The sequence below is a fragment of the Haemaphysalis longicornis genome, unplaced genomic scaffold (genome assembly GCF_048455015.1).
Source record: "Haemaphysalis longicornis isolate Haplotype H1 unplaced genomic scaffold, Haemaphysalis longicornis Haplotype H1 scaffold_8, whole genome shotgun sequence".
In the NCBI taxonomy this organism is placed as follows: Eukaryota; Metazoa; Arthropoda; class Arachnida; order Ixodida; family Ixodidae; genus Haemaphysalis; species Haemaphysalis longicornis.
Genome location: NW_027526445.1, coordinates 169,090,510 through 169,162,598, shown reverse-complemented (window position 1 = coordinate 169,162,598; position 72,089 = coordinate 169,090,510). Strand labels below are relative to the sequence as shown.

Here is a 72,089-nt window from a genome sequence, read left to right as displayed (position 1 = left end):
AAAACGAAACTGCCTGCAATCTATAGCAACTTCCACAAGCCATCGAGGGCCAATCCGAATCCAGAACTACCCATCACGCCCATTGAGGCGTAGTAGAGAGTTTTAGAATAACGTACACAACCGTACGCAAACAGTTAGCGAACGCTCTTTCCGTCGTTCTCACTGCGCATGCGCCGTACGTTAAGCCGCTTCTGCGTTTAGCCGACGGAAGCCGAGCGGACGCTATTTCAGCGAAATAGCGTGGGGCAAGTAGCTCCGATGGCAACGGTCTAATTAGTGTCGCATGATGGCGGCGATGGGACCAGTCCTGGTGGTTTTTACCCAACCGGCCGAACCGCTTCCGCTCACTGACTAGCCAGAGTCACTGTAATTATTAATAATGACTCTCGCTAGTCCGTGAGCGAAATCGGTTTGGCCGGTTGGGTAAACAAAAACCTCCGTCGCATGCCCCCGCGCGAGGGACACGAGTAAATGCAGAGCATTGGGGGTGGTCACGTGGTGTAGGTTGTCGTAGTGTTGGCGGTGGTAGTTGTAGTTGTTGTTGTCGTAGGGGTTGGGTAGTTGGGTTGCGAGACAAAGAGAGAGAGAGAGAGAGAGAGAGAGACGAGAAACGTGAGAGAGAGACGAGAAACGTAAGTAGATAACGTGTTATTTATTGCAATCGTTTGCACCCCACCCTCTCTGCGGGGCAATCGGTTGGATCTTTATTATTTTTCTTTTCTTTCTTTTCTTTTATTTCTTATTATCCCTCTCGGGAGGGCAGTGCGCTATCGTCGAAGTTCATAAGCGATGGAAGCAACACCTTCAACCAGTACCGCGACGCGATCCAACGTCAGCGTTGCAGTACCAGTTCAAGACATCGTGCCATCCTCTTCATCGACGGCGGCAGAAGACAAGGCGGCGAGACGGCGCGCTGCCGACGCCGAACGCAAGCGTCTGAAGCGCGCTGCCGACGCCGAACTTCGTGACTCTGGCTAGTCAGTGAGCGGAAGCGGTTTGCCCAAGTACCCCGGCAAGCATTCACGATTCCCCTTTGACAGTAATTTGCTCCCAATGAACCAAGTTATTTGCCCCTGTGTTTTAGATGGAGAGCATCTGATGCACTCGCCTTGTCACTCCTGCGTCGTCGTCGTTGTCGTCGGCGTTGTCCACCCCTCCCCATTCTCCTCGCCGCGCCAGCTGCGCTCTCCACCGCTCACCCCCTCTCCTCTCCGATAGCGAACACTCTCTCGCGAGGGGCATTGGATTGGATTCGATTTGATTGGATTGGTTTGGCTTGGCTGGGCTTGGATTGGATTGGATTTGGATTGGATTGGATTAAAGGGGATTGTGTTGGATTGTGTTGCGTCATAGCCGCGGCACGTTGCGTCATAGCCGCGGCAGACGCGCTGGGGCCGGCGCATGTGCAGTACTCTCTCTTCCGCGGGTTCCTCTCCTTTGGGCGCGCTGCGCATATAACCGCTGTGCCGTTCTCCGGAGAAGCAACATCCACGCTTGGCTCAAACACCTAGAGTCCACGCCGCTTTACAAGTACGCCAACGTCGTCATCGACTGGGACCGGCTTACGCAGTCCCCTCAACGTTATGCGCGCTATAAAACGCGGTCCCTTCGCTGCTCCGCCTATGCGTCGCATCTACACAGGGGTTCCGGCGAGGGGAGGTGGGGGTTTTTTAAATACGTCGAGTTCTTAGCACAGTGCCCCTCGCGCAGCTCCGTATCGCCGTGACATCACCGACTGCCCGAACGAAGCTTTGTAGCCAGGCCAGCGGCCGAAGCGGTGTCTGTGTGTGTGTGTGTGTGTGTGTGTGTGTGTGTGTGTGTGTGTGTGTGTGTGTGTGTGTGTGTGTGTGTGTGTGTGTGTGTGTGTGTGTGTGTGTGTGTGTGTGTGTGTGTGTGTGTGTGTGTGTGTGTGTGTGTGTGTGTGTGTGTGTGTCTGTGTGTGTGTGTGTATGTGTGTGTGTGCGCGCATGTGTGTGTGTGGGGGGGTGTGTGTGTGTGTGTGTGTGTGTGTGTGTGTGTGTGTGTTGTGGGCGCTTTCGCGATGAAATGCGACGTTGTGTTTCTGCGGGTGCTTCCCATGCTCTGGATTATCTTTCTCGAGCGACGTACGACTCAACCTCGCATCGGGTACGTACAGTGTGCGTGGCTAAAAGCCCTCTCGGCTTGATCGCCAGTGTTAAGAGACTTGCTGTTCCACCCCGCAAACTGCGCGCCAGGTGAGCGCCGAATTTACGAGGGGCAGGAGGAGGCAACCGATCGCCGGTCGATCGCGGTTCAGACATGCGACGCATGCCGTCACGTTGTGTTCTTTCGAAACGCCTCTCTGGATTGTTATGAAGTTCAATAAAATGTATCCGTCAAACCCGGGCATTCGGTTCAGGGCGTTCTGTGGGATTCCACGAAAGAAGTTCCGCGGGACTTCAACTGTGTCTTTATGGAACGTACTCAGGTAAGAGAATATTCATGCCGTGCTGTGGCCGTGCTGTATTCAATACTAACGGAAAAGCGTTTGCTTACAATTGTTTGGACAGTCGTAAAATCTCCAAGCACTCCGGCACTCCGCTCGCAGATCAGCCGGCGAGTCATTTCGCAAAATATTAGACAGATGGCGCCGTATGCATTAGCGTGCCGCTACGCAAAGCTGATGAGACCCTCTAAAAAAACTCCGCTCGCGGTGTTTACGTAGCGGGACGCAAAAATTTAGCGTTTAGCGTGCGCAAAGGCAACAAACGCTGTACTAAAAGTCTGTACTATAGCAGCGCCACATTGCTCTCTAGTTGTTATTGTATGAAACTCTATGGTGACTGTATACTTCAAAATTTACTATGCAAACAGGCCTCAGCCCTTCTGCCACTGCTGTTTCCCGCCTTACTGTCTTGTTGTCATGGGGTATTTTTCCCCCAACCCCGCCCCTCCCTGTTTTACGAACTGGCGTGGAAGCCGTCTTGGATGCTTGTGGCTTGCGGCAACACGAATGCCTATATTTTAACATTAAACCAAGAAAGTGTCAGGGGATCCTTTAAAAAAATCAATAATTAATGCAAGGTCTGGTTTACAAACACTAATTTTCTCTTTGTCTCCACGACTCCTAAAATTCCCTGAATCAAATAAAGATTCCTCTTTTTCCTTTAGACAAAATTAGACGTGAAAATTCCCCGTAAAAGGGAAAATTCCTCGCACGGAACGTCACTGCGTGCACGCACGGTACCTCGGAAGCAAATAATTTGTGAATATTTTCTGTGTGTTAGGCTGTGAAAATTCGCTTTCCTGCGATATTACTTTCTTAGCGTCATGTTTACTTGCACGTTCTCTACGGCAATTTGCGAAAGCGTAGCGATGAGCAGAAAACTTGGGGGCTGCACAACTAATTGATATGCAGCGATAGATAACCATACTGGCCGATTAAGAAACGAAGTGGAGGCCGAAGTGCAATCACGATGAGATCACTGGGGCTACAAACGAACCCCTGGGTGTCTAAGCAGGCAAGACGTAACTTCAGCAAGAGTAGTGCTTCACACAGCGGCCAACAGGGGCCCGCCTTGTTCGTGGTAAAGAAACCGGAAGTAGAGGAATAATGAAGGAGAGCTGTAACCACTTCGCGATTTATTTAAATGTAAACCGCTGCCCTCCTGTCGCAACAAGAAATGAGCAAGATGGAGGAAAAATGACAAGAGCGAGACAATAGGCTGACAAAAAATAGTGCTCGAAGCGATCCTCATGCAAAGCGAGGAAACGGCGTGCATTAGCCACAGGCCAGTGCCTCTTGATACCGTTACTTGCCTCAACTTCAATTCCAAATAACTTCTAGCGCGTACGTTCAGAGGTTTGACATAAAATAACCGCGGTATTCCAAGTTGTCGCATGACTTCAGAAATGGTCTCTTCACCTATGATCATTCATTGATTCATTGCAGGGGATGACGCGCCGCAGAAAAACTAGGCAATGAGTCGTGCCGTAGAGAAGTTCTCCGTATTCATTTTGACCAGGTGGATATGTTTAACGCGCGCCGAAAAATCGACACACCGCCGCTTTCGCTTTCGTCTCCATCAAAAACCAGCCACTGCTGCCGCGATCAAGCCCTCGTGCTTGGGCATAGCAGTACAACGCCTTAGCCTCTTCACCATTTCTCGTTGCACACCAACGTGATGCTTGCCTTGACCACGATCACACTCAACACATAAAAACGCTGCCAGTATACGGTGTCAGAATACACAAAACAATAACTGGTGCGCCGCTCACCTTAGACGGCGTGGGCCCTCAGGAACTGGTGAAAAAAAGGTGCGGATGTTACCACAGCGAAATTCCCAACGGAAGAAGAAGAATATGGTGATGATCACCTCGATGTGTTTGGACCGCGCCCACGAAATAGGGGACTGGTCAGGGTCGAATCCTAGGTGGTCTTCCCGTTGTAGCTGATAGGCACAGTTTATTTTTCCGTGAGAAAGGTTTATTGCAACATCCTCCCCGGCCCTTTTTTCTATATACCCCACAACCGGCCCTCTTGCTGTACTTGCTTATTAAAGTCATCCTTTCTATTAAGGAATAACAAAAAGGCCTAAAAGGAATGCAGTGTAAAAACCCGAATCACCCAATAATTATGCCAATTCAATTATGCAATTCAAGTTACCTGTAGGAAAAAGAAGACACGGAGTGTATTAGCCTTAATTAATACCTCTAAGAACAAGAAGGAGCTTGAATACAAGTGAAAAATAGTTTTCCAGGAACCGAAATATATTCCTGGTGGTATTTAACAACTTTTTTTTGACACCTTATTTGCGTCTATTCTTTCGCTTTCGTTTCATTGTTTTTTAAGTGTGAATAATTTCGCACGGCCGCTGTAGATGAGCTTTTTCACTCGTCTGCTGCAAGTACCAGCCGGTTCCCAGACCCACCTGCATCCTCTATCGGTGTGGGTGGGAACCACCGGCGTTGGGGTTCCCACACCCACCATATAGGGGGCGCTGTTCTCGCAGAACAGACATTTGTCCATCCGATACAAAGGGTTTCTACTCACAACGATCATCATCATCATCATCATCAGACTGCCTCTCTCTCCTGCTAGTTGGGGGAGCCAGCCGCCGCTGATGTTTAGATGGCGATTTTCTTTCGCGATTCATATAATTTTCGGGTTTCGACAGGGCTGCCATTCTTACGCTAGCGCCCCTTTGCTGTCGCGCTGATACAGGAAAAAACAACAGCTCCTGTGTAATTTCAATTTAGATTGGGTTTAATTTTTATCCCTTTCATTTCTCCTTCTTAAGGCGTAAAAGTCAGCAAAGAGAGTGGCGCGCACCACAGCTTCATCATAAACAGGGTTCTTCGCGGCTGATGTAGTTCTGTTCTACTCCCGAGCAATCAATTTCAAGTGCTGCGTGGACAGCGTTATTCTAGGACGTTTAAGTTCTATTGAGAATTTTGTTAAGCCAGCACATTACCTCTCAGACCTTTCGATTCGTGGCCAAACCCACAAGTGGGTATGTGCTAAGACGAAATGAAACGCAAGAACAACGACTTCTATTCTGCCACGGTAAAAAAAAAAACTGACTCCGTAATATTTGTAACATTCGTATCTAGGCGCCTTCAATGGGTAATGGGCGATGTTTCGTCGGGGCTCCCAATAGGCGACATGATGAAGCTTCCCGTTCACTGTAATCCAACCACAAATTGGTAAAACAAAATTTTCTCCACATACTCCGGTGGTAACCGGTGGCAGAGGGTCATTCGCCGTCTGAGAGACAGCTGGTGGCGTCACATGAAGCACATCATTCAGCCTCTCTTCTCCTTGAATACCGCTGTAGATAACTCTTTCTCATGTGCGATCTTCCTTGCCTCAAACTTCAGCATCTCGCACGATGCTGCGAGGCAGGACGACTTCAGCTGTTGAACATACTTTAACAGCTCTTTTTCCACGGCAGGAAACTCCTTGCTTCGGTCCCCGAAACACCCTCCTTCCAGGTTTCATATTTTGGTGTGAGCGCTTCTGCGTTCTTAAATACCGCACGGGGCTGTCGTTCACGTCAAAGTGCTTGCGGTGGCACGGTTCTCTTTTTCCTCAGAAAAGCAGTGACACTGAGTTTGAATATCGCTGTATGGTTATTGTAGCCCATCCTACTGCAACAAAAGGTGAAACAAGAACACGTAGGGTGGATTCTATCACAGCGCATATGCAGGAAAGAGAGGCAGAAGATTCCGTCGCAGCCCAAACGCACAAAAGTGGAGCCGGCACTTGGCAAGGCTGCGGCAACACCGCGGTGGGGCTGATATGCCCTCACTCCTCCAATGCAGAAATTAGTCCTTCCGACTCCGCGGAGGCGTTTGTGCGTGTTGTGTGTGAATTCTCACCGTGGAGGAGAATGAAAAGGATGTGGAAGGCTCACGCTTGAGCAGTTCTGACTCCCGCGAAAAGGACAATTTAAGTAATGCGATTGATTTGATTGATTGTAGGGTTTATTGCGCCAGTGCAACGCAGGCTATGAGGTGCGCCGTAGTAGAGGGCTCCCGAATTATTTTGACCACCTGGGGGTCTTTCATGTGCGCCTAAATCTCAAACACGAGCGTTTTTGCTTTATGCCTCCATCAAAAAATCAGCCGCTGCGGCCGGTAATTGAACCCGCATCCTTGTGATCAGCAGCACAACGCCTTATCCATTGTGCCACCGCGGTGGGTAGAAGTTGTGTGCATGTGTTGGGAAGGGCGGGTAGCCGGGTAGGCCATCCTGGATGTTCCTTCTCGCCTACGCTCCGTCACAGAGGGGCGATGGGGAGGAATATCCAAGCACAAAGGTGTAAACGTGTGAGAAAAAAAATAAGGGACTATGCACGAGCAGTATCGTGCGTCATGCGTGTATCACTGCGCTCCCACCGCCATCCAAAGCGTGCTTGTTTGGTGGGCGCGCTGATGGGTTGTCTTGGGCGAGACAGGGAGTGCAAAATCTGTAGGTAAATGTTCTTTCTGTAAACCCGGCAAAACTTAAGGGTGTGCAAATTATGCGAGAAAATACGGTATTTTACAGAACCGGAAGAAACTGTTTCGAATTCTAATCTTGGACATCGTCCAATCACGTAGTACCTTGTATGAACGTCACTGCTTTAGTTGTTGTGGCTGCCTCAGACCCCGCATGGCAGTTTTTCCCCTTTCAGGCCTCATAAAATAAATACCGCCTTATCGACAGGATAAACGATGAAAAGTGTGTTTATTTGAGCCATCATACGCAGTTCACACAAGAAAGACAGGAGCTTGACAAATTCACTTCGCTGTACTTTTAATACCCCTATACCCGCCGCTGTGGCTCAGTGGCTAAGGCGTTCAGCTGAGCCTGAGGTCGCAGGTTCGCTTCTCAATTGTGGCGGCCGCTTAGGTCGAAAGCAAAAACGCAATTGTGCTCGAGATTCCCGTGCAGGTGGTCAAAATATTAATCTGGGGCCCTCCACTATGGCGCACATCATCGTATGTGTAGCGTCGGCGCGTAAAACATAATCAATAACCCCTCGTGCCTTTCTCTCCTCTCTGTCTGCCTGTCATGCCCTCCCCCACTCCCCACGCGAGTGGACATAGTGGTGTCCACCACTAGGTGTGACAATTTACACCTGCTGGTGCACATTCCTTTCTGTCTTCCTGGAAATTTATTCATTTTGGCAAAGGATAAAATTACTGCAGCCTTAATTCTTATACTTGCTTTCTGGCACCTATACCCATGGATAATACAGTCGAACCTCACTACAACGAACTCCGCTTCAACGAAATTTCTGTTTCGACGAAATATTTCCAATTCCCCATCAGTTAGCAAGAGAAGTCAGTGCAACACAGTCCTCGCCCCAACGAACCATTTGTCTGGCTTGCTTTCGCTTCAACGAAATTTAATAAGTAGCTGTCTGTCTGATAGCTTTCACTTCTCACTGTTGGTACACATTGTAAGTGACAGGGTGCATTGTGTTCTACCAAGGCATCCCGCTGGCACGGGGCACCAAGGCTGGAGGCACGAAGCAAGCACACTCAGACTCATGGGAACAAGCCATACTGCTGCTGACTGCCACATGAAGCTACCATCCCTGCTCATAAGTATACAGCGGGTTGACGGTTACCTTTTTTAAATGCATAGCATTTTAGTAACTCACAATGTCACGCGGCGTGCCTTGTCGTAGTCCGCATGCGCGCCTTGTCGTAGTCCGCATGCGCGTCTTGTCGTAGTCCGCATGCGCGCCTTGTCGTAGTCCGCAGGCGCGCCTTGTCGTAGTCCGCAGCCAGGAAGAAATAACAGTTTCCGGCGCCCGGTTTCGAACCCATGACGCCGCGGGCGGAGCGCAAGGTGCCCGGCGCCCTACCGACCGAGCCACGAAACCGACACAGATTTCGATGCACCGAACGCGCCTTATATCCTTCACTCATTTCTCGTTTGTTTCGAAAGCGCCACAAGTTGTCCCGCGCCTCCAAAAGATGGCGACACGGGTCCCGCGATCAAGAGATACGACTTGCCGGCGCACCCCCTCGGAAATGCTGGGCATTTGATCGTGCCCCTCGCGAGGGGGATGTCTTTTGTGTGAGAGCTTTCTCCTGTAATTCTTACTTCTTTAACGCATATACCTAATGTTGCACTACAAATAAAACTTGCTTTTCAACAGATCACAGGTTGATTTTATCATTTTGTTGTACACAGGACACAAAACATGTATAATCAGACCTAACTCGCATCAAGCAACTCTATTCTTGTGACTTTACTCAAATACCCCCTATTTATGTTGGGCTAACATCACCTTCAGTTGTGCTGCCCGCTTGATGCTTTCTCTGTTCACACAGGCCGGTTCTAGATGTTGCTGCCGGCTGTCAACAATAAAATGCCCAGTGGTTGCTTCCAGAACACTCAACAATGACCAGTTATCCGATTAAGTATCTTTTAAACTGCGTGCCAGTTTAAGCCAAGATATTTCTTTGGAGAACAGTGGGCAGTCGAGTCAGTGTTCCAAAAGCAGCTGCTGGGTGCTTATATTGTGGGGACAGCTCGTAGCTATATTTCGGGCTAACCTGTGTACAGAGAAAGCATTTAGCGGGTGCCACGAAGGAACCCCTGAGTAAACTTAGATACCGTCATTCCTGAAACCTCTTGAAAACTTCTTAAAACTCCACGAAAAGAAGTTAGACGTCAACAAAAAGGTGCTGATACATCCTACAAGAAGTCCTGTAGATGTCTTGCAAGCACACAGATAGACGGCTATAAGCGTCGCATTAGCACAGCTACAAGACTTCTTCGAGACGGCTTTTATAAATAACTTCTTGCTGAGATGCCTCAAGGCAGTTCGAATTGTCTTGTGTAGACGACTTTTAGATTTACAATAGCCCTTTTTGCGTTTCATGGTAAAGCACTCAGTAGAGTTTGATCTTGATCCGCAATGTCTGGAAGTGTCAACAAATGCATGATGTCATCGGCATAAACGAGGCATTAGAGGTCTTTCAATGTCCCTACTGTCCAAGCGAGCAGGAGAATTGAAAGGCTGAAATGTATGGGTGCCAGGACAGAGCCTTGCGGTACCCTGGTGCATGTTGAAAAGGAGCCCACCGCATGTCCTGAAGCTCTAATTGAAGGAGGAAAAAGAGGATAAACATCTTCATTCTGTAGTAAATTTGTATGGCGTCTTCAGGAGGTGGAGTCCTTAGTCCAGGACCCCATATGCTTTGCCAGCCGCTACAGCCCGCTCCACCAGTCGAAGCTGGTCGGACATTCATGAGCTGGACAGGGCGCGCCTCCATAGCTCGGGAGAGTTGTACGGCTTCGGTTTGGGGAGAGGGTGGGAGGGGCATCCACCAACCATGTGGGAAAGCGTACTGTCTGCTCCACAGAAGGGGCAGCTAGGGGACATAATTTGTTCGCAGTAGTGGCAGACTGTCTTTGGGTGGGAAAAGGTGTTTGTATGCAAGGCATGGTAGTTGTGTGCCTGCTCTGTAGATAGGTGTCGGTGTGGTGGGGGAAGGGTGCGTCGGGCCATGCGTAGATGTTGGGTCATTTCTCTGTATGCCAGAAGGGGAGTAAATCTGTCCAAGGCGGCGTCTTCACTCCTCATGCGGTGTGTCATTTCTCGGCCAAGGTCGGTGACCGTCTCGTTCCCTCTCACTCCCGGATAAACTGGAGTCCATACGATGTGGATCTGTCGCTGCGGGGTGTGGCGTAGTAGTATTGCGCGGGCCGCAGCGTGCACCGTTCCGGCCTGGAAGTGCTGGCAGGCCTGTTGGCTGTCCGTCACTACAATAGTAGCCTTGGTTGAGGAGATGGCAAGCGCGATTGCCACCTGTTTAGCTTCAGCCGGTGAGCGTGTTTTTATAGAGGCAGTGATAGTCGGTCCTCCTTGGGCAGGGCTTACTGCCAGGGTGAACGCTGGGTAGAAGGGGTATGCCGCCGCGTCTGTGAAGACGCCATCAGCATCTTGACTGTACTGCCGTGAGATGGCCTCCGTGCAAGCCTTGCGTCGTCCTCTGTGGTGTTCCGGGTGCATGTTACGCGGTAACTGTCGGACTTGAATGCATTCTTGAGTATGTCGGGGTAGGGGCTCTGGAAGTGGGCCGTTGTAGCCTGGTGAATTTATTCCCAATTCTGACAGGACACGGCGGCCAGCCTTGGTGAGAGAGAGCCGTTGGTATTGCTGTAGCAGATGTCCTTCAACTAGTTCAGACGACGTATTATGGATGCCCAGTTGAAGGAGGAGCGAGGTGGATGTGTTCGGGGGAATGCACAGTGCGCGCTTGTATGATCTTCAGATTATTGTATTCACGCATTCTTCTTCCTGCTTGTTGAGAGAGTATATGGGACTGCGTAAGTGATGCGGGCAATAATGAAGGCCTGCACGAGAGGTAGCGCTGCATGCTCCCCAAAGCCGCGCCTCTTCGTGATGATCCTGCACAGCATATGAGACGCCTGGTCCGTAGTATGTTTTAGGCGAGTTACGAGAGTGGAGTTTCGTTTGTCGTGCTCGAAGATCATTCCAAGGATCTCGATTTCAGGTGTGAAACGAATAGTGTGGCCCTCTAGGTGTATTTCGACCGGTGGCAGTGGGTCCCGTTTGACTCTCCCTGGTTCGACCTCGAGGAGTTCGGACTATTGCGGTGCGCAAAGGAGTCTGCAGTATTTGGCGTACTCAGTTACCACATTGGCCGCTTCTTGAAGGCGAGCTTCCATGTCCCCCCATGAGCCTGTACCTGTCCAGACTGTCAAATCGTCGGCATAGATGCCATGCTTAATTTTTGGAAGAGCCGCAAGGCGTTGTGGAAGTTTGACTAGGGCGAAATTAAAGAGATTTGGTGATAGTACTGCTCCTTCTGGAGTGCCACTGCTCGCCAGGTTGATGGGGTGGGACTTTGCTTCACCGACGTGGATCACCGCTTGCCTGTTTGTGAGGAAGTTTCGCACGTATGCATACGTGCGTTCCCCGCAATGCAGCTTTCCCCGCAATGACCCCGGGTGGCCGGAGTCATGACGTGTTCTTTGATCTGGAGGAGGATGTCCTCGGTGGCGAGGTGAGGTCTGAAGCCAACCATTGAGGCCGGCATGAGATCCCGATCATCTATGTGACGCTGGAGGCGAGCGAGGACGATATGCTATATGAGTTTTCCGACACAGGATGCTAAAGAGATAGGTCGGAGGTTGTCAATGGAGGGGGGCTTGTTCGGTTTTGGAATGAGGTGAATGTTGGCGAGCTTCGATTCGGAAGGAATCTTGCCCTCTCGCCACACTATTGAGGTACGCGGTGAGGGACACGAGGGAGTCGTCAACGAGGTTGGCTAGTAGCCTGTTGGAAACTCCATCGGGACCCGGTGCAGTGTTTTTCCGTAAGCGAGCCAGTGCCGCTCGTACCTCCGAGATTAGGATGTCTTGGTCCAGTGTGGCGTTTGGCTCGCCATCGTAGTCTATGTGGCGCTGTCGAGGACCAGGTGGGAAGAATTTCGCCTCAAGGTTCATCAGAAGTTTGTGTGTTGAGTGCTTGTGCAGGAGGGCCCGTAGTTGGTTCAGTGACGTAGCCTTCGAGGTAGAGGGGTTTAGGAAGTAGCGAAGAATTTTCCCGGTTTTTGACGTGCTCACTTGATTACCCATGGAGTCACAAAGGGAGAGCCAACTCTCAGGGCAAAGTTCACGTGCGTATTTTGCCGCCTTTTCAGTGAGCTGCGCAATACGCTTGCGGAGTTTTCTATTGTGTCGTTGTTTTATCTAGCGCTTTTGAAAGCTGCGTCTAGATTTCCATATGTGTAGAAGGTGTGTGTCCACGCAGGGATTGTCTGTGCTTATATGTAACTTAGTAGTACAAGCGGCCTGGTCCTGAATAAGTTGGGTAATCCACGTGGATTACTGGTCTTCCCCCGTCGGATCTGGGATGTCTTCTGTATGCCGTGATGACCTCATTTTTCTAAAACCAACCCAGTCTGTTAAGGAGGCACGTCCCACTGTGCGGACCAGCTCCGGGCCTGAAATGAGATTTTCAATAATAGAATGATCACTGCCCAGTGCCTCTTGCTTGTTTCGCCATACCCACGTCACCTGCTTGTTGCTCAGGGAAATGTCTGGCGTTGTATCACGGCAGGTGCTTGTGCCCGTTAGAGTGGGTATGTTGAGCTCATTAACTATCACCCACGCTTTCTCGTCTATATACTTGTGAAGGTAGTTGCCCCTTGGAATCGCGTAAGCGTAACCCCAAAGCGGGTGCGCGTCGTTGAAGTCTCCACTGATGATAAGCTGATGCCTACCTGCTTTCTTTCCAGCCACTTCTAGCGTGTCATTTAGGGTCTGTGGGGAACATTTGGGTCTGCAGTGTACGTTGAGATGGAAGATGCGTAAGTAGTTTCTTCAGCCCTTTGCGGGCAGTAGTTCTAGGAGTGTGCCTGGGGCTCCTGCGAGGGGTAGGGGGTGCTGTATAGCGGTGACTGACCTGGGTACCAGCGTGTGTAACACTCGACTGCCATCAGCATGAAAGGTGATATATCCAGGTAGCGAAGCGCATGAGTTTGATTCTTGTAAGGAGATAAAGTGCGGGGGTTTTCTTGAGTTATATACAGGATACGTTCTGCGCGTTTTTCGCGGAAACCGCGGCAGTTCAACTGTGAAACTACTGTTTCGCCGCGGTTCCGTCTATCCTTATTAGGGGGACCCATCTTCTTCCATGGCATCTTTGGGTAAATGTGCGGGGTGCTGAAAACGACTCTATAAAGGACACCACAGGCGTCGGGCACCCAAGCCAGCGTAGTATCTGTAGGACTGCTTGATGGCTCACCTTGTTGTTTGCTTTCTTCACATATAGGCAAGAATGAAACGAATACGACAAGTCCGTCCTCCTATAAAAATGGAAGTAGAGAATGCTTCAATGCCCTCCTCTGCGCCGATTAGAGGCCGAATGCCAATCTTGGAGGGATGGTACCAACCCAAACCCTTACCACCATGTGAGCCTTGACGCTAGCATACGCTCAGACTTGCTTCACCAATGCAGTACTTCCAGCTGTGCAAATTTTGTGCTGCCGCGGTCACCCTCTACAATATGGTATGGAAGTGTTCGCCAAACTTCAAAATTCAAAGAATCGCACACCCTTCCCGTGAGCAGCGGGAGAAGAAGCTGTCCAGCTCAGGTCTTGATGTCCAGCCTAGGCTGGTGGAAAAGGCTGTGGCGTCAGGGGTCCCCAATGAAGTCTTAAACTGAGTGCCCCACACCACATTACGATGCTGCTAAGAAGGTCTATCCTCCTCCTCTTGCTTACATAGGGTAGATGTCAGAGCAATCGGCGATAGATTGCTGAGTGTATCCGGGGTACATGTTGAAGTTGCACTTGGGCTTCATTATCATCTTTTATGAACAGTGTAACGACATGGACTCTGGCAGACGTGGATTGATTCGACGTCGTTACTTCCCAGTCAGACGGAGGTATTTTTGCCATCCTAAGATTGAGGGTCTGGGAGCCTTTTGGAAGCGGTTGACGTCCCAGGCTCTGATAGTAACCGTGGTGTTTGCACTGTTACGTCGATCGGGCAATGATCAGGAGGCGGCACAGTCGTTACCTGGGGCGCGGAGGTTAGCCGTGGTTCGGAGGACTGTGTTAAAGTGTCCATGTGATCACTTCTAGGTAGTGGTGAGGTGACTTGTGCAAGCACTGCAGTTCACATACCAATCATTGGCAGCTCCGCATCTGCTGTTGATGCAGCGCCGGCTTCCATTTTCGCCCGATGTTGGGCACGAAGGCGGTCACGGCGACCGAAAACTAACCGCCGTGCACATGGCCAGATGCTCACCGGAGAGGCCGAGGACGCCGCAGTGCCCTCCGTACGGGAAGCTTAGGTGCCAGATGGTCGCGTGTAAACCTCAAAGCAATCACTGTTCGTTAAAATCCCGTAAAGAATGAGAAAATCACCAAAGTGGTGTATTGTTCGCCTATTGCGATACGTCTTCTTCGTATTCTTCGATTTCATGTCATTGTATATTTCTTCATCAAAGTCAAGCGTTTACCCTCAACCCTCGTATGGTTCTTTCGCGACCGTTGGTGTCCACAGAACACTCCCGCGAACAAATAAAAGAATTTACTGGCACCGCCAGTAATTGAACCTGGAAATAATAGAGTAACAAATCCAGAGCCCATTGTATTGCAGATTCACCTACGAAACTACGCGGAGCCGGGGAAGACATGTGGTGCACTCACCAAGCACATCTCTGGGTTTAACCCATCCATTCTCGCTGAATGCCCCGCGACAGCGATAAAGAAAGCTCACTCCAACCCATGGCATCTCACTTCTAGTACGCCAATGTGCTAAACCCTCTGGCTTCCAGTGTTCACGTAAAAACTCTCAGATCCTTGTCGTCCGCCCTCACGCCAAATGACACGCCAAAGAGCACAATCAAATACTCCTTGATGACCAGGCCATCGCTCCAAGCCCCAGAATCAAGATGATGGGCCAAGATCTTCAGGCCAACACAAAAAATGACGTATCATTGCAGTACTCCAAACACAGTATCAATAAAATCATACACATCATCAGGCGAGTTGCCACTAAGAAGTGAGGCCTCAAGGAATCCGATACCTTTTGATTAGTTCAAGCTTTTGATTTCTCGACAATCACTTACGTCAACCCCCTGTCGTCTTTCCGACAATGATGACATAAAGATGCTTTATATAATGATTGGAAAGGTGGTTGAGCAAGCCATTGTTCTTCATATTAGTGCGTCCCCAAGCGGATGCTTAGCGCGGGGCTGTACAACACGGTGGAAGAGGTGATAGAGGGTCATCTTTCTATCCAGAAGCTCCGACTGAGCAGAACTGCGGCAGGTTGCCGCATCCTTATCCAGATTGGCTGGGCAGCACAGAATGTCATTCCGCTTGATGTACTGCTGGACTTTTCGCGACAAGAAATAAAGATACTTCCTTTGCATAGAAATATGAACACCTCACACGACGAGGGTTTGAGCGAGAAACCCCACCCTCGGTAGGGATCATGCAATTATCCACACAGACACCTCCCAACATCGAGGGCAACATTACCCCATCATCCTGGCTACCTGCAGAACCAACCTCTTTCCTTGTGCCTCACTCAAGACCAAAGACATGGCGGCAGCAGAAGAGGCACCCATCGCTATGGCTCTCACTCAACCAGGGGTTCGCAAGGTAGTCATCGATTCCCAACAAGCCTATCGGAATTCCAAGTCGGGTTTGGTGCTAGAAATCCACTCTCCAAATGGTTCCATTCAGTTTATCTGGATGCCCACTCACTCTCCAATGGAGGGCGACGAATACGCCCACCAACAAGCCTGCGATTTTACCCCCCATTCTATGGAGTTGCACGAGGACAGTAACCCGCCTGCCTCGTTCAGGGACATAACCCAGCATTATCGTCTTCTGAGATAGACCCTACCTTCATCCTACCCTAACCTTTCCATAGAACAACAAACTACCCTACGGCTCATACAATCCGGCTCTTTCCCCCACACGACGCGTTTTCACTTAATGGTGCCGAAAGACTACGACGCTGAATGTAAACTTTGCTCAGAAGTAGGAACGCTCCGCCACATAATAGCGCTGTGCGACTTTAGCCCTGAGCACCATCTTCCCTTTCCATCAACTACAGAACAAGAGCAATGGGAGATGCTGCTGTCCAGCCCCTCTCTGCCTACCCAGCTTCAGCTGGTGGAGAAAGCACATGCGGCGCGGAATGAGTATGGCATATTCGCACTTTCCAGTAACGGCGGCGCTGTCGCGTGCCTTTTCGCCGAAGCTCTTTGTAGATGATTGGCGTCCCGGGCGAAGACAGCCGGAGCGTTCGGAAACGCGGGGATTGAGAACGCAAAACCAAAAAGCAATTGAATGTGCTGACTAGCTTAGTACAGCATGTTGTTGGGCTAGTTGGTGCAGCATCATGAAAGTAGAAAAAACTGCGCGTAAAAGACAGGACCGTGACAAGTAGACAGGACAAGCGCAGATTATGCCCTGTCTACTTGTCCCGGTCCTGTCTTTTACGCGCAGTTTTTTCTACTTTCATGTGCTGACTAGCGCAGTATATAAATCGCTCAGTTCCGGGAAAAGCCAGCTTTCATACTTTTTCTAGAGATAAAAAGGCCTGAAAGGTTTGGATAACTATGCTACGCATTGGAAAAGTTGTCAGCAACACAATGGGTTTGCTGTAGTCACTTCACGAAAGCTAATTTCTTCTAAAGCAATATCCGTAAGTTTAGTTCGCTCTCTTGTTATTGATGGTGCGTTTTTCGTGCAAGTTGAGTGTGTCATTTATTAATAAATTGTCTGCAGCCACTGAAACAGCGGTTGTAGAAAGGCGCCGTGCCGCTACATAACATTCCTATGCGCACGCACGCGAAGAAAGTGAAGCCAAGAATGAACAGGAGAACGTCATCGTTATTTTGTTAACGTGCTGGTTTCTTTTAATAAATGCTGCATTCCAGTTGCATTTTGTGCTTTGTAGGGTTGTTTGTGCTTCGTTATCTTTTTAGCAATATGTGTAATTACTGTTTTGCACTTGCTGCTTTTTTTTCTTTCACAAACCCACCACAGGAATGGGCGATGTTGGTATTTGTAATAAAAAATAAACATGTTACTGCAGCATCTTTGTTCTCTACAGCGCGCTGAATGCACAACACAGCTGATGTAACGGGCCCAGCCGTAGAGGCGTCACGTTTGATATTTATTATTACCTGTAACCGGCATAAACACCGTTGCATCTTTCCTTGTAAAAACAGCCCACAAAATTATAATTTACTCGCATTATTCGCACTTAACCCGACACAATTTCGCAAGTGGCAATAACAAGACGCTGTGCTCGGTTGCGTCTACCGAGCTCTGCTTGGCGCCTAATAAATATTCATAAAGTGTGCTTGAACAATTTTATGAGTATGGACGGAAGTGTAGCATCCTTTATAGAGCCTGCTGTGCCAACAAAGGTTCACGCAGTGCGTTTGGCTGGTGACGCCATTCGGTTGAAGGATCAATTCCTCGATGCTCAGCATGCCATCGGTGGCCTCCCTGATGGCGCAAAACACTCTGACTGGCGTCATAAACTGCTTCGCCTTCGCAAAAGCACCTTCGTGTGTCATCGGCAAGGGAAAAGATGGTCTGAAGAGACTTAATGGGCCCGGATCGGCTTTTTCTTCCAGACGCGCGCGCTTACGCGACGCCCCGAGCATCGTCCAATATTCCATTTTAGATACCCTGTCTCGCCACCTATATTCGCTGGGGAGTGCGAATAGGGAAGAAGGAAGCACTCCCCTGGGCCGCACTCTGCGCTGTTCACAAATCTGAATAGAAGTATTATATCCTCCTTCCCCTCCTTCTCCATCTCTGCCGCCCATCTCGTCGCCTCTGTCCGCAACGGCAGAGACAGAGAAGTAAGATCGTCTAACACCGGGTTTGAGCTTCCTTATATTTTATAAAAAGAGTTTCCACTCATATGCTACACCAATGCAAGTCAACCTACCACCTTTCATGCATCATGAATTAATTAAACTTCACCAAGCATATCTCTTTGAAGTAATAGAGGGTGTCGTTAGGTGCATTTCACTTCTCTCTGGTTTCAGTATTTGTAGAGCGACGTGAGTGAATTTAAGTGACGTCGCATGGTATTCATTGTGGCTGGGTTTTCCAGATTTCCTTTCTAACCACATTCACAGAGTGCATTGGCGCTAATTTTTTTCCATTAGTGTACCACCATTAAGACGTCATGGTCGTTCCTGGGCACTGAAAATATTTTGATTGAATGATTGAATATTTCTCTTGTTAGAACGCTACAATTGAACAAATGTAACTAGTAATTGTTGCCATAGCAGTTTCATTAAAAATTATGGATACTTTTTTCTGCTTTAGAATATTGAGTCATCGCAGTGCGAAGTTTCGTAAAGAGTAGCACACGGTCAAAAACATGCGCTGGAATTTCACCGCCTGTACTGTTTTCATTCGTATGGCATGCGCTTCGGGTCACAAGCAAATACTTCTTTTCCATTCGACACCATATCAGGTTTTTTCGCCTATTATTGCGCCGTTGCTAATCACGTAGAACACCCCGGTTACGAACATCCAACCATCTCGGCACCTCGTTCGGGTTTTTTGTAATCACGTAACACAACCAGGTGCCGAACTTCCAGCCAACTCGCCACGCGTTCCTATTTTTGCGCAGCATTATGTTGCCGTTGCTAAACACGTAGAACAACACGGCTCCGAACTGCTAACCTAATTGGCACCATGTTCGGATATTTTCGCCGTAATATTGCTTCCATTTCTAATCACATAGAAAACAAGGTGCCTAACTTTGAGCCAACTCGGCACGCCGTTCTGGTTGTTTCGCCGTATGACTGAGCTATTTCTAACCACTAAGAACATCATGGTGCCGAATATCCAAATTGGCACCACTTTCCGTTTTTTTCGCCGTATTCTTGCCCCGTTGCTAATCACGTAGAATAACGACGAAGACGGCTCCGGATTTTGCTTCGTTGTTCTTGTAGTATGATTCGTCAAGAAAATACAACCTACTTGAAATGCCGGCACCTCTCGATGTTCTCAATGCCTCTTTTAACTGCCGCAAATGTTATGAACACATGAACCCAGGGCCCGGGTCTTCAAATTATACCACTGCTTCTGGGAACACCGGATACTTAAAATACCACGCCACTTTTGTATCATTACTACCAGCCATCTACTGCCAGCCCTTGCAGAAGTAGAACGTAAGTCAGTAGCAAACGCTACCATCATCATTATCTTATTAGGGTCCACTGTATGATGAAGGCCTCTCCCCTTGACCTCCAATCACTCTTGTCTAAGCTGCTCGAGTACACAGTTCACCCCAAAATTTCTTGATTTCATCCCTCCATTAAAATAGTGGCCTTCCCTCTGTTCTACACCCACGACTTGGTATCTATTCGGGTACCTCAATAACCCACCGGTTGTCAGTTCTTTTCACTACATGGCTAGCCAAGTCCATTGATTTTTCTTAGTTTGAGCTATGACATCTTCTACTCTAGTTTCCTCTCTTATTTGGGTAGCTCGTTTCCTGTCCCTGAGTGTTACTCGTAACAATATTCGTTCCATGGCCTCTTCAGAAGACCTCTTTGCTTTGGAGTTATTTTGAAAGATGCCAAGTTTCGGGTCCATATGTCATGACTGGCCATATGCACTAGTTGTTGACCTTTCTTCGAAGTGACAGATGTAGCTTACTTTTCGCAATTTGGAGTGCTTGCAGTGTGCTCCCAAACCCATACCTACTCTGCGTGGAATTTCTGTTTTAGGGTTGGGGTCTGCACTAACCATCTGTCCAAGGTTGTTGTATTCTGTTACTTCTAGCGTTTGACTTTCTAAGCTGAACAGGAATTTTTTTTCGAATGATCCCTCATTACTGGGCATGTATTTCTATTTATTTTTAGCCCCACGGCCGTGCTTTCTTATTGTTGCTCCTAAATCAATGTTTCCAGGTGTTCTTAATCAGCAATATGAAATCATCAACCAACCTCGAATGGCTCCGGTGTTGCCCGTTTATCCTTAATCCTATGTTTTCCAACCCCCCCCCCCCCCTCCAGACATGCTGTGAACAGTTTTGGAGAGATGGTATCTCCACCCCTTACTCCCTTTGGAATCGGGAATCTTGTGGAGGGTTTTCCAGTACATGCAATAAATATATATGTTTTCTAGATGTCTTAGAATGCAACCACAGCAAAAGACAAATACTACCGCAAATGGCAGATCATAAAGGAACGTAGTTCAAAAACCCCGCATTCAACCGTTTATTTCTAGTGAAATTCTGGTAGTATTTTTGGTCGATCTGTGTTCAAAATACACGCCTCTAGGGAGGATTGGGTATGATCAAACGCTTCAGCCTTGCGTTCAATTGCGATATCCCTTAAATGCGCTGAAGTCCCCATGTAGGGAAGTTCGGAGAGGGAAAAGTTTGAATTCCTAGTGCAAACACAGCAGGTCCCGATATCGAAGAAATCAGGAGGCTTATATGCAATGGTTCATTTTATTCACGTGACGGAGTCATCAATGCGACTCGACACAAATCATGACAACAATTTAATCCTTCAACATCTCGAAGCTTGGTCACGTTATGTCAAAGCGTTTTTTAAGGTTCCGGACTCTGGAGAAGTTATTGTTGAGGGGACAGTAGTTCAGCGAGTTGTCAAACTGAATGTTAAACACGAGCCAAGAAAAGCGGTCGATGATGTCCGGGTTCTTCCATTCATGGATTATTTGTGCCTGCGGAAAGACGTATGCAGTAAATGTATCACGAAATGAAATTTCAGGTATTTCAACCACCAATGCTGTACCCGCGATACGACTCAAAACACAGTTTCAGCTTTATATGATACCCTTTGAGCCGAAGTAGACGATTCCGTAATAAGTTTGACCACCTGGAGATCATCACATACTATGAAATATCGGCAAACAGGCGTTTTTACTTTTCGGCCTCATAAGGGAAGCTGTCGCCGCTGCGATACCAGACTCCATTGCCCCAGTAGCAAAACATTTTACCCCCTGAGCGAACAAAGTGTGTTAGAGTAAATATATTTCGAGCGCTTTGTTAGCAACAGTTTTTAAGAGCTAAGTAAAGATGCCTCCCTAATATACTACGATTTTGGTTTTGTTATGCACAAATAGGCTTACCCTAATATTTTGCCAGTTTCTAACGCTTATGGACCTGTAAGTACTCTTGAGCGGCAAGTGACAAGGTCGCAAGAAAGGTCTCATTGACACCTAGAGTATGGTATATTCGTGTACACTCGCGCAAATCACTATGTTCATTTACTATTTGAAAATTTCGCCTTGAATCGGAGTTGCTTTCTCAGCATACGCTTGAGAGGTATTTAATAGCTCTACATGCCACCCACTAACATGACATCTCCCATCGAAGACTAGTGTACAAATGATGCCCACTTCACGCAATAGACATTTTTATCTTAGTGAACGCAACGGAAGGCGCTAAAATACGCCAAGCAAGCAATGACGCTTTACACGTGCGCAGCGATCAGAAACCTAATTGCGCTATGAAATGGGTGGTGTCTTCGAAACAAGAATACCTCGCAAGCGCAACCATTCCCCTAAGCTCAAAAAGCGGAAGAGATGGTTCAATGAACGCCATAGGCCAAACCAAGTACACGACAACCATTTTGGAAGTAAACGGGACCCCACTCCAAACACTCAGTTCAGAAGAAATAGTGACGGCTCTCACGTAAAAAATACCGCATGGTGTTGGCCGGCTGTTGTATCTATCCATACAATGGTCCCGATTTAGTAGGGTTCTCGGCCCATGCACTTTAAATTTTCTCTTTTAATTCGCTGATCCCAGTTGGCCCACAAATGTTCCCTCTACTTTTTACCCACCATGGTGTCTTCGTATCGGAAGCCTCGTGGTACCCATCATAGGTTTGTAAAACAATTCTACGGAAGAGGTAGTTCTGTATTTCAGAGAAATCAAAAGGACCAATACACGCGTCTTAAGGCTAAAGGCTCAAAGCTCTGCCAGTAGTGTAAATGTATCTCCTACAATGGAGTACGCCCTCCTCATAGCCTAGCTCTTCCTTCAGTGCAAGAAAACCCCGATTTCAACCCTTTCCGATTTTAGTAGCTCTTGCCGGCAAAGGAATGTTTGCGGCTACATTCTGCTTACCTTATCTGTTACACTTTGTGCACTCTCCATGGCAAAGACCCGCGTGTTGTCAGTGGCGGAAGCGAATCCAAAGAGCCCATATGCACTGTCGGCAGTACGGTTGGATTTGCAAACCTAAAGGAAATAAAGGACAATAGCACCACGCTTGCATAACACGAAAGGTAAGTAAAGCTCTTCAGTCTGCGCACCATCTTATGGCCCAGGCGTACAAGAATACGCGCGCGAATTCTCTGCAATCATGGACTTTCATCTTTTTCGATCCTTCTAGGCATTGTGCACCATACCAAAAGATTTAGGGCGGTCTAGCGTAAAAAGTGACAAATTTACAAAAGCGGAACAAAGTTGCAGCCCTATAACAAAAATCGCCAAAACACCTCTAACATCCATGTTACGGCCATTGTAAGATTTAACCCGGCGCGGAAATTAAGTGGATAAGGTATTGTACTGCGGAACACAAGGACGCGGATACTATCCCGACCGCGGTGGCTGCTTTAAAGCTGGAAGCGAAAAGCGAAAAACACCCGTGCGTCGCGATCTTGTTGCACGTTGAAGATCCCCAGGTAGTCAAATTCATCTCGTTGTGCTCCAGTGAGGCGTGCCTCACAGCCCAGGTGTGTTTTGGTCTTGTTAAGCCCAACAATAAACCAAACAAATAAATAGACCGTAACGATTATCATCAATATTCCCACTCGACGATGTTTCATCTAAGATACACTGCTTTCTTCAAAGTTTTTCTGTATCACCCACCCGGCTAAGAGGCGCACAGTTACGCAGGGCTCGAAATTAACTTTGATAACCTACGGATCTTAAACATGCACTTTATTCCCACTCGACGATGTTTCATCTAAGATACACTGCTTTCTTCAAAGTTTTTCTGTATCACCCACCCGGCTAAGAGGCGCACAGTTACGCAGGGCTCGAAATTAACTTTGATAACCTACGGATCTTAAACATGCACTTAAATCTCGACATCGAGACGTGTTTCCATTTCGCCTAGATCTGAAAAGCAGCCACAGTGAACGGGATCAAATCATCGTCCCCGGATTCAGCACAACTCCTCATTCGCAGAACCACCACGGCAGGAGCGAGTGCAGCGTTGGCAACAGTAATAACACCTGCGTTAACATGGCTATTTTTTAGCTGTTGCACACGAAGGCAAGCAAGCCAGCTTTCACTTGTTGTTGAAAACGTACACTGGGTATCAAATTTTACCGGGAGAAATCTCGGAAATAAAAGATAATTTCTCTACTTATTGGTAACTAAGCTCCAGGTGTGTATAAGGTGTGTATGCTCCGATTTGTGATGCTTCGGTTACGAAGAAAAATCAAGGGCTGAACCATCAGACAGTAGAAATATTGGCTTCGGTTTTCGAAATCATGTGTCCAAAACTTTTCATTACGGGTGTACTATCTTGATCACAGTTATGGTGAACACGGGAGCGCGTGTCATTCAGAATATTCAGAATGTCATTCAGAAACTAGGCTATGTGTTTATCACGCGACACACGTCACCAAGACGTTCGCTTGTCATCAGCTCTTTGGTTGTGCCAGCCAAGCAATCTGCTGTGTTGTGAAACTATTGGTAGCGGGCTGCTTTGAACGGCTCGCTCATTTCTTTGTATTTCGCAGTCACACAGTGAATGTGCCGCGAAAAATTGTTTGATACCGGTAAAAAGTAGATTTATTTGCTGCGAGGAAGGAGAAAACCATCGACCGTTTCCTGGATCTTTTCCCCCCAAGAAAACGGAGTTGTCATTCTTTAGCAAAGGCCACTCTTTTGATTATATCCCTGCATTTCTCCCAAAAGCTTCGTGAATAAACACAACAAAAAGCACACCGTAGGCCGCGCTACTAATCAGAAGTGTAGCCTTTGGAGAAAAATGAGAATATTTTGTTTTCTTGGGCGGAAAAAGATCCAGGAAAAGGTCGATGGTTTTCTTCATGCTTGCAGCAAAAAAAGCTTTTTTTTACTGACACATTCGCTGCATGACAGCTATATACTATGAAACGAGCGAGCCGTTCAAAGCAGCCCGCTACCAATTGTTTCACAAATCAGCGAATTGCTTAGCTTATGCAGCCAAAGAGCAGAGAGCAGACGACAATCGGCATAGCAGACGACAAGCGAGCGTCTTGGTGATATGATGCCCGCGATAAACACATCGCCTCGTTGCAAATGAGCTGCGCATGCTCGCGAAGTTACCCGTAACGCCGTCAGGCTGCTCCCGCGTACGGAATGACACGCGCTCCCGTGTTCACTCCAACTGTGATTATTATTGTACAGATATTTTTACAAGTTCACACATTTTGCAGAATCTTAGCAAAATATATTGGCGGCTGAGTGTTAAAATTGTTATTTTTTTATTTTCCTCGCATCTATATATTCTCCACTAAATATTCTAACAGGCTAAAGTGCTCGGCTTTGTGTCTGGAAAACCACACATTGATTATCAGTATAGCTACAACAGGCCGCTACTGGGTGCAGGCAACCCGGGACAAACGCGGCGAAAGCGTCGGTACTTTCATTGTGAGACTAGGAATTTCGATAATCAAAAAGTATATCTACGTGTATTGGGCAAGGTTGGCAAAATAGCAGCAGGTAAGTTGTGCAGTATCAGTGTAAAAGTCTAAATAGGGGAATGCAATGCAAGTATTTGAAGATTAGAAAGCTAATAGAAAGTGCTCGTTGGGTTTCCAGTCTATTCTAGAAATAGGCAATGGAAATTTTCGAAACCCTCTACGATTCAACATATTGTTCTGAGAATATTTGGGCTTGCATAGAACGGCATGAGCATTCCAAAAGCAATGCGTCTCGATAATGTTCATTTATACCAATAGCTGATACCAATAGATGTTCCGCAAGGTTTCTGACAAAGCCTGATGACAAAGAAGTTTCGGTCTCCATTTTAGCCTTAGGTGCACATATTTGGCGATGTTTTTCATACCCCCTTAGAGTGTGAGTTCGAAGGAAACAGAGTTCAAAATTGTGGAATTAGAGTTCAAGGCTTTTTGGTACACGTTGCTCTTCCTGACTACGCGCAGTGTGCGCCCAGTAGCAACAAGTTAAAAAAAGTGCTTGTTCTATCTCTGTATGGAAAAGAGCGTCCTTCGGTGTGGGGGCATGTCCATTTTCCCAGTGCCACTTCTGGCCCCAAATCCCTCTCCCTTTATCAAACTTCGTCATGGCAGAGAGTACGTAGTGAAAGTCGTGCCGTCCGTTGTATAAAATCCAATTTATCTTGGCAGCACAGCGACTGTACCAGTGGAGAAGTATTTTTAATTCCATAAGTTTATCGGTATTCGCTTAATGCTTGCTCACAAAAATGTGGTTTACCTATTCGCTTTTACTTGACGACCGTTCAGGATCATTTTAAAACTGTTATGTGGAGCAGACTTCTATTAACTTGTTTTAAAAGCCATCGCCTAGTGCTTAACCACTGGGGATGTACCAAACATTAGTCTTTCTTGTCACGGATGTCCATATCAGTATTCAGTCATGCGGATCTAGCTATTTTCTAAATCTGAACATTAAGTAGTGTGTTATCTTTTTGGTGTGAGCATTCTATGTCCTGTAACTAAAATATTTTGAATATTTTTGTAACAGCAGAGCTGTTTAAGTTTTTAGTTCCGCTGCGGTGGAGCGTTGCCCCAAAACTGAATCCTACCGAGTGTGCCTAAGTGCACCGCGTGAAAGGCGCCCGGCATCGTCCAGGCATTCGCGTGAGCTGGCTGTGCGTGAGTGTGCGGCACGTGAGCAGGTCGCAAAAAATACCAACAAAAAATGGCGGCGGGTAAGCTCAGCTAACGCTGAATATGCAAAGCAAAAGCTTGGAGTAGTATGGTAGATTTTTGGTTTCACTTGGTGAACCTTTGATTTACCTGTATTTTTATATTATTCGTCCGAATCCTGGCTTTGTCTACGGTTGTGGTCCAGCTCCTCGCGTTTTCCATGCCTAAGAGTTCGCTGTTGTGAGGTTTAACGCGCTATGAGGCTTGATTATGAGGTTTAACGCGCCGACGCTATCCAGGCGATGAGGCGCGCCGTTGTGTAGGTATCCAGATTAATTTCGACCACGTGGGGATCTTTAACACGCGCCGAAATCTCCAACACACGGGGGTTTTCACTAAACAAGCGGCCGATGCCGCCTTCTCCTACTGTGTCTCCGACAAGAATTGACAGCGCAGAAAAATCAAGGATGAAGGGAGGGCCACAAGCGCCACTGTGGGGCTCCCGACCCAGCGCCGCATGCGTGGGCCAGCAGCTTCAAGTCAATGAGTCTGCGGGGGTCGTCGGCTGTCTGCCAGCTGAGCGGCCACTCCCGCCGCAGCTGCCCCATCTCACTTGACCAGGACTGACTGACAACTCGTCCGTGTGCGGAGCGCTGAATGCGGACCACGCGACTCAAGTGATGCGCTGCAAGGAATGCGTCACAGCTGCGCTCAAATGAAGGGTAACTTGCAGCGGAATGCAAAACTGCTGGAGGAGATTAGTAAAGCTTTGCTTTAAAATATTTAGCGTACACGAGCGCCCGGATCGTAATCAGCGTACGCCGTCCTTTAGCTCCGCCACGGTGAACACACTACTCAGCGTTGATGGCAATATCTCTCTCCTTCTGTTCTCCTCACCCGTTGACCTGCCTTCGCACCTGAAGGGGAAAGTACAGACACCTAGTTCGCGCTGCAGACGCCGAGTTTGCGACCCGGTTGTCGCGGGTTCTAGCGCGTGCCTACGAGGTTCACTTTGGAAGAGACGTGAAGGGCTGCAGACACAACAATCTGGACCTGTCAGTCACGGGAGATTTTCACGAATACTTCGGAAATCCATGTGAGTGGCAGCAGCCGGGTTTAAAGAGACCGGCTGCCAGCCATACAGTTTCTCCAGCCTTGCATCTCTGTGCAAGGTGCGCCATTGTTTATAATTGATTCTATATTCCAAGTGCGGTTTTGGCAACACTCGTATTTGTTACTGTTCAATGGCTTAGTCATTACACATGGTTGTGTGCCGATTTCTCCTGCACGCTGGCAAGTAGGACCTCTGGAAACGTAACAAAAATATGGACCAAGCAAATTTCTTTGTTCATTTAGTCAAGGGAGACATGACGGGCATTGTCCCATACGGTCATGGCTTTACACAAGGTGGCTACGACGATCAAAATGTGGTGTGTCCTTGTGCGCCACATCTTACGAGCGAAATGTACATTATGTAAATACGTCTATCGCATTTATTTGTTAATACATCTCCAACCATCAACCATGGATCGCCTCATCAATTCTGCTGCCACGTAACAAAATTAAAAGGACACTGAAGTGATGTGTAAACATTGCGGGATTACTAGCGCAAATTGCAGGCCGGAGTCCCTAGGCCATGTTTCGGCCCCTCTGAGTGTGTTTACGCGTATTTATTAAGTAGAAAAATCAATTTGAAAATGCTTTCCTCCTTTCTGCAGCCTCGCCCATTTTCTGTGGCGTTTTCGTGTGACGTCAGGGGGAGATGACTTGGCTTGACTGCGGCAACTGCCCGGCTCGCCGACCTTCCGAACGAGTCAGTCAGCCCAGCGTTTAGTCCGCCGGCCACCGACGGCCACAATTCGTTCTCGCAGTTGAAACTAAGCCACGACACGTTTGTGGATGGAAGAATCCGCCTTCCGTCAATTTGTTAGTTTGTACAGTCTATCAAGGTCGAAGTCCAAGTCACTACACAGAAGCGCACATGCGATGCTTCGCTGACTGGTACGCTAGTAGAAAATGTAAGGCACCTTCAAGGCAAGAGAAGAGTCAACGAAGTCAATATAGGTGCTAAGAAAATAAAATCAACTGAAACCTTTACCATACAGCGTAAAACTAGGGAGCAGGATGTGCTTTTTTGTGCATGGTGAACAAGCACAGCGGTCAGCAGCACGAGCACTTACCTGCGAACGCTTTTCCGTCTAAGAACAGCAATTTCTAGAGGTGAGATATTGTGTAAATGTGGGGTACGCTTACTGCCCGAGCGCTATACCACAAATTGTCACCTATGCTGCATGAAATGCTAAAAGTACATAAAGGTGTAAACTGGTTATACATTATATACATTATATATCCAACTCTGGCAGCGCTGGCCCGTGGCCGAGTGGTCTCGAGCGCTAGGTATGTTATTCTGCAAGTCACAGGTTCGAATCCCTTAGGCGCATTTTTTTTTTTTTTGCAGCTGGCTTTTTTGTTTTCGGCCGATTTTTTCTATACTGATTTCACCATATTTGCTGCCGTGACGTCCACTGCTCCACGAACTAGTACACAGAACGCGAGCACGCTGACACTGACGCGCTAGCGAGTTCTCGTTGGCTGGCTGTTGCCATAAGCACCGACTTCTGGCGGGCAGTGGAAACAGACCAGAATAAACTTACCCTTGGCCTGGTGCGAACACGCTTTCTACAATACAGCATGAGTGATGCAAGCTCCAAATATTGTAGGAAAAAGCATGGCATTTGAGCGTCTGCGGGGACGTGGAGGGCGTTCGTCCACTGCGTAGGCCTCGGCTAGTGATTGCTACTATTCTAAGCCGTCCTGGGAGGCTTATTTAGGCATTTTACAGCCGGTAACCTGGCAGAAGCGCGGTACCACGATTACTGAGATACCGAGAATGCCCATCCAACGATGCCGTGTAATGTCAAGCATGTTATTTTACATAACTGAAACCGAAACTTCTTTGAATGGTAAGCTCGGACATCATCCAATCACGGTGCATCTCCTCCCGCGGTCACAGCCTTTAGTTGGTGTCGCCGCCGCAGACCGCGCATGTTATATTTTGTTCTTTCGTGCATTATAAAGAAATTACCCACTTATTAAACAGATAAACGATGAAAAGTGTGTTAATTTGAGCCAGTCAACGCAGTGCAAGCAAAAATGGAAGCTTGACAAATACACTTCAGCGTCTCTTTAATACCGAAACTGTTCTGGGGCTGGCCCTGAAGGCCGTCTTTGCTGGTATCGGGTCGCAATCTCTCTGGAAAAGGTTTATCCAACGCGCCACAACCGGTTTACCTTATAAAAAAATCATGACAACGAAAAGTTTCTGGGCCTTCATAATTTCATCTATAGCGGCTTATCTTGTCACCCCAAAAATGGCTTCCCAGAAATGAATTTGCGTCAGAAGGTGAAGGCTACGTTGTGGAGATTGGTGGGAGCTTAGAATTTCTCAGCTTTCTCTTCCAGATTGTGTGTTCACAGTGTTGTAAGGCCATACAGAAAACTGATCGAACATTTTTTTTTTATTAAAGTATCCCGTCAGAAATCATGACAATTACCAGCTGACACAACTCTAACATTATGCAACAAAGCTTCACTCCTCACTTGTCTTGAGAGAGTGGAAGGGTGCTGATCTCTGTTTTCACTATGCTATACCTTTATTTCATTTCGCCAACGTTTACATCCCCGCCCCCTTAGGGGAGAAGAACATCGAATCGGACAGAACGAAGCTATGGAAGCTGCCTACGCCAGGCATGTCGCCTCTACACTAACGCTGTGGTGCCTACGCGCAGGCATGCGCAAACACTTAGTAAAATATATTTAAGGAGATATAGAATGTTTCCAGACATCTCAATAAGCAACTTATGGCTAGAGTATGGATGCCTAACACCGACAAGATTACACGCAAGGGTTTGCACCAATGGTGGCAGGTATTTTCGCAAACAAAAGTCAGTAAAACAGCTTTCATGTATATACGTGTGTCCCCAAGAGGTCAATTCGGCCTTGGGCGCCGCCCGTAGTTAGTGAGATTGTAAAAGAAAGCGTATATTCCTATGCATGAGCCATATATTAAATCGCAACACTAACGGAAACATCAGTTGAAAGGTACTACCATATTTGGGCTGGTAAGAGTAGCTCCATCGCATTCTTTATCAGTTATGTCCATTGATGCCTGCTCCGTGAAGTTGTCCTTCAGATTGTAAACCAACGCTCCCATTTCCAGTGACACCCCAACTATCGCCAACGCGTTCTCATACTGCGTGTCATTTGTTAGGAGCTCCTTGAAGTCTTCCTGCGCAAGAGAAGAAATACGCAAAATAGTTAATCTGAAAGCCACACTATCGGCATGGCAAGAATACCCTCAGGCTAAATGCTACAAAAATAATTTTTCAGTTCACCCCGTAGTAATCATTACGGCAATAATGGCCCGTTTAACAGGTAAACAACTGAAATTACTGATTAAGCAGTTTGAGTGTGCACAAGGAAAGCCATAAACAAGCGAACTGAGTTCGTAGCTGCTCCCCTCATTGCACAGTAACGAGCGTATAAACGTAGCCTTGGCGCACATATTCTATGTCGATTGCTTTGTTTTTGCGTGCGTAAATGAGTGAGCATGATATGTCGGGTACGTCCGACGTATCTAAGAAATACTGCGGGTACGTCTGACGTACCTTTAGACACAGCGTAAAAATTAAATTCAGAAATCTTAGGACCACAAGGCCAACAGGGAAACATAGCGGCTTCTGCTGCACGGTACTACAAGTTTGCGAAACAAGAAACTCAGTGTAGAAAGAATTTGGAAAATCTTCTAAAATAATAAACATCGCTAGATAAAAACTTCTGGGGAGGCTTCTGTCCTCCAGTCGACCCAAACTCACTGATGATGGTTATGATGATGATGATGATAAGAGTTGTCCTGACACCTTCCTGCATTTTTTTACTCAAAAATGTCAAAATAAAGCATGGGTCAAATTCCATTACGTTTGATCGCACGTCAATAAAGCTAGGAGGTTTATTGCCCAAACTTACCTGGCCAAACTTACAAGTTTGGCCACGTTGAACGGTATGTAGCGAAAAAATATACTTTGACTTTTTCGCTACAGGTCCCCCGTGGCGGAAATGCAGAGATGTTACAAACCAAGGAGGTGTATGTTAACATTTAGGCAAGCAAGACGCGATGTTTTCTAGAAACGAGCAACGCCGCACCAAGCCTCAAACAGGGACTGCTTCTCAACTTTAGCAGGTGGTCGGTGACAACCCGCAGCTATGTCTACTAACCCCCCTCTTGAGCTAAGCGCCAAATCCACAGCTCACTGAAACACAAACAATCCGAAGAATAATCTTGACCTTAATATGTGTTAAAACGTTTTATAGCAGTAAGAACGAAAGGTATTTTATCTTGCTTTCACGCATAATACGTTTGAGTCATGATCAGGACGTAAGCTTGTACATCGAATTTTTCGCGGCCTTCGCATTTCCTTCTTGGAGTAGAAAATTTTGACTACGACTGTAGCTTCTCATGATATCATAGGTGATGATTTTTCTTCGGCTACTTAACCACCAATATTTTGTCTGGTGGTCTATTCCTCAATTTAGCGACTCCGCCGAAAGGTAAAGTAATTCTGAGACGAGAATTTTGTACAGGGAGAAACATTCGAAAACATTAAATTTGGTAAAACATTTTGCGTTTGTCAACATTGATGAGCCAAGAGAAAATATGAGGCATAATTGAGGAAAATGAAGTCGTACTAGGCAGTGTCCTTTTATTGAGAATAGAAGTGCACTTGTAAGCAGTATTTTCATCCATAAACACAAAAGAAACCTCAGAAGAGTTTAAACTACCTGGTTGGCCCAAACCTTTTAGGTGAAATGGTAGCGTCATAAACAGGACGGAACAGAGGCGAGAGAAACACTTTGTGAGTGTTTGTCCGTCAAAGACACGAAGTGAGGGTGCGCCCGAGCTCTCACTTCGCCGGGGCATCTGAAGTCCTACAGTAACGAAAGGTTCCAATATATGGTGCGCTTGGATGGAATACAGGAAAATTGAATTGACTTGAGCAAACTTCCACCGTGTTTATTAAAGGAAGAGAGCGACGGGATTGGAACTGCGTGAGAAGTTAGGGGTGGAGAGATAAGAGGCACTTACATGGCAGAGGTGGAAGAAGGCTTTCTCCTTTCGACGACATTTGCAGCTTATTGCGCATATACGCGGGAAACTTTCTCTAGATTCCATTTTATTTTTTCGTCCTTCCCCCTTTGACTATATAAGTTTGACCCGATGATAGCAAAGTGGATCTTGTTGTCCACGCTGCTCTTTCTGGCGGGAAGCCGTGTAGACTGCCAACGCGTTTTTAAAGCCCAGCAGTACCACATAAACTGAACATCAGTGGTTCTCAAACGAGGTTCCGCAAAGCCCTCAACTCTATTCTCCCCCTTCTTTTCCCCTTTTTGTCAAACCTCGCTGGCAATACAAAATATAAAGCCGTTCCGCTCAATGTGAAAGCTGTCGGAAGTGCAGAGCAGTGATTCGCCATAACTGGCTGTAGCGCCGTTATCCGCTCACTTCGAACACGCAATGCAATTCAAATTGCCCGCCTTCGCAACGCTCATGCGCCCCCTACCTGAAACAGCGCCAGCCGGAGTTCTGTTCTTTTCGTGCCTTCTTTTCCTACCGCACCTACCGGCGCTGTACTGCTACTTTTTTTCGCTTACTATTGTAAAAACTAACCCAATAAGCGTTCCCAACTAAATTAACGTGGGCGCTTCCGGTTAATGAAGTATATTCGGCCTCAAATGTACGTACAGTTTTCTTTGCGCTAAACAACGGGGAGATGTATGAAAAGCGCCAGTGGTTCAAGAGTTTCCAACGTTTATGACTATAGGAACCCATTGGTTTTCGAAGCCTCTGGGTTGCGCGGTGAATGCCATAACGTGGTTCTAAAGAAAGCAACAACTATAAATAACAGAGGATTTTAAAAACCGCTGTCACCGTAAGCGCCAAGCATTTATGACCATCGCTCATGACATGGAGCGACCACACTCGTCCCAGGTGATACGATCTCTGAGAACCGCTGTCAGTTGCCTAGCACTATGCCTTATGTGCTTTCACCAGCTAGCAGGTGAACGCTAAGGCACTAGAGGCCCACGGCACATGATATTATCATCACCAGCAGCCTTAACATGTGCAAACTGTATAAGTACAATTCAATAAATGCCAAACTTCTTTGCAGAAACTTATTTCACCTTGCAAGTTAGACAAAATTTCGGTCAGATGAACCAATAAAAAATTGGCACCTTATTTGCTTGCATCACTGTAACGCAGCAAGAGGATGGACCTCCGCAGCCACTGCGGCATAACAACCCCCAAGCTTTTGTCTTCCCACCACTTACGCTTTTGTCGCTTGCCGCTCCTCCGATGGCAAACTAAATAGAGGTTTCTCTAGTTTTCTTTCGTGTTTAGGAAAGGTCACTTGACATCTTTCGGTTTTACTCCCACTCCCGTTCGCGGGTATTTTTGCCCAGCAGTAGTCCCCACTTACAAAAACTAAATCGCGTCTCCCTGTAGCTCGCCACTTTTGAACAGTACTTTAAACACATGGTTATCTCTTTTGTTATTTTAAAATCTATCCAGCAAGCAGTTTAACCTAAAATAGTGCTTGTATTAAAGGCTGCGCCTTTATATCTTGCTATAACTATGCCCTAGGCATCATCTGTGGACAGTAATCTTGACATGTAGGAGTTTCCTATGGCTTTGCATATTTATGTATTTCGTTTTCAAGCATTTTTCGCAAGTCTTCCGGTCATGTGCTTGAATTCAGTGAAAGACAGAAATACGGACGCATGGACGGACATAAAGAAAGACCGTGAGACCGACAGACAGACAGACAGACAAACAAACAGACCACAGTATACGCGTTTATATACCCGAAAAATGACTACCTGTTTTTAAACAGTCTGCCGGCCCGAACTACAGCCCTCCCTTCCAGGTAAGGTTAATAATGCACGCAGAATATGAATGGCTGGGTTAAACTAACTCAGCGTCTTATTTATCTAGCAAGAATATGAGTGAAAAATGATCTACTTACAATAGCTGGATACAGGTTACTTAGTGGAGTACGCGTTCCAGTTGGCTGCACCGTACAGTAGCCACGAGCCGGCAACTCAATGGTCGACGTAATGGCGAACACCGTGTAGAAGGAGGAGTCGCTGAAAAGGTGTGGAAACACCAATGCAGTTAAACAAAACAAAATTTGTCATTGAGACCAATCTCTTCGAGGAAGCCCAGAAATAATTCAACCGCTACAATAGCATTTTTGCGCTTATCCAGTTGACCAAGGAAGTTTTGCGTAGGTAGCTTCTTTCACGCAGCCGCACAACACAAAAACAGTGTCCTTTCACTTATTCTGCGGCTGTTCCAGCCAAGGTGATATCACATACGTCAAAAGCGCCACCCAAACCTATACCCCAAGAATTCATCAGCCGCAACGAAAACCACCCGTTCTTACCTCTTTTGGTGTTATAAAAGGGAAGCATTATGCACAAGCTGTTTTTTTCCTATAAACACAACAAGGTTTGCGAATGACTCATACGAGTTTCCGCAACTTCTTGGCACTTTGTGGGGGGGCGTGTGAACAAATGTCGCGGTGTGGCCTTGTGAAGCCAGAGCAAGACCGGCGCACCACGTCCAGTTTTCAGTTCGCGAGCGAAAGAAACGAGATTCTTCAGCGTTCTCCCACATCTCCAAATACAAGTTACACTATCGTGTTAAAAAAAAACACTGCTACAGTAGCTTATACTGTTTCTTTACCTGCACCAATGGCTTCATTATTTTCATGCAATATTGTCTCGCATGAACCGTGGCGTCACGAATAGTGGTCGAAAAATTTTTTGCTTATCTATACTTCGCACTCAGGACCACTGCTATAGGAGAAGTGTTGTGCGCAGCCGTAGGTGACCCCATGCAAGATTTCGAAGCAGCCTAACGAAAAAGTCCTCAACAAAACTCCATTCCTCCATTCCTTATTCCCAACGATCCGCTTCTCGCAGAAAAAACCCGCATGCATAAGCACTTCGGCGCACATTTGAAGACATGCGGTCGAAGTATGTCGCGAATACGCTTGGTATGGCGGAATCAATTTTGTGCACTACCCTTTGCGCTCGCTGAAGCGCACGTTGAGACATGACAAAAGGCATGAAGTAATTTGAAAACTCACTTTACAACTTTTCTGAAAATGTTCTTGAACAAATCCAGACCATTCCCCTCTTTGAATGCGTATAAGCCCATTCCAATGAAAAGTTTTCTGTCTTCTCCTTGCCTCTGTAATGCTTTCACGTCCTGAAAAACGATTTTCACTGTGTTAGCAACAATGCGTTCCTTACGGGCTATATTAAAAACTATTCCATGGCTTTGGCGGCCTTCAAAATATATTATGGCATAATGTAAAAGCTAGATTTGGGAGTATGATTGCTATTTCTGACAAGTTTCATGATAGATATGCATTTGGTATTTGTGCTACAACAAACGTTTTCCTCATTTCAACGGAGATTGCGAGCTAGAAATTTAAGAAAAGGGACCAATGGCGGCTCACTGACGTGAAATGCACTCGGAGCCCATACAGGCCGATGTTTAGACTTTCTATATTGCGACTGTTCACCGCAACCGTCGTGCACTCATAGTCGAGAAAATACTAAACACTGAACGGGGGTTTTTAACAGCCGTGTTTTGGAAAAGCTCGGCTCAGCTGATTCGATACATGCTGGCCCTCTTCTTTGGGTATAATTGGTTTGCCGGTAAAAATACGAGATCAGAACACGCGGGAAATTCTGCGGAAAACGTTTGTATATTTGTCCCTCAAAGAGCTTCTTTGGGCCTCCAGTGACCAAAAATGTCTGCGGAACCTAGACAACTAACCCTAAACCTTTTTCCCTCCCGATTTCCCCCTTCTGGCTACCTCCTGGCTACTGTTCTTTCTTCTAGGCATTGCTGTCTTATGTTTTCTGCTTTGTTTGACTATCTTACACCGAGGTAGTAAGTAGTTTGTGCGTGTAATTGCACTGAAAAGATTCCCCATTTCTTTTTTTTTCAGTGTGCTCCTTTATTTTATCTTTACCGCCATTTTGTTTTCCGTAATTTCCCTACCAAATACATGTAGAATAAACAGAATTCTAACGCTGGAGTCTCCAAGAGGCGACAAAATAAAATTTCCTGTGAATTCTTGGAAGCAGAAGCTCAGGTTTGGCTCCTCGAAGCATCCTACCCTGTTTCCTTCCTGTGTACCAGGCAATACCACCCTTCTGAATTTAGCCCCGTATTCGCTCGTACAAACACTTGCAAATGTTCGTTTTTCTCGCAAAAAATGTCTTCTTCCCAGTGTGTTTGCGTTGCGATGTCTGCATAGGTTATTTGAGCAGCTCTTTCCAATGTAGTAACTTTTCGACTTGCTATTTTTTCTTAATGTTTATAAGAGACTGTATAACTACATTTGGCTGATATGCTATGTAATATATTTCTACTTCTTCTTTGCCCTTATAGCTTGAAGTATTGCATAAACAAATATAAAAGTTTCAAGCCTTTTTTCTGCCATCACATATTCAGCGTTCTAATCAATGCCGTAGGGTTTAATGAATGCCATATTCCTCACCGCCAAGAAACGTTTTGCTTTATCCACCAAGCTTTCAAGGTCGGGGCCCTTTGCGACAATGTCGAGAACGCCGTAGTTTGCAACGTTGTTGCCGTTCCGTGCATGATCGTCGATATCACTGGCTCGGATCTGGGCCATGTTCGCGTCCACGTAGCTGCAGAAACGACCAATTGGATAAGACGTTATGCAATGGTTAGAAACGGAGAATCTATACATTGGAAGATTTTGGCCACTCGGTCGAATTTTTGCTGGTCATGAGGTACCGAACACAGCGAATATCAAGTAAAAATGTTCAATACCTGCGCACAAGAAGACAAATGGAGTTAAACTTTTTCCGGTATCCATGGAAATAGATATTTTTTGTTATTCACATACTCCAATACTGATGAGCACCGAATGGTAGAAATATAGACAAGGTCAGAAACACGAAAATATGTTCTCACATCTTAACAAAATAACGAAGAAAAACTTTCCTTGAATGGCGCTTTCATGCGTGCGGGCAATGAAACAAAATCTATATCATATGTGATAATGTTTGACGTGCCCAATTTTGCCTCAATGTTTTTATTTGTTTTTAGTCTTGTTTCTAGCAAAAATCTTACCAGTATTTCTTTTACAGCGAAAATACTAGGAATCATTGTCTTGTACGTGTAGCGACGGCTGTGTTCGTCACCAAGATAGCCCCAATCAATCATTGCATACAAACTCCAGAAAAATGGCAAATGACAAACACACTCGCCTCCAAAATGGAAAAAAAAAGTCATTGCTCGTGGAAAGAAGTTCGCGGAGTATACCAGCTTGTGGCAAATGTGGCACGAGGCTACATTGAGTACAGTCCTTTTGTCTTTTCCTTAATATAGGTACATTTTTTGGAGGAAATTAGCCAATGGTAATTGGAGGTATCATCTCAAATGGCCAGATAAGCTACTCTAGTCGTTACCAGCTAACCGCCAAACTATGGCCCAATCCGCACATATCAGTCAGGGGGATGGCCAGTGACGGTGATGAATGATGATAAAATGGGACCTACCAGCTATACAACACCGCGGCTTGATCAGTTACGTTTCGCAATTTTAAAGCGCAATAGTTGGCTACTAATCGGCGCTTATATGCTTGTCTGTCTGGTCATGTCTCACAAGTAAACACCAAAATTGTTACGCGAACTCAAGAAGCTGCTGTTTTCCGGTGATTGGTGCGCCACCCTGTGGGTGTTTCCTGGTGACTGCGAGAAGAGCAGCCACGCATGGAGTTTCGTAGAATAATACTAGAGGGTAAATTGGCGCGAGTAACGCGAACACCGAGACGCCGGTCACTCTTCGATAGCAATTACGGGTAGCTCTGGAACCGCATTGCGTAAGATCGAAACAGACCTATGGCTGTGCAAATTGTGTTGGTTGACAAAAAACTCTTGTTCCCTGATTATTTGTTTGCAATGTACTTGTAAAACAAGAAAGCTAGTGACAAAAACTAGTCTTGTACGAAATTAAACGGCGTGTTTAAATAAATACAAGGCGCTGAGTCGAGGATATTGGCAAAGCAGGTTTGCCATTTGACGCAAACTTGTCTCCGTGCTTGCGGTTTTAAATATTAGGAAAATTTTTGTTTCGCACTCCTAAAAAAGAAACCGATTACGTTTGCAGAAGTTTCCTGAAATACGGACATTCATCAAGCTGCAATTCCATCAGCCACCGGGACTGCTGGTCTACGCAGTAGAAGCTGGCGTTCGCACGAAAGGAGTGCCTGTTCCAAGCAACCTTCGAAGCTTTCAAAATGCATTGAAATTCCAAATGAGCAGCGCCGCAACTGCTGATTTGGAAGCAACTACGCCGCATACAGCGCCGTCAATTGCGTTTCCGTGCTCACTGTACCGGCAAGAAATTGTAGCGCAACCGATTCGCAACCCTGGTCATAAAACATGGCGGCGTCATTGCACGTGCAGCATTCAGTTAAAGGAGAAAAGCATTTATCACGCTTCGTCGAGCATAGGAAAATACGTTCATGCGAGTCCAAAATAAAAATGAAAGTGGCTGCACGATTCCATTCATAATAACTTCCACAAGCCATCGAGTGCCGATCCGTATCCAAAACTACCCATCAGGCCAATTACCACGGGCGATCGCAGCACCAGATTCCTCTCTATTTGTTTCTGTATGAAACTGTATGCAGCCGACACCACAGGTGTTAGACACAGATTGTATTGGACTACGTATCGGGCGGCTTATTCGTTGTCCTGGACTCTCTTGAAAAGTTGTGAGTATGTTTTTATTCTGCATGTCAGCAGTACGCAGCTGCACCGTGCACTTAACCGTCACAAGAAAGGAAAGTAAGCGCATTCAAGGTTCGCAAATTCTGCACACAGACCATAGATGCAGTGTACAGTGAGTTGCTCTTGTCGAAATGACGGCCTGTGTGACCATGCATGGCCGATTTTGTTTGTGTAAGTCCATGCCTTAACCATACTTTGGCGCAGTGTCGTAGCCAGAAACATTTTAGAGGGGGGGGGTATATGCCACCTGGTAAAAATAAAAAAAAGGACAAGCTCCTGTTGCCAGGCAATGACTCAGTCGTTTCTCTGTTTTAACAAAGACAGTGCATTAGATGCATCGTTCTGTGTAATATCTACACAAACAAAGGACTGGTGATTACGATGAATATTTGGGTGCTGCTGTTTAGCTGTCACTGCAATATATGTTGAGGCAAAGAATTTAAGACGGAAATATCTGTATGGTTACAGAAATCTTGTATTTGCAATGGCCTACGCAGCACATGCATTAGTTGCCCCGCTCTTTGTTCAGCCAACACTCGGAGTTCTGGCGTCAGCGGTGCTGGGTGTCCGCTCTGGAGGCTCGTTTAGCTGCAGCGGCTGACGAAGCGCGCGACCCGTTGCCTCACTCGCAGTTCAGCACTCTCTTCTGATAGCTGCAATGCACTGAAGCAGCATTCACTCCGGGGTTCTCTCCAAGTCAGCTATGGTGAGCCCCTGCTTCAGCGGCGCGAAGTGCTTCTCGGTAAAGGACCGCGAACTGCATCTTAAGCGAACGCCTATCATCGTCACTTGCACGTCCCCTTCACGTTTTCGCCAAGCGTCGCGCAGTCGAGCGCCTCGCGTGGGCACAGCATATCGCCCCTTCTCCGCCCCCACACACACACTTTAGAAGAAAGGTTTCACAGCGCCATGGTGAGCCAACCTCCGCTCCCAATTTCCCGACATCCTCCTGCTTTGCTTTCTTTCACTCTTCAGTTTTGCCATCGTTCTCTCGGTAACGACGACGGCGATGCGGCTTATCCCATGGAGGGCCGCCAAAGGCTTGCGCACTAAAAAAAGACTATTCACCCACAGTAACGATTTATCAACAGATTGGCACTGTTCGTATCGTTTTTTTTTTATCGTAAGGCTTTTCGTTTTATTATATCTTTTTCGGAGTGTAAATAGGATGGGCGACAAAATTCTTCGAAAGAGGAGAGGAAGGTGCAACGCTGAGAAAATTGCGGGGGTGTTCTGACACTAAAGCACCCGCGTCCCCCCCCCCCCCCCCCCGCACCCCGCCTACGCCAATGCTTGGCCGTACCCACAAATTATCTTTGCGCTTAGCCCGTTCCTAACAGAGGTTGCTGCTCTAGAGGTTAACCGTTGACTTTTGCTGCTCTTGACGGCAGTTACTTTGAAGGCAACAGATTGTCGCTATGTATAATGGCATGTGGGTTAATATCGGCACATCTAAAAGCTGCAAGGGATCGCCCTTCGTCTTGAAAAACAAAGAAGTTTCGGTTGAGAATTACGACACATCAGGTACAGCACCCGGAGCCCCATAAGCACCTAATAGTCGAATAAGCCTCAAACACCAGAAGCTTGTTTGCTCGCGATGTTTCTGAATGAGCATCTTCTGCTTGCTTTGATTGTTATTGTGCGGTGCTCCATACGCAGCAGCATGCAGGTATCCCCAAAAACTCAGTGAGGGATAAACATCGATCATGCTGATGCTTATATTGTTAGCATGTTTCTTGCATGAATATCTTGTGCTCGCATTGGTTGTTAGTGCACTTAACCACCGCGCAATGACGCTCTAACGAATAGCTTCCGCAAATCACTAATTACAGCCAAGGTACACCGACCTGAAAGCTACGTGTAAAATAAATGCCTAAAAACTCCCACCTCCCCTAGCGGGAACCCCCGTGTAGATGCGACGCATAGGCGGAGCGGCGAAGGGACCGCGTTTTATAGCGCGCATAACGTTGAGGGGACTGCGTAGGCCGGTCCCAGTCGATGACGACGTTGGCGTACTTGTAAAGCGGCGTGGACACTGGGTGTTTGAGCCAAGCGTGAATGTTGCTTCGCCGGAGAACGGCACACCGGTTATATGCGCAGCGCGCCCGAAAGAGAGGAAACCGCGGAAGAGAGAGTACTGCACATGCGCGGCCCCAGCGCGTCTGCCGCGGCTATGACGCAACGTGCCGCGGCTATGACGCAACACAATCCAACACAATCCACTTTAATCCAATCCAATCCAATCCAAATCCAAGCCAAGCCAAGCCAATCCAATCCAATCCAATCCAATCTAATCCAATGCCCCTTGCCAGAGAGTGTTCGCTATTGGCGAGGAGAGGGGGTGAGCGGCGGAGAGCGCAGCTGGCGCGGCGAGGAGAATGGGGGAGGGGTGGACAACGCCGACGACAACGACGATGACGCCGGAGGGACAAGGCGAGTGAATCAGATGCTCTGCATCTAAAAAATCTGAGTGCAGCAGTGGACAGCTGAAACCACGGCAAAATATGGCCCCTAAGGCCCTGATTTGGACGCGAACAACGCACGGCAAGTTGCATTTGTGACCGGTTTTGTAGCGTGTGCAAACCTGGCGTACACTTAGTTATGGCTCACGTTGAGGGCACTCTCTAGGGCACTGTGCAGCTGTGAGGGGCTGACACGTCCAGGGAAAACGTAGTCATGCATCTTCAAATAAGACTAGCTGCACAAATCAGCCGCACGATACGCAGCCAAACGCCACTTGCGAAATGAAGCTAGGGTGGCGGATGCTGTTCCCGCAGTTGTTCCCGCAATAGCCGGCATGTTGGCGCACCGATCACCGGAAAACGACCGCGCCCTCATAGGGCTGCAAAAAGTTTCGTAAATACGTGTTGCCCAAATTTGGCACCATGACCGGATGCTCAGTGCACGTCATAAATCGCTATTTTGTTTTCGCGTGGGCAATCCTATGCACACTTTTTTTGGAAATATCTCATTCAAACCATCCGCAGGATATCTCAAAACTAGCACTAGTCCCCCTGCTTCTGTCCTCGACTTGTGACACTTTTTTACCATGTCGAAGGTGTTTCACCAACCAGCCCAAATTTCTGCGCTAAAAATCAAAGGTGGAAGTCCGTTGGACGTTCCTAGAATAACAAATTCCTTAGCACCGGAACATGCCTCGGGTGATCGTAGTACGTCCTCCAACTTTCTTTGAATGAACTTTCTTTTAATGGCACTGCTGCGTTCGGGACGGTACCCCGGAGAACCCCAGGTAACAACTGACAGAGTCTCTAATTTCACTCTTTGTAGAGCTATGTACGGGTGTTCCAGCCACGTTGTATGGGTAATAGTTGTGCGTGACGTTTGCCGCTTGGCAGTGCAACCACCCTAAGCATGGATTGGTTCCAATTTTCGTCATTGCTTTGCTCACCCTATTCGACGCTTGTGAATTACGGACGGACATTTTGCAGTAGACCTAACGTGTTCAAAATCACTGAAGCGTAAAAATCGCCAATAAAGGAGCCATGAAAAAAAAAAACGAGTTTGGTGCACGAATTGCGCGAGCTATGCTTGGTTTAGCTCCACAGAATTGCGGCTTTGGGGTATTTTCAGATGACAACAGTGTCTTACATGACCATATTTGTCGCAAAAGCACTCTCTTTGACAAAACGGTTATTTTCTCCCTGAACAAAATCAAGCCAGGTTCAAATATGGTCAAAAACAAACCGGAGGCAGAAAACGGCTCTCCAAGGTATGGTGGCCCCAATTCGGTTGACTAATAGTAAACAAGGCATTCCAATCGGCTGCAGAGTGTTCGGTTCCTGTGATGTCATTGCAGACCAAGAAAACACACGATCTTGCGGGAAACTCAGCACTTTCACGTAAATTGATAAAGTGATCAGTGGATAAAACATCGTTTCCACCCGGACAAGCGTTGGGGACACTATAAAACACGAAATCTTTTGAATAAAACAAACTTGCATTTTCTCATCGTGGCTCCTTTAAGTTCTCTTCTATGGTGGCTTCGCTGCTAAAATGGACCCACCAATCAAAAAGAGCAGTCAGCCCAGTAACAGACTGAAAATAACATCAGGATTTTTTAGTATGTCGAAATGATTAGCCTACTGCATTAGTATGAGTGGTGCGAGGGCAATGTCAATCAATGCGGTAAATTTTATGCAGACTCAACGAAACCCCGTTTCTTTCAAACAAAAAGCACATGCTCACAAACTCCGAATGCGTAAATCGGTCACCTGACATCGGTCATTTAACCACTGAGCGAACGGGCCACTTTCACTAAAAATACACGTTTCCGCAAAAAGGTATAGTTTTCGAGGACGCAACCGCCGATTTCGGGGTTGAGTTCGGCTGCAAATCAACTTCACGACCCCTCTGCGTGTGAAAACTGTGAATTTTTCGTAGAAAAAAAAATGAAATAAAACGGCTAGTACGCTCAACACATTTGCCGAGAATTGTGAAAGTAGTTTTTCTTTCAGATGACCGGAATACTACATCAAATTCCTACCCATCCTATAAGTCCTGATGAATTTGAGATCAGGGGAATGATAAGTCTCACTCCACTAGTTTACCTTGTGTATTTGATAGGATAATAAACTCTAGGCTTTGTAGTACAACAAAACCTCAAAGGAGGCTGCCTAGAAACTGGGTACGTAACTCCTAACAATCCGACAAAGACAGGGAGATTTCACCACAAAGAAACGTAAAAGCGCCCCCCCCCCCCCTTCCCCGCGAAATCACCAAGTGCCACATTCGTCAATAAATCGAGTTGGATAGCTGTGATAACAGAAAAATTAAAGCTACTCCCAAATAAAGCTGCTACCCAATGCAAATCAAATTTCCAGTATACCTAGCGCTCGCGAACCCCCTGCGTGGAACTGCGCCAGCGGAAGTCCTGTTCTTTTTGTGTTAGTTTTTCCTTCCACCCGTCCGGCGTTGCAAAGCCACTTTTTTTCGCTTAGTATCGTAAAAACCAACATAACGAGCGGTTCTAACTGAATTACCGCGGGTGCTGCCGGTGAATTTGTATATTTCGCCTCAAATGCACCTGCAGTTTTCTTCGGCGCTAAGCGACAAGCAGATGTATGGCAAGCCCCAGCAGTTGAAGAGTTTCGAACTCTTATGACTACATAAGCCGCTTGGATTTCGAAGCCTGTGGGTTTCGCCGCGACGACAGCGGCTACGGCGGAAAGCATCTACGTGGGTCCAGCAAGCAAGCTAGGACCACAAGGCCCGGCCTTAAAGATTCTCTGCACTTAATACGGACTGCCTGCTCTCGCATTGTCCTGCGCGGGCCATTTCCACCACTTCCGTGATTTCCATTGTCAGGATGGAGCGGTGGCGGCACAGAGTATTCGTCTGCGCATCTTGAAAGCGACTACAAATCAACTTGACACTAGGAGAATGGGTTAGCAGGCAGTCTGTGTTATTGTCACCGTTAGAGCTAGATGTCTTGGCGTAGGTGGCGTTTGACAAGTTTGCTTATTACAGGGAAGCGTTAGTGTTCTTACTGATGGCGTGTGTAATTTGAAAACGCGCTTAAGGAAAGCCAATTTCCTCTCACGATGATGATGTGTGATCGCGGGTGAGGAGAAATAAAGAAACGCTTCGCGTGGTCGAATCAAAACCTGTGTCCATCGCGTTATGAAGCCTGCATCTTTCCGATTGATCAATTTTGACATCGTCGAAGCTCAGTCGAAACTCAGACGACCACCAAATATTCCGCCACGACGAAGCCTCACTTCCAACCATCCTCGTTGTTATGCGGAGGGGTAAACGATTCCTTCTTTGTTTCGTAGTTTTCCTGTCTCTACCTTTCTTCCCTTCCTTTTATGTATCAAATGTGCATATCTAGATGCAGATTCACCAAGAAAAACTTCGTGAAAACCATGTCTCAACACGCCCTAACCATTCTCCTCTAAACATGCTCTCAACAACACCCTCGTTGTCTCCAAATGTAAATGAGATGAAGGCCAACTCACGTGATGTCGAAAGCCATTCCACCCTGAGTCGAAGAATAGGTTCGCATTCGTTTTTTGTATAGGTCCCAGCTCCAGTCGTCACTCACTCCGTGTACCGCAACACCTTGGTCTATGAAGAGCTTGTAGTAGAACAGGTAGTGGCAGAGCCCATCTTCTGGGTACGAAAACGCCTGGGTGGTGTAGGCTCCAATGGCACACACGAGCTCTTTGACTGTAACAAATACAAAAATTGTTCGGTATTTCTGACCATGTCCCACAGTTCGCATCATTAATAACATAATGAAAATGCGCAAGTTTCTTTTTTCTCACTTTGTCCCAATCTATGTTTAAATGGGAATATATTAAAAAGCTATCCCGGGTGAACATCATTCTTGAACGGAATCAAGACCGGATTGTTCTCCGCTGTGGCTATGGGGCGAAATAATCTCATCTAGCAATATTACACAAAAAGATGCTGCCTGTATAGCGTACGATCCTGTGTGCTCTTTAAATGCTGCAATACCACACCTATTACATTGGACATTACATGAACTCCTGGACATGCAGGAACATTTGGCAATGAAAGGGCCCGCTCGCTAGCTCGCCAATAAGAACCCGTACGCAAGACTTTTTATATTAAAGGTCTTTCCTAACGCCCCCGGATAGTCCTGTTCTACTTTTACTCAACCAGAGACCGTACCCCTCTTCACACTCCACTCGAAGCAGGCGACAGCAATCGCTAGTGAACCTAGCTTTAGACAAGCTGTTTTCTATCACTACTTAGGACTCGTATAGTAATTAGGAATCGTAGAGGAATAGAGTAGAGTCCCCTGTCTACAATCATTGCAGTCGTTTCCCGGGCGACCCTCACGTGCTCTGAGGCTGTCCTAAGTTCGGAAACACCATTTCTCACGCCGAAGCCGCACTTGCCGCAAACTGCTCAAACTGGCTGTCAAGTCTCGAACGATTACCCTGTTGTACCGGTTCACGCGTTGCTCACATGCGGCGGGCTACACTATAGGAGACAAAACATGTACTGTAATTTCCGACCCTTCCCGCTGCGCAGGCTCAGGGGCTAATGCGTTGCGCGTCGGAGCACAAGGTCCCGGGTTCGATTCCCGGCCCCGGCGGCCGTTTATCTGATCAAGGCAAAAAACAAAAATGCCCGTGTGTGCAAGATTTCGGCGGGCGTTAAAGATCCCCAGGAGGTCAAAATTATTCCGGAGAGTTCCACTATGGCGTGCCTCATCACCTGTGTTGCGTCGGTGCGTTAAACCCTACGATCAACCAAATCAACTATAATTTCCAATAACATTATCGCTGAGATAAAGTTCATTCTCTCCCCTTCTCCCTTAAAAAAACACTGTAACTTTTGAAAAGCCACACTAACTGTTTTATTTTCTGGCTACTAAAATTCGTTAAGGGGGCACCCAGGTACGCTCTTTCAACTGATATTTCTTTTTCAACTCACTGAGAATTTGCGCAAAAAGGACCTGAGAAAACGCCTTCACCTTAAGGCAAATGTTTTTTGGTAACTAAAGTTTGGGTTTGGGCTAGTTGGTTCATATTTAAACTGGGAAACAGCGTTTTAAACGAGGACAGCGAAGAAGAAGACACAGACACAAAAAAAAAAGTTCCTGAGTTTTTGCATCCGCCCCATTCCATAGGGTCGATTTCCCGTGCAAGCCGGGTGAACTTCCCAAGCGTTGTAGTCCCACACAAGGGCCGAGCGCCAGGCCGGGGAGTCGCTTGTACCTATTTTACCGGTAGGTGCCCAGCGCCACCAAGAAACACGAATTCACATGGTGCCTTCCACAGCCACGATGGACGCTCAACTCGCAACCGCCTGTGGCAGGACATGCCGCCAGACTCTTTCACCCCCGGCAATGGCGCAACGCGGCATGATGGCCGAGGGCCCCGCCAGATGGACAAGATGTAGATGGTAGATGTGGGGCGTATTTCTAGTGTCTGTGTCTTGTTCTTCGCTGTCCTCGTTTAAAGTGCTGTTTCCCAGTTTAAATTTTTTCGTAACCCTCTAGAAATGACACCATTAAAGCAAAGCAGCCTATGAATGATGTACATCTTTTGGCAAGCCGATAGCATGTAGTTTAGCATTCTGGAAGCTTTGAAGTGTCAGAGAAGATCTTAGAGGTAGCCCTCCCTCAATCCTTATGTGGGCATTTTGGACGTGTTCTGGAATCCCACGCAAGGGCAGCTCGGTTTTTCGGCGTGTGTTTCTTTTAGTTCAGTTGGCCGTACATTTGGGCACGTCTAAGCTGCAGAGTAAGAAGAGGCAGACGGAAAGCTATGACTCCACCCCAACTCCCCCTTGGCCACAAGGAGGAGAGCACTGCACTACGGGAATGAGCCCATTGGATTAGTTTGCCGGTGGCACCATGCGACACCTTACAGCGGCGATAGAGCGGTATTTCCAAAGCTTTGGAGGACGGTAGCGCCATAAGAGAAACCATAAAATGACAGTCATTGGGGATACATGTCTTCCTTGCGATTTCCCATCACTGGAAAACACAAAAAAGCGAAGACTGCGTCATAGACAAGGACACATGCTGCCGAGATAAAAGTGTTTCGGCAGTGTACGGCTGAGAAAAAGTCGACGTGGTTCTCGTGCCTGATCTTGCCTCGCGTTTCCTTCGTAATATCCCGTCTTCCATAAAAAGCTATAAGTTCCAGCGCATCATTCCAGTTTCCCAAACAACACAGTAACATTTGTAATACCTGATATTGCAAGGACGTGCACATAACAGCTTCCAAATCTCCCCGAATCATCACATCAGAACAAAGCGGAGCAATATCTGCGCGCTTTTCATCATCGTCATAATTAACAGCAACGTACTCACGTCCAGTGCAGGGCGAAGGCTTCTTCCACTGACTTCGAACAACTCCTGTCCTGCACTGCTCGACTCCATTGTTGGCCCCCGAATTTCCCTATTTCATATCTCCATGGTGTTTTTTCCTTCCACTTCTTTGAGACCCATCTCTTGGTGTACCCTCTTTTACCCTAATTCTGCACCGGTTTTCGGTTAGTCTCACAACATGGGCAGCCCAAGCGCATTCCGTTTTCTTTACTTGAACATATCATCCATTCGAGCCTGTTCGCTCTTCCAGTAAGCTCGTTTCCGGTCTTTAAGTCTGACTCCTATGGTTATTCCCTCCATGGCCCGTTGAGCCGTCCTATGTAGACTTTCCGTTTGTTTCGTAAGGCGCACAGTTACACCGACGTATTCCCTGGTCGCATATTTTTCTTTTGAGTGATAGAGAACGCTTAATTTTCATTATTTAGGACTATTTGCCGAGTGGTCCTCAGCTCATACCAATTCTGCGCCGGATTTCTCTCTCGCGGTTGGGGTGAGCACAAACAATTGAGCCGAGGTAATATTTTTTCACGCATTATAGCATTTCGTTTCATTAGCTGAATAGGGCGTTTGGGCACGCCTATTCCTCATTACAGTAAATTTCTTCATATTTATTTTGCCAGTGCTTTCTCATTGTAGTTCCTGAAGCATTTATTGCAGGTTTTATGCAGTCGCACGCTTGGCGCTTTCCTCCCTTGACTTGTTTCTAGACCGATTGCCCCTAAAGATAACTCGAAAACATTCTTGCAACGATGACTGCCACCGAGAGCGCCAATTCTGACTTCAAATGTGTGAACACTTGCAGAAATGAAAGCGTTCTAAATCAGAACTTGTAGCCATACCTATGGCGAGGGTATACGCTGTAGTTAGGGCAAGCAGGAAAGAACGGGCAAACATCGAAGAGTCTTTTGCGTTTGTATTCCCTACAACTCCTGCGACCCTAAGCAAAGTCCACCAGATACACTCACCACTCACATGTATACAGCAGGAGGAAGTGGGTGTATTATCGCCGTTTAAATGTAACTTGAAATCGAGATTGCTACAGGAATAGACATGACATTGTAATGCGGAATTCAGCTGGTCCCCTCAAGAAAAACTTGCTTCTATCGCGTGAACTGTGCGGATATTGTGGTGTCCAGTGCTTGTAAGACTGTGCTACTGTCATTTATTTCTAGAGCTTACCGCGACAATATTACCACACCTGTTAGTGATTAGAAATATAGGCTTACTAGGTGTTCTTGTTGTGGTGGTCGTTGAGGTGCTCGTCGTTGAGGTGCTCGTCGTTGGAGTCGGAACCACGACTGCGGAATGAAAATTCATCATCATCTTTTGAAAAATGCAGAATGAAGCCCTCTCTTAACTGCACTGCTACTTTGCACCCCAGAATCATTCTTCGCCTGGTATTTTCATGTCACTAGTCTTTAGGGCTACCGGTTTACTCCTATTTCTTGCCCCGTTTTTCGTTAGCGATGTTCTTACTTGGACGGTCCGCCAGTGTGTGCTCCTTGCAGTATATTCCCACTAAAGCCTAGTTCTCTCTACATATGAGCTAATATGTTCTAGGTGGGGCGTATTTCTAACCCCATTACGGCGCTTTCTCACAATATTTGTTGAAGAACTATTTCCAGGGATTCTCAAGACCCACTGTGCTAGGCAGTGTAGACAGCAAATCTTAATTTTCCCAAATATTATCCCTCACTGGGACAAAGCACACACTCTTAAAACCCTACTATGCGCCCGTTCCGTCACAAACTCGTCGTGCCGGAACAAGCTGAAATTTTCGTAACCTGTGCAGTCTAGGTAGATGTGCCTTCAGATTTATCGTAAATTCAACTGTAGTTCTTAAACCATAAAAAGATTTCATGTGGCAGGACCATCCCTGTGCCCCTCAAACACACCCAACTGTTCGCTTTCCGCTATTCTTACATCTGTACGAAGGCGAACCATTACACCTCTTGGACGCAATCTTCCAATAACAAGTGAGCGCCCCAGAACAGACATTCCTTTCGGAGTCTATTCCTCACGCCGAGAAGTGTCAAAGGTGCAACCGCACATTCACTACGGCACATCAGTCACATCAAAAGGTCTTTCGCAATGACTGCAACCATCTGCGGGAACGTTCCTCGGGACATCCTCTTTGGCTCTATGTATACCGTCTGCAACCACTATAATAGCTACCAAGCTTCACTCGAGTCACCACGGCCCATACCGTGTAGCCCGGGGTACGTCTTCTGTGGAATATTGGCCTCGAGGACATACCGTGGCGCCACCTACGAGTGACGTCACTTGTAGGACGCCGAATCGTGTTGTCGTCTGCTACAACACATTTCCCATGCGTATGCGGAAGCGTTTTTTTTTTTTTTGTTGTGGCCACCGTCTCGCCCGCTCCTTCTGGATTCGATGCAAATTACCAAAAAAGTTGTCTGTAAACCAAATAATTCGGGCAAGCAATCAGCGACTCGCTTGTTCCCGGCGACACCGCCGCGTTTACGCAGTTGATATACCATTGCGACCCACAGCTCCTACATACGCAGCCAGCTAACGCCAAGGACGATGCAACTGATGCCGAAAAAAGTACGCTGTAAATTCATTATGAAATACTTGTGACGGGACGTGTGTTCAAGCAAACACCTTGTAACAGCGACGGAAACGCGTCGCTCACTTATGATTTCACCACGCGAACTGCTCGTATTGCCTGATAAATGAATGATGCGAGAACGGTGGTCTGATTGCTTCGCCGCACATGCTTAATGTTATGGTCTCCAGTTTGGCTTAATCAGTGTTCATTTTCCCTATGATGTTTTTATAGTCATGCCCGGATTTGATTAACGATCACTGCCGTAGCCTGTACTCTGCACGGCTGATGTTTACTTTTCGCGACTTTTTTTTTTAACGCCTTCGAGCGGGTTCGGACAAGGGTATATTTAGTTTCCATTAGGTGCTCGGCGCGGTAATTTATAATTGCAGCGTGTTTTGTATGTTTACAGTAAGCCGGCATTTCTCAAGCATCAATTCAGAAACTCACGACTGCTCACAGAAGGCGAGACTGCGTACGAGGCGAAACACGTCGGTAATGATTTCCGGTAATGGGGATATTTAGAAAAGGAGAACCGAGCGTTGGGGGCCCCCAAGAAGTTACAGGAACCCAAACGCAACGCGCGTGCGCGACGGGATGGGCTTCGCCAACAGCTCGCAGCCGGCTTCGGATGCACGTAATCGGATGTTGGTAACTTTAGGCTTGGAATCGCAGCAGATATTTCATCGCCGTTAGAGTTGCGAGTGACAGTCCCTAACAGAACGTTTCACCGCGCTGGGAACTCTGTAAGCGCGGTGATTTCCGTTGAAGCGATCGACGATCATACCTGCACGGCCTCGGCCGATTCTTGCGCGCAAGCATAGCCATGATCCTTCGGCCTCTCGCCGCACCGTGCGTGAACGGGCCGGCACTGCCGGGACCGACCTCGGCGGCCCGTCGGCGTAAATCGCGGCAGATATTTGAGCATCGTTTTGAAAACCACAGCTGATGACACTACCTATCAGAATTTTTCATCACACTAACATCGACTTTCACCAATCTGGAACTTCTTTTCCACGACTTGTGTGATTTTAAAACGCGGCGACAAGTTGTTGCTGCCGCGACCTGCGTCGGTTCGAGCCGAACCGTCGGCTTTGCGGGCAGGCACGGCGGGTGCGTGTGCTTCTGCGAGCAGTTAACGCTTCACGATTTCCTGCTTTATACATTTCTTGCAAACAAGGAAATCATCAAAATTTACCTCTTCGATCATCGTAGCCCACATTGTTGATCGGGGAAACAAGCCGCTGCTTACGCTCCGGTCGCATGCGAATACACCACCACGCTCATGGTGTTTGCGGATAATCTACCACAGTTGATACGGTTATACAGTCACCATTAGGTCGAAATGTGCTTGACGCACTGAGAATTAACTTCAAACGAAGGAAATTAACAAGAAAATACTTTTAGAACGCGCTTTCTAAGCGAAGTGTCACGCGCTGCAAGCAAACTACGCAGCAAGATAGGAACGGTGATCCTACAAGTGGCAATCCTATGGTGTGGCAACCTGGCGAGTCCTGGTGTGGCAACCATGGTAGCCCCGCGAAAAAATGGCGGGAAAATTTGCGGGTTCACCCGGCCCCGAGCCGCGGCGCGAGCGCGCAGGGGTTTGCAACCAGAGCGGACTGACAGATCCCCGGCCTTTACGGGCCCCAATACGTTCGTAGTACCTCCCGTGGGAACGAAGCGAAAAAAAAAAACGAACCCGGGCTCTAGCTCGAGTTCGCGGCGCGAGCGTGCAAGTGTTTGTAACCACAGCGGGCTGACAGATCCGTGGCCTTTACGGGCCCCAATACGTTTATAGTACCCGAGAATGTATGATGCGAGCTAATCAACAGTGGGCAGTCCTGGTCTGGCAACCAAGGTAGCCCCCAGCAAAAATGGCGGGAAAATTTGCGGCTACGCCAGCCGAAATGCTACCCAATCATGTTTTAACTCTCTTTCTCAATTCTTACCCAATGGAGCCCTCTTCGTCAATGTGTGTTCTTTGTCCCGGGTCACCTCGTTAAAGTAGAGGCGACTATTCGGCCATTTTGGTTCCGCGCTTACCACATAGCACATCACTCGCCAGCTTCCATAGGATCACCGTAGCATTGCCTCCCTCTTTGCGTGCTTTTCAACCATCTGTGATGAGTACGTAGATGTTTGTACGCACTCAATTCCCTATCTTGTATGTCAAGGCCTTTAGGCGACGTCGATTTCTCGTGGCACCAACGCAGAGATGGCGGGCTGTTGATATCGTGTGGACAGACTGCGGGTTTCTATTCCCCTGCTCGAGGATCTTTGAAATAGATTGTGATGAATTGCTTGTGGTAAACTCCGACAAGCAATGACCCGCATTCACCGTGACTGTGAGCAACAGCAAGAGGAAAGTGCACGAACTAGGCGTCGCGTTACGCGTTGCGACGGCTATGGGAGTCAATAGGAAAACTTACTTTGTATGCCACCGCCGGAACCGTCCGAACCTGATGACGGTCCTCCTCCACCACCGCCTTCATAGTCCGAGTCGTCGTCAGCTGCGTGCAATCAGTTCCGCAATCCAGGCTCATTCTAGCCGACCAGCATGCAACGGCGAAACTTATATGCAAATCCACATCCCGGAAAACAAGAATATTTTTAAAAATACGAAGTCGTTAAACTATTGTAAAGATGGAAAGCCCGCGGAAGTGTATTGGTGGAAAACTATATTGACTTATGTATGGCGAAATATAGTGATCAAAAAGGGGCATATACGCATAACTTACAATATGAATTTAAAATATTCTGACATAATTATCGGGATATTATCGATAAAACAACACGAACAACCATTTTGTCCCGCTTCCACAGTAGACTGGACTGCTTTGAAAGAATACGTGAATTCTCTCATACTTGAAACTACAATGTTAACTGATCCAGACAACTAACGCAAAGTTACCGTATGAGAGAGTCGTCTTTGCGGCCATTTTTAGTGTAACTTTTCCCAAGATTATTACATTCCTAGCTACACAGCATTTTATCCTAGTTATGCAGCCAGCGTGTGCGATTCTTTGTCGATGCGACTAGGCAGACGCGCGCACTTTTGAATAGAACCAAACGCAAGACAGCTTCGCTCTGATAGCTCTGTGCCATTCTGTTTGTAGGTGATTGCTTCACCACAAACCCACGCTCAAACCGGGCCGTCCAGCCAAGGAAAGCATTCAGCCGTATTGTGGCCACGCCAGTTTTTGTCTTTCCTCCTCGCGCCATTCGGGGTCTGGACAGCATCGAACTTACATTTGCCATCTAGAAAAAGTACAAATTCGGTTCCTTCGAAAGATCTCGTGTTTTATAGCGTCCCCAGCGCTTGTCCAAACGCAAAAGTTGATTTTCTCACTGAGAAATAAATTAAGTTTAGGCAAAATTTTTATTCTCCCACCCAATCGTAATTTCTCGGGAATGTCGGCAATAACATCACAAGAGCCGCTCTACAGCCCATTCCAAAGCCTTGTTTACCGTTAGTCAACCAAGATGGCCCCAACATACCGCGAAGGGCCGTTTTCGGCCTTGGCTTTGTTTTCGATCATATTTGTACCTGGCTTGTTTTTGTTAATGTAGATAATATTCGTCTCGTGAAACATGGTGTTCTCTCGAAAAATATGTTCACGTGACAGGCTTTAGCTTGCGTCAGTCATGCAGTGTCGTCTGAAACAACCCCAAAGTGCCGCAGTGCTGTGCAGCTAAAACAAGCATAGTACGCGCAGTACCAACTGCAGTACGCATCGCTACTTGTATGTTTACGTGTACTTTCGTAACTTCCACTGTTTACCCCACCATTCTTGCAGTTATAAAAAATGTGCCCTTAATATAGGCGAAAATAGCTCATTCGGCAAACTTGTGCGCCTTGCCTAATTTGTGTTTGTTTTTTGTCTGTCTCAGCCAATTGCAGAGCTCTCGCGTATCACATGATAGGTCTCTTGTGGGAAATGATCTAGTGTGTCACCTGAGCATTCCCATTTTTCCCTACAATAATGTAGCTTATTTCAGCAAACTTTACGTTAAAAGTGGTGTCAGAAGGATTCTAAGCAGGCAGTCTTTCGAATGAACCAATCTTGCGTTTTGTCTGCATGAACCCTTTACGCGTGACGCCTACGGCTCTATCGTTTTCGGGGGTCCCCTTCCGCCACCATCGCGCACATTGCCGCCATTTTTCTTCTTAATTTGTAGGTTTCGTTTGTCAACACGCAACAAGAGAAAGGCAGTTTCTAAATACGAATGAATTACCGGGAAGACTTTGTTCTCAGCTGCAATATACGCATCTAATACCAAAACAGAGGGCACTGGATGGGAACAGGTGGTCGAAGAGAGAGGGTAGGCCAAAATGAGGAGGACGATGGCAGCCTTTCTAGATCTCTGCATGTCAAAATTCCAGAGGCGCTAGCCTATTACAGCTCTGCTGTTGGAAAGGGGTAAGGGGTTTAGGAAGACTTTGTCCCAACATGGCAGAATTAAGGAGGCGACACGGGGCTTGTGTTGCTGTAGGCGTGTTTGCTTGGCGGTGTGAGTAGTAGTCGTTCAGGGACAATTTTGCTATTATCTGGAAAGTGCGAACTCTACCGTTCAGCTTGAACTTATTTTAAGCCCACGAAAGGGCACAAGTCGTAGGCTTGTGATGTGATTGAAATGAGTGTAAAAACGTGTTAAATATACGACGACAGGAAGGGCTAAACTGTTTATAAACAGCAAGAACTAAGCATTTACTATGGCAATATATTATGTTGCACTGTCTCGCCTGTTACTGCACATCGGCGTACTATACATGTTTAACCGTGGTAGTGCCACGGCCGATTATCCGACTTGCTCCACCTATTCAACAATAAATCTCACAAAAAAAATCTGATATAAACGCTTTTTTAATCGGAGCAGCAAAGTATAGAATTATATCCCAATGGCAACCATGCAGTGGGCAACAGCTTGAAGACTTGGGTCTCAGAGGAGAGGTGGAGACTCGTGTAGAAATGCTGGCCCAGGCCGTGACATATTTTTTGTCTTTAAAGGAGCCATTAAACAACAATTTTCTACAGTTTCAAACAACTATCCCCTGATAATTCACTCTGCCCCATAACACAAGCCAACGGCCTTGTTTTAACGAAAAACGCAATCAATTTAATGAAATGTTCAAATTTCGTACTACAGTGGCTGTTGAAGGCAAGAATGGCGTAATACGGAATAGCACAAAAACACAGCTTTCAGTGTGAAACATGCACGTTAGCATGCAAATGATACAAAGAAAATGGAAATACATTCCCCGCTAGAATCGTACAGCGATGTTTATACATGGTTACATTAGTAAGCTGCCGCAAATCACACGAACCAGATTACGGTCTATCATAGGTGTCCTATGTCAAGGTCACCTTCTAAGAGGGGATGCATCAAAACCTCCTAAAAGGGAAAAAAACAACGCAGGAACGGAAACTTGAAGTGCGCGCCAGGAGCGCATCAATGACCAAACTCCAGTTCCTAAACCCCGAGGAATCATAGTCAAACATGGCAGCGCGCTTTACGTGGGACTTCATGTGGGACTTCCCACGTAACGTGGGACTTCCCACATTACGTGGGACCTCCAGCGTCAGTGGCTACTAGTCGTAGCCGCAGAGGAAACGTCAGGATGCGCGGAGCGCTGACATCAAGGATCTCCATCGACTGCGGCTACCAGGGGGTAGCCACCAAGGAAACAAATCAGGACGCGCGGAGCTCACGCCGTCCAAGGAGTGACCGCACGCATTGATCGCCGGCCCCGAAGCTAGACGAGGACGGCTACCACCGAGTCGCGGCCTCGCAGCGGGTGCGACACGTTAGCACCAACGACAGCGGGGTAGGGCCACGGCCTCTCGGTAGGGCAGTCCATTAGTGACACAGTCGTAGGATACAACTGGGGAGTTGCGGTAGAAAGCACATTAACTAGGACTCGATGTAAGGATTGTATATGAACTAAGTGTGTACAACTTTATTGTAGATACTTTTAGGTTTTGCGTTAAATTGTATTTCTGGATATTCAATTTGAGGTTTATCTTATCGGGGGTGTGCATTTGTCTCATTTAGTGGTTTGCTCGAGGTTTTTTTAAGGGTTCATTAATTGTGTGTTTTCTCAAACCCGTCAACAGCTTTCCTGCTGCCACCTCTCTGAGCTCGTAAAAACAACCCCACCATCCATTGACGTGACAATAAAAACAATTGGCGAGCCTGCCAGAATTTATCCTCCCCAAGGATATTCCCATCGGGCCCAATCACACATCTCAACAGCTGCGAAAATGGATCCTGGACGCTTGTTGACGTTGCTTCAAACGCGAGGTTTAACCACAGAACAGTTTTTTTTAATTGCTCGATGAAGAGTGCCGCAAAGTGCGTGAGAAATCGGGTGCAGAGATAGAAGATTTTTACGAACAAGGACGGAGCGTTGAACCTGCCGCACGTGACAGTCAAAGCACGCGCTTAGCAAACGTAATAGAAAAAGAAAAGGGGCTCTCGCGACAGAGCGCCCAGGAGGAAACACGCCAAGTTAGCGGTGAACGTGCCGCCTGTGAGATGGAAGGCACGCGGAGCATCGACTGCGATGAGTCACGTGAGACAAAGAGAACACCGGTCGCCGTTCAGGATGAGGCCTCAAGTAAAAAGGAACACAAAGAAAATAATTGTTTGTTTGGCCAGCCCGCTGAGAAAAAAGACGTGTTCGAAGAGCTAGACAGCGAAATGGCCGGGCGTGTTTGAAGATGAGCTTGCTCCGAACACGCTAGGCGAGGACAGCTTGCTGCCGCCTTGTAGTTCTAAGGAATTAGTGGATGTCACGGTCGCCCAAAGATTAATTATTGATATCGAGGTGCCTGACGCTTCGTGCACTGGCAGGAAGTGCATCAGGCAAGAAGGCTTTATTGCCAGTGCAGTAGAAATGCCTATGACTCTTGAGAGTATAGTTCCCCGAAAAAAAGGCAGTGCAAATTCGTTAGACAGCTCAGCGTAAAGCTCAGCGTCTAGGATTGTCAACGGGGTCACCAGTTCGCAGCCAAGTAGAGGCATTGAAGAGAAACTAGGACAGCTCCCTCAGACCGAGCTGCTTGTTTTTGATCAAGAGTCCCGTCTTGAGAAATTTAGGCTAGGCACAGGACAGGGGTTGGTCCCAAGCGAAAGGTCCCAGCACACCGTAACGTTGCTGAGATGCAATGGCGCGAGGAAAGATGTCCGCGTTATCGAAATCGTGGGACGCAGTGGAGGAAAAGGAGTTTCCGTCTTAAGAAGGTTAGAGCGCGTGACCGGAGAGGTGCAAAAAAAGATAAGGTAGCGGCAAACCTGGCACAGTTATTCCACACTACCAAGACGACATGCAGACGACAGGCTAAAACCCGTAAGAGGAACGAACGGCTCTGTAATCAACACCCCAGACAAGGTCGCGTGGGACACGAGATAGGCATTGAGTTCTCCGGGAGTAGCCAGAGTACTAACTTCAGATGAGAGCACAAGTGCAGACGGCCAAATAAGGCAAAAGAAAGAGACCGTGCGAGTTTCGCGAAATCCAGAGAAAGCTTGCAATAGGCAAGGACTGGAGACCGGGCTCGGGTAATAGGTCTGGGAGACAAATGAATTCTGATGAGTGTCAAAGCCGAGCCGACAGTATAGCCAAGGGTGCTGAATGAAAGAGGCGGAAGAAGGTGAAGATGAAGCCATAGTTCAATAAACCTGATGGACAACTCTGTCCTGACTTGGACAGAAAGAGGACGCACAAAGATGACGAATAGGTTTAGTAATAAGGTAAAGCATAAACATGGTATGGCGCAAACGCTAAGGTGTTGTAAGTGTACGAAGCGTACATAGGAGTGATGGGAGAAGTGCGTATTGAGTAAGAGTGTTTCCCAATTTGAGATTTAGTAAAGTGCTTGACTTCGATAATGTGTTTGAGCACTGAGTGTATGGGCAGGTTGATGTAAGTGCATGAAGTGCAGATATAAAAGAAACAGTTGCAAAGTGTGGCTTCAGGAGCTGGAGGTCCCACGTAGTCTCGGAACGAACGTAGCCTTTCGGGGCCGTCGAAACGACTGAGCGTGAACGTTGGCCGAGGGTGCCCGACCGCCCCCGTTGGTTCCACGACGACACAGGCTCGTGGGGCGCCTAGGATGCCGCAGCCGATGCGAAGTCGGATCGCTACCGCCCAGGCTTGGTAGGCATAGTCGTTGGCCTGGCCACGTCCCCCTGGCTCGTTCCTTGAAGCTCACGTGCTCCTGCCGCCCCATGGTTTCTTGCCTCCCCGTTTCTTGCCTCCCTCTTCTCTTTGTGCGCCCCGCTTTTAACCACTCTGAGCTCTCTCGTGACGCACTCTCATTGGCTTCTTGCCTTTTGTTGCCCATATATGGTCATCATGCCACTGGTCTCCTGCTCGGATTTCTCTAATTGGCTGACGAGCGCGCTGCCATATTTGACCATGATGCCTTGGGGTTAGGCGCTGGCGTTCGCTCATTAATTGGCTCCTGGCGTGCACTTCAAATTTCCATTCCTTTGTTCTTTTTTAAGTGCGAATGCACTTCTTAAGCGAGCCTGAATCGTCCGCCGCCGTCGTCCGCATAGCAACAGCTGTGGGTGCGCGCGCTCCTCGTCTTCCTCCTCGTCTTCCCTAGCAACGGGGGGAAATGGGCGCGCGCTACTCTCCTCCTCCTCTCTCCGCTCAGTGACTGCGGGTGTTGGGCGCCTCCTCTCCACTTCGGGCGGGAGAGCTCTCGCTCGCGTAGCGGGCGCTCCGCATTCCGACGCGTGAGGGCGCTCGTGTAGCCCTCGCCGTAACGGCGGGCGCTACTCTCCTCCTCCTCTCTCCGCTCAGTGACTGCGGGTGTTGGGCGCCTCCTCTCCACTCCAAGATAACGATATCCACCGTAATCGCGAAATCAACAACCGTGCATTCGCACTTACACACTCTCCCCCTCGGAGAAGTGCGAGGGAATTTTTTTTCCCGTTTTGGAGGGTTTTGATGCATCCCGTCTCGTGGGGGTGGCCTCGACAATTGACAATGGGAAAGTAGGCAAAAAGTAGCTGGGGGGTCGCACTGTTTTGTATGTTTTCTTTCTATCTTTATTACTAATTAAGAGCGTCCGATAAAATTCTGGAGAGAGCAATCTTATTAATGACCTAGACTTGCATAGTGCGTCTTCATGGCTTTTTAAAGCAGCTTAGGAATTTCAATTAGCGCTCCCGTGTTTCAGACAGTTGTAGCCTCCCGCTGGAGTAGTGAAAATAAGTAAAAAATCAGTGCCTCCTCACCCGGGTTGACGGATCCGCTTAGAGAGTAGGCAAGCAAGCCGATGGCTGCTATCAAGGCGAGGCAGGTGACTATTCCCACAACAACACGGCGGCCTTCGTTCGGATCCCTGTAAATTATCTAGTTTAGAATGGTATTCGAAGATGTACACTTCCTTTTCAAAGCTATTAGTGACACAAATAATAAAATCATACTTTTTGGGCCCGGAATAGCATAAAGGCCGAATATGCCAGAAGTGAGGTGTCTTCATATCAAGCCTTTGAAGATAGGTCATGTCCTCACTAGGTCTCCCATCAACCCACATTCTTCTATTACCTTTTTTTCCATTTCCTACTACAAATATGCACAGTTTACACTCGCAAACATTTTGTAATTACCAAAGAGGGTTATGTCGAAAAGCTTAAGTAATACAAATCCATCAGCATACACTCCCTGTGCTTACAGTTGCCTAGTGTGGTATTATTAACGCCATTATATTTCTAACAAATGATAGGACAGGCTGCATTTGGGATATTCTATTCAACAACATATTATGCTCATGTGATCCATCAGGTAATTAATAAACTTGCGGTGAAGTAGGATATAGACCGAAAAATACAATTCCTTCTATAGACACGGCCGCACCATCTCCTTCTTCTTGCTTCCTCACAAAGGGCGCGCGTACATTCTACGCCGATGCTTCGAGAGTGTAGGTACGTGAAAAGTGCGCGTTACTCCGAGGGTCAAGACCCAGACATTTCCACTCTTGCTCCCAGCTCTCCCTCACTAGGTTCTTTTTTCCTCGTCTGCAGACCGATTCACCCGGAGGACCATCTTGGGAACTGGCTTATGTACAGTCGTCATATACACAGCTTCGTTATAAAATAGGGCCCTTCTGATCTCCACATAAATAACACCGCTACTTGGACCAACACCGTTCCTTTTTTAGTTGTTTCACTCAGCGTTCTGAGAATAGCCTTTCAGTAGCCGTTGGCTGAAATCATAGGGGCTTTACTTGCGCGTATTAAAGGTAGAGGGAATACTTACCCTTCGTCTGCGGGGTTGGAAAAAATGGAAAAAATCCGAAATAGTTGGGTACTCATAACTTCCAAAGCGGGCTACTTGTACCCCGTGCACAACTACTGTCCTTGGAAACCAAAAGCAAAAAGAAACCCATTAAATTCCCTGTAGGTTCTTTTTTTATGGTTCAGCTTGACGCAGTGCTCGTTACTTGGAACCGAAACAATTCTCTCCTACGAAAAGAATTTATCATAAATAGAGAAACCCTGTTAATTGCAATTCACATTGCTATTATAGGTCGTCTGGAGAACACACCACTCCACATCAACCCCAAATTCATTCCCGTCATGCCGAAAAAAGTCCCAGGGCGCCTATGCGCTCATTATGAATTGTGAATTCGAAAGCATCTAAATCCAATTCAACGACGCAACACCGAACAGATATGCCTGTAAAGCGGGCGCCACCATTTTACAGGACGTCCCCAGTGCAAGCAGTGCGGAGCGCCCCATCTGCCCTGTGACAGGTGCGCCGCTGGATGGGTTATTTGCTGAAACCAAACCGGTCTACCCAGTTTGAGGAGGAGGACCGCCGATCTCCCCATTTTTACCACGTGGCTGTGCGTGTACCCAGCCGTTTTCTACCAGCACACGTTCATTTTCATGGCGTTTTTTTTCTTTACGTGCGCTCATGCAACACGTCACAGCCAATGAAAATTCAGGGGCCTGATTTATAGTCCGAGACCGACAACACCGGTTTGTTCGGTCGATGGGTCTTTTAAAGCCTTCACAATAAACCAAGATCACTGCTTTGACACCGAACAACGCCTGAATTGGGATTCAGCTATCTTCGCATTCACTGTCGTTGTCAAACACGTCGAAAAGGGGACTTTCACTCGCCAGGCGTAGCCACGATGGGAAAATGCGCCCGGTATTCACAGGTCTGCCCTTGCGGCCGAGGTATCTGAGCCAGTGTAAGGCCCTCGTAAAACATCGAGGGTAGCAAAAACCCGGAAGAACGTACAAACCGCCACACATAACTTGCGCGGTGAAAACCAAAAAAAAACACAATCTGCCGAAATTCAGAGAATTCTCTTCTAATGCGGTGCATTCTTACTCCGCTCGCCTAGATTGAGAGTTTTTCTACACGCAAGCCTGGCTAGGACTAGCAAAAACCGCGATTTTTTTTAAGCTTTCTTTCTTTTTTTTTTTCGCTGGGGACGTAAATTTATATCATTACATCGATTAAGCGCCTTCGCTTTGGTTTTTCTGTTTCATTTTTTCCCAGAGATTCAAGACATACTGCAGAGTAGGTCCGTTCGCGCTGTTTTTTTATTCGTATTTCCAACATTCTTTTTCGGACTTTTTTTGTTGATCCTTCGGTTCAGGGGCGAAGCACATTAGGGGCCCGACAGTTGGCGTCTCATGTTGTCGTCTCATGTCGTATTCTAGTTTAGTGACGGTAATAAAACACCGGCACGCTCGCTTTCCAACCCCTCGCGCTAGAACGTTTACTCTCCATGGGCAAAAACGTGCAATAAAAGAACACACCAGGACACTTGATTTCCGTTCGCACTTGCTTGCTTGCTTCTATTTCGATCCGTACTCGCTTTAAATTTAAAAATTGGAGTTGCCTGTTTCGGATTTCACTCCTCCTTCGTCTCCGTAATTGGGATGTCGCCTATATCAACGCGCGCCGCGTGGTTAGAGAAAGACACACTTCTTTAATACACTTATACCCTGCATGCTTCGCTCCTCCTCACGTGTAACGTTAGTGTAGGTGGTCCGTATTTTTGGGGCGGAAGATGCGTAATATGCATATTTATAATTTTGTCGGGTTAATTTTGTTAAAATGTTTTTCATTTCTCCTATTCCTTGGTTTTTCAAAATTCTGTCCGGCCAACCATATCCCTCTGCGCTTTTATAATGATTAACGATGGAATTTCCGCAATATCTACATTTTGGCAAAAATGTGTGGCTTTATGCAGTTTTCGCCTTTTTTGTCATTCTTATTTCGTATTTTGAAGGCGCCTTTGCCCACTTTCAGTTTGTCTATTCAAGAGTTTGGTGGAGATCTATAGGATGCATATTCTTGATATTCAGATCATTTTTGCTAATATTTTATTCCTTTACGTTTCCGATTTTTGAGATTTTCAAAGTCCTCTCCGAACCGTTATCCCCATTTTCGTAATTATAATGTATAAAAGTTGAAGTACCGCTAAATTTGCGTTTTTGTGGGAGAGCAGGACGTTACACGTTTCGCAAATTTGCCATATTTTCGTATTTTTAGGGTTCTCTTGCGACTTGTTTATTCTTTGGTTTGGGGGGGAGCTGTATCAGATGCATATTTCTATTCTTGTGAAACCGTTTATGTTAAATTTTATTTTCTCTAACTTCTTTTTTTAGTTTTTCGAAATTCTGTCCACCACCTATCTCCATTTACGCTATTATAACGATTAAAGGTGGAACGTCTGTTCTGTCCTGTCAGTCCTATCAAGGGGTCAGTCAGTCAGGGTGTCCAGTCACTGCAGGGCATCATTCAGCAAGGTGTCGATGCAGTCACTAGTTATCGCAACAGGGTATGCCTGTCTACCGCACCTGAAAATCCAAATTGCTTTTTGCGATTACTCGCTATCAATGCAAACAAAACCGCCTCATCTTAGGGTAGTTCATCCCATCCCTCGCCAACTTTCCTGCCGAATTCTTGGACTACATACCTATGTGTCATGTAATCAGAAAAATGTGGCTAACACAGTTAAAGGTTTGCCATCAGCTTACGCATATACTGCGCCGCATTGTGAACAAGCACGCGGGGCTACACGAGGGTCAAATAGGTCAGCTTGTACATGCCTTAGCTCTGACCAAAAAGTGTTTATAGAATTCTTTATATTGCTCTGACTTGTCACAAGAGACTTCAGACTCAGGTTGCCCTTGGTACACTGTATAAGGGCGCCCTGAACGCTCCCGTAAATACCTCCACTGAGTGCCTATACACTACGTGGCTGTTTTTGCCCCTGGGAGACCTCATACATCAACATAAAGTCCGGAAAATGGAGCATCCTTCCAGCACGAAACAAGGACACTGGATCCATCACCACGTTGCTCTCAAACCTATTCACCTCCCTATCATCACCCCTCCTAAACTGCTCCCAGAAAACTTAAGGATAGCGCCCATCCCAACAGACGTTGCAGCTGATACCAATACAGGAAAACGTTCTGCTTGCGTTGTCAATCATATCAATCGTCGATCGTCTCTACAGGTGCATCACGGACGCACATCGGAGCAGACGCACATCGGAGCACATCAATCGCAAGGGGCAATGAAGTAGTCACACACACCCTTGGTCCCTCCACTAATCTACCTATAGCGACTCTAGAAACCCCGCAATAATCGCCAGTATTGAGAACCTCTCTTTAGTACCTTAATGATATACCATACACACTAATTCAATGCAAACTATCCGCACCATTCACATGGGGAGGCTTCATTGAAGAATTTTAGCACGATCAACGCGAAGCCTTAACAAAACTACATCCCCAAACTGCCTCACTGAGGTGGGTTCCTGGTCACACCGGAATTCCCGGCAGTAAGGTAGTTCATATCCTCACCCACGAACATGGGCACCGGGCGTCAAGGATTCTCTGGCCTTGTCCTCCGACGTGGAACACTACTCCCTACTACAAACATGAAATAAAGCCTCACTTTAAGAACATCAGAGAAACTCTTTGTACACTTCCTGTTCCAAACAAGAATCACAACATAACGCAAATACGCATTCTTCGACGTACACATTTACATCCTTCTGACACCTGCCCGTTCCTTTCTGTGCCGTATCCGCCACTCCCCACACATATCCCAATTTTCCCGAAATATAGGCCAATTTAAAACACTGCATTTTCACCTGCCCCATTGCAATTCAATCCCCCCACTGTCCACATCCTGCTTCAATGTGTAGGACTTGGCTAGCCAATGACCAGCCCATGGTCCAGTTGGCGTTGGTGAATGTGGCTGTGGAATTCTGTTGCCTTTGAATAAAGTTCTTTTCTACTCCTCTGTCAATTCTGTGTTTTTGGGGAAATGCAGGTCGTTACACGGACCGGGCCGTTGGGGTACACAGCAAAGACTGCTACGCATTAAAATTAGACAGACACCTAAGCAGTGAGGGCATGAAAGCTATAGCTTCACGTGCACGCCTCTCGTCCTCCCTCCATTTCCCACAAGTGCATGCACGTGAAAGACACGGGCATATTACAGTTGTAAAAGAGGGGTTGGCGGTGGCCAAAAGGAAAGCCGGAGCGGCACCGAGTGAGGCGGCTTTATCTGAATGAAAACTTCGCAGGGGGTGGGGGGGGGGAGAACGAGGGGCGACAAATTACCTCATGATCAGACATACGTACATCAGACATGTGCACCTCATAACCAATCAATAACACCGATGCTCCCTCACCTTCTCACACCATCACCCTCCTTGCCAAAGGAACCTTATACGCGCGCGATGGGCAATATGAGCCACTCTGGAGCATGACAATTTGATGACAAAGAGTGGAGACATAAGACACCGGAGCAGAATTTTTACGCCTTCAAGGAACCATGAACAAAGAACATAACTTCGTTAAACTTGAAAGAACACTTCATCGCCATCACGACAGCCTTCGCCATCTCCATCCGTTTAATTGGAGCCTAGGAGGACGTTTTATATTTAAAAAACGAAGAGATATTTACAATATTTTCAAATTTCGTGCTTCAGTGTCGTAATATATCCAGGAGAGAGGTAATTAGACCAGATGTACAACGAAGTTTTGAGTGGGTTACCTGCGTCATAGAATTCGAGTTATACTATCAAACAGGATTAGCTTCCCTACTGTAATGGCTCATTCAAGTTTCGTGACGAGGACTTAGGCCAGCTGACTGCCGACACACAAAGGTATTTGGTGTCATAAATCGCCGTAAACAGACTGGGGAGTGAGCACTGCTTCATTTGTTTTAATATCTCGAGTATTTCTTACAATTTTGTTACACTAGAATTAGCTACAACTTTAGAGCGTAAAATCAGTTTTTTTGAACGAAAAAACACGCGTTTTGTCTTCATTGTCCTTAAAAACCCGATAAAAAATAGGTAACTAGGATTGCAATATTAGCAGCCCGGCATTCTACAAACTGTGGAAAACACATTAGGGCGAACACTTGGTGCTTACTAACATAAATATACCCAAGTGTAATGGACGCGATAATGCACAGAATTAACAGCGCAGTGCGCATATCTACAGTGGCGTCCGAACGCGTTCCAGCCAAGAGCTGCAGCTACGCCCAGTGTGCCATCCATTGGAAGTCAACTTTGTAGAACTAAGCTGGCACAGGGCCGAGTATTGGCCGATGTGTAGAGCTTCCGTTTTATATTCCTGACAACATGGGCGGTGGTTCGGGTCAGGCTCCTGACTCCTTAAAAGGAACCTGCAGAACTTTCGATAAACGCTTCCAATCTTTCTTTCGCGCCTGGAAACACTGGAAAAGCTACATTTATCGCCAACACAGAACGGCACTGCATGATTCGCTCGGCGCAGCAGAATCGCCTTACGCTTCTCCTTTGCTTTTACGGCTTTTTTTAAAGTGGCCATCGAATGCATTCTTTGCTGCGACTGAAGTAAAATCGGCCAATAGACGCTACAGCGTTGCAAAGACGTAATTACAGCGGTCAAGGAACGCCAAGACCGGAAAATAGAAAAAAAAATGTGTTGAGACAGTTTCTAAGTGTTCTGATGGGCAAGAAAGCTGTAATTTGTTTGGCTGGGGTACATTGCGACCCTGTAATCCAAATTACAGGATGTGTAGGTTAGCTACGTTCGGGAATCATTTAGGATATGAAAAATTTTAAAAAGTGTTTTACGGTCCTTTATTTGTATATGTTTTACTTATTTAGTTCCAGTTGTAATTTTGCTGTCTTTAGTTAGCCTTACGTATTGAAATGATTCAGTTGTACTCATTAGGTTACGCTAGGCCTGCTTACAGTACACTTTGTTACAGAAAGCAAAGTCGTGCCATATTGGTAATTTGTAATAAAAATGATGGCTTTGTCGGCGCGTGAGCAGAGATGAGAATTACTCACCTGGCTCTTTAGTGTATCCAATTCCTGTGGGACGGAACAGCAAGAATTTCGTTAAGAAATGCAGCACTTTGGTAACTTCACTCCTGCGTGAAGTATTCGGAATATTTTTACAATGTTTGCGCACAGTAACTGATTGTAGGATACTACATGAAATTTACAACAAGGAGTTTTGAAATTTTCTTTCCAATGTTGAATAAATGTGCTGCACAAAAAAACAGCAAATCCACAAAACAAATGCATAACCACAGCTTGCAAAGAACTTTTTTTTTTTGAAGTTAGGGCAAGGGCTTGCAAGCTTTCGCAAACATTACTTCCAGCGATAAGCAGCGCAACCTTGAAATTTCCCATAAATAAAAACAATACGGGCTGCACTTTCAGATCCAAAGTCATAAACGCCTCTACCCGAATGTGCTTCTTAAACTTTACGCTAACAAAGGCTAGCCAATAGAGAGGCCTTAGTTCACGGGCTCTTTTACCGTGGTGCAAAAGCAGTGTGCTCCAATAGTGCCCGGCGTCGCTCTCCATTGAAAATGTTCCAATGCTCATATTATTGCATAAGACATAGATGACGCATTACGGCAGAATTTTCGCGTCAGTGTATCTACAAAGGGAGGGAGAGGAAAGGGCAAAACGAGAATGTACAGAGAGAGCTGCATTTACAGCGCAAGCGACACCGCCAGGGTGGCGCCAATTCGAAGCGAGGCTCACCCCTTGCCTTTGCTCCACACGGGAACACACGAAGGCTGACCACGGACCTCGCTCTGGAGCAAGAGGCTCACGAATTAACAAAGATCTACGGATGAGATTTACCGATCTACGGATGATCTACGGAAAATGTGCGGATGACCCAGTTCACGTGAGAAATTAACAAGTTGCAGAAGAGGTGTTATTGCTAAACCAGCATGATTGCACGTTTGTGCTCTAGTACCTCGGCAGCTAAACAGTGCGTCACCATTGAGGCTGTGAATATTTGACGAGCTAGGCAGGCTGAGTTATAAAGTGGGATAAGACGGAAAAACGGCGGTAGCCGAACGGCTTACCGGACGTGGCCGACATCATTGACATTTCGGACATTTGGGACATGTGGGATTCGTCACCTGAAAAAAATCGGAATTATCTTACACTGAAGGTATCGAGCAAGCTGCCTGCGTTGCATTTAAGTTACAGCTTTCTGAAATCGGGCAAGGAAGACTTGCGTAGCGGAATACTTTGCCAATCACACAATGTGGCGAAGTGATCATAATGTGAATATTCTACATCCACGTACGTACCCATGATGCAGCGGAATCAGGTGTGAAGCAAGAATCAGCTAGATGTAAATGTGAAAACCAGGATTTTTTTCCTGTGTCACCTGATCGGCCTGCGCAGTAACGGTGAGTGTTCAGCCTGAAATGTAAAAGTTATCGTTTATCGGCTGGAGATGTTTTAGCTCCATGACAGTGGTCATCCCAAAAAAAATTCTACACCTACGTCACTGACAAATCAGTGCACGTGTTTCTGATCTCGACTTTATAATCGCAGACATGTGTGTCTCCCTCACTCTGTCTCGTGGTTTAAGAACCATTTTTTTAATTTTGTAGCCTTTCTGTAGTCCTGAGACGTGGTTTCTTTCTTTGTGAACCGATAATTTTGTTTCAAGGTGACGGCTATGTCTTTTAGCAAGGTTATGTAGTAAAGCATGCAGTTTCAGTTACCTACTCACGACTCAATCATTGCAAGAGTGCGTGAATTTTTATTGTGTCATTTTTTCTAGGCACTCCTATGTGAACGCACCTTCAAACTCAATGATACACCCGACAAGACAAATGCATTTAGTGTAAAATAAAATACCTTTTCTTTGTCAACCAACTCCACTGATCGGTGCCCAAGCCTATGGATGCACGCTTGACCGAATACAACATGGAATTGCATGAACACTGTCCTATGTTAGCATTCGAAAGCTTACATTGTATACGCTTTGAGAAGGCATGTCCCTTTGATGCCTTTTCTACTGGAGGTTTTGAATTATCTGAAGTAGGCAAAGACAAAGTAGTAATACCGCATGATCGTTGGATTCTGGAGCCTAATCATGTTTCTTTTACGGAAAGGTGTAACAGCAATACAGTGGGTCCATTGTATTACGGACCTTACTTTTTGCATTCACCGAACGACCTAATAAGAAAACGGTGCATCCCTTATATAAATGACGTTACATTTTGTCATCTACAGAAAGTTGTAATCGCTGTACTGTTTACTCCGTTAAATAATGGACGTGATGTTCCAAAGATTACGGACTGCCAGTGTTATCGCGGTCGTTCCGTACTACTGAATGTCCTTTCTTAATATTCTCTCCAGCTTCTATGTCATGGAAATGTGTCTATCAACATGCAACATCTTACCAGTACTTTTCACTGTAAACTCGGCCATATTTTGACAGCATACAAAGCGGAAGAATTTTTCCCTGTAAAGTTGCGTAGGTAAAATAAAATGCCCTCGGCCAGGCACAAGGTGTCATGTCTTTTACATCTGCGCGGTAGGATTGGCGTATTTTTTAGGTGCGGAGTACCTTAGGACCGAACAACGTCCATCTGCGTCCATGCGCATAGCATTTACAATCGCAATAAAGCACACAGGCGCCGGCAAGGTATGAGCCTGTGTCTCGTAGACCAGACAGAGTTAGTGTCAGTCGTCTCATCCATTGAGCTACGACCGTGAGTTAGTACACGAGAGTCAAACGGCTTACTCCCTCGCCCGCAACGGTGCGGAGTACCTGAGGACCTGCCAATGTCCGTACACGTCAATCCGTGCGCCCACCACCATCAAGCGAAAATCTAGCGAAATTTGATTTGAGCCATGAGGTGCAGTTTTTATTTAGGGAATAATCAAGGTGCAACTCAAGGCTCAAATCAAATGACGGTCGGGGCCCAAATCGGATGTCATTCGTGGTGCAACTTCGAAGTTATTTCAAGTCCCCATAATCCGCACCCTCGCCATCATCCACGGATTGGAAATGCTGCCTTTTTTTTTCTTTACAAGGAAAGTTAATTGCCGGTGGGTAACAAACGGGGCCGCGTTATAATCGTGCAAGCAGTGATGATCAGTACTTAGCCAAATATTCCAATGTGTACATTCCAAAATTCCCCATTTTTAGCCCTTTTTCTCCGCATGTTTGTCTAGAATTCCCTGCAAAATTGTCTGCGTACTGTTTCAGCAGCTCATAGGTCTCTACGTGGTTTCCTGTTCGATTTAGGGCATTTGCCAGCGCTACCTGCACTGACTGCTTTACGTAGACTTCTGGGAGGAGCCGTCGTTCAGAGAATCACTATTGCCGCGTGAACGAAATTCTGCTACGTCATCTGCGCAGCAGAATTTGACTATGGATTCCCTGTTTTGTACACAACAGCATGTTCACTTTTCATGCTAAACTTTGAAGTTAAAACTAGCCGTATGACAAAGAACAAGACAAGTTGGTATATCGAGGTAATTTTAGCTCAGCAGGGGACTGCTTCCGCCATCTCTCGTTGACAGCACGCGGACTAAGGCGCATCCGAAATACGTAACTGTACATAGAGTTTCATACAATAATAACTAGAGGGGAAACTGGCGCTAGTGTCTACGCGAACAAGGCAGCGACGCTTACGCTTCAATGGGAATTATGGGTAGTTCTGGAACCGGAATGCGTAGGATCAAAACAAGGCTCTGGCTGCTCAAATTGTGTTTTCTGACAAAAAAAAACAACACTTATTGCCAGGTTCTCGGTTTACAAATTACATTGGAACAAGAAAGTTAGTTGCGAAAAACCGGTTTTGTACGAAATTAAACGGCGCGTTTAATTAAAAAACAGACGCGGAGGCGTGGAGTTTTGTGGAGCAGGTCTGCCATTTGCCGCCAACTACAGCAGGCCGCGGACTTCCTTAAAAATTACTTGTAAAAGTTTCGGCGCTGGTGGTTTGTAATAGGAAGAGAAACGTTTTGTGCTCATCATAAAAAAAAGAAAACGATTACCTTTGGAGAAGTTATTCTTGCCTGCGACATTCATCAATCTGCGCTCCTATCAACCGCCGGTGCTGCTGTTCTACGCCGTAGGAGCCGGTGTTCGCACGAAAGTTGTGGCTTTTCCAAGCGATTCTCTGCCGAATGAGTAGTGCCGCAACTACTAATTCGCAGCCACCTTCGCCGCACATAGCGCCGTCATTTGTGTTTTCGTGCTCGCTGGGCCGGCAATGAATTAAATACCCACCCAACTCGCAACTCTGGTTATAAAGCATTCCACTCAGGGTGACGTCAGTGCGCGCGTGGCATGCAGTTCAAGGAGAAACATATTTTTGATAGCTTCTTCCAACGCCCCGCGTAGACAAATGCGTTCATGTAAACCCAAAACAAAAACGAAACTGCCTGCAATCCATAGTAACTTCCACAAGCCATCGAGGGCCAATCCGAATCCAGAACTACCCATCACGCCCATTGAGGCGTACTAGAGAGTTTTAGAATAACGTACACAACCGTACGCAAACAGTTAGCGAACGCTCTTTCCTTCGTTCTCACTGCGCATGCGCCGCACGTTAAGCCGCTTCTGCGTTTAGCCGACGGAAGCCGAGCGGACGCTATTTCAGCGAAATAGCGTGGGGCAAGTAGCTCCGACGGCAATGGTCTAATTAGTGTCGCATAATGGCGGCGATGGGACCAGTCATAGTGGTTTTTACCCAACCGGCCGAACCGCTTCCGCTCACTGACTAGCCAGAGTCACTGTAATTATTAATAATGACTCTGACTAGTCAGTGAGCGGAAGCGGTTTGGCTGCTTGGGTAAAAATCAAGACGTACTGCTCCCATCCAGTACGGCAATCCTTGCTGGTGCCGTTTCCCAACTGCAAACGGATTAGTCTGTCTTGATTTTACCCAACCGGCCGTACCGCTTCCGCTCACTGACTAGCCAGAGTCACTGTAATTATTAATAATGACTCTGGCTAGTCCGTGAGCGGAATTGGTTTGGCCGGTTGGGTAAAAATCAAGACGTACTGCTCCCATTCAGTACAGAAATCCTAGCTGGTGTCGTTTCGCAACTGCAAACGGATCAGGCTGTCTTGATTTTACCCAACCGGCCGAACCGCTTCCGCTCACTGACTAGCCAGTCACTGTAGTTATTAAAGGTGTACTGACACGAAATTTCTCGCTTTCAGTTTTTAGGCTATAAAGAATACCTATTGGCTCATTAATTACGAAAATCGAACCGAAAGCCGTCATCCGCCAACACAGAATTAATTATAGCACGTTTCTTGCAACCAATTTCAAATTTGGTCGCCGCGCGGGAAAATGGCCGTTCGAAGGCCAGCTTGCAAGCGGGCCAGCCTTACGTCACGGTCTCACCCGTGACGTCAGGGACGTTTTTCTTTCCTCCATGCGTTCGCCGCATCGTCAGCTACGATTGCACATGGTCCGCGACTCGCCCGCGCAGTCGACATGTCGTCTGAATCGTCAAACTCGGATGAGTCGCTGCCACCCGACAGACGGAACTTTTTTTGGCCAGGCGATTAGGCTGGCAATGTCTTCGCCGTCGTCCGTTTTTAATATCACTGCGGCTCGAACCGGCGCAGACCGTGATAGCAACTGCTTGTCGC

The 72,089-nt window shown here is 46.9% G+C and overlaps 1 protein-coding gene across 1 annotated transcript; it reads right to left on the bottom strand.

Annotated features, from left to right (window-relative positions):
- Positions 1 to 20,541: 20,541 nt before the first annotated feature.
- Positions 20,542 to 67,881, bottom strand: LOC144148571 (uncharacterized). Its single transcript, XM_077680086.1, has 13 exons — positions 67,765 to 67,881; positions 67,534 to 67,590; positions 66,494 to 66,517; positions 59,397 to 59,503; positions 52,574 to 52,654; positions 48,796 to 48,867; positions 44,715 to 44,925; positions 36,471 to 36,624; positions 35,043 to 35,164; positions 33,915 to 34,035; positions 29,942 to 30,121; positions 22,109 to 22,222; positions 20,542 to 20,697 (listed from the first exon to the last, which is right to left on the bottom strand). The coding sequence occupies exons 7-13, from the start codon at positions 44,759 to 44,761 to the stop codon at positions 20,542 to 20,544; spliced, it is 894 nt and encodes a 297-aa protein (XP_077536212.1). The 5' UTR covers positions 44,762 to 44,925; positions 48,796 to 48,867; positions 52,574 to 52,654; positions 59,397 to 59,503; positions 66,494 to 66,517; positions 67,534 to 67,590; positions 67,765 to 67,881.
- Positions 67,882 to 72,089: the final 4,208 nt, after the last annotated feature.

Bases quoted from the DNA above. Each gene is read 5' to 3' on its own strand.
- LOC144148571 (XM_077680086.1), bottom strand. From the start codon at position 44,761: ATGCGAACCTATTCTTCGACTCAGGGTGGAATGGCTTTCGACATCAC. The intron at 36,625-44,714 runs GTGAGTTGGCCT...TCGTTTCTGCAG, and splicing joins GGAATGGCTTTCGACATCAC to CTACGTGGACGCGAACATGG. The intron at 20,698-22,108 runs GTAAGCAGAATG...GTCTTTCCGCAG, and splicing joins CACAAAGTGTAACAGATAAG to GCACAAATAATCCATGAATG.